Consider the following 72,089-nt stretch of genomic DNA (forward strand, 5'->3'; position numbering starts at 1 on the left):
ATTGTGTTTTAGGAATAAACTTACTAGATCGGGGAGAGAGAGAGAGAGAGAGATTCCATGAGTCGTAGAACAGACTTTCTCTAAATTACATAATGCTATTTCCTGTAAGAGTTTCCGATCATGGGATTTCATATCCTAGTCACTGGCCAAATCAATTTGGGAGTCATCTGTTCAATCTATTTATTAATCTTTATATTTTATTTTCAAGTTATCCGTTAAATTGTTACTTCCTTTAATGTTCATATATATTTTGTATGTTTCAAATTTTAACAGCATTTTTGGAAAAAGGAAAAACATTAAATTCTTTCAATTTCCTGTCTCAGGAAATCCTGTTATGAGCGTACAAGAAGTGGTAGAGAGAGATTGTTAACTGATCTTGTAAATATCGTTAATACTCAATGAAAGAATAGCATCATCAGTGTGATAGCCTTTCGATAGTATAGGATCTGCTAAATATTTAGGTGCTTCAAAACGAAAAGAACTTCGGAGAAAAAGACTTATTCATAAAATAATTTTAGGTCATTTGTACTCAATGCTTTCGTGAGTCGAGTAGTATTTCGTTATATCGTATAACCGTACACTTTAAAATTGATCAAAATTTATCCAAATGTCTTCAGTACAAACAGTGGACAATACACATTGGAAAATAAGTAAAGAAAATCGAAATAACGGAGTCAGTATTCCAGAATTTGTAAACACGAATTCCGGTAATATAAGGGTCGAGACGGTAACTGTTATGGAGGAGTGATGTAGTGGTTGCATTTGACAATGTTCTCAAGGGTTGCTTGTGATAGAGAGAGAAAGAGAAGGTGAGAGTGGCTGGTTGTTTTGGTTGTTGTCTTGTAAGGTTGTTTGTGTTAATTCGAGGCAATAGGAAGGGTTTGGATGTTTTGTGTATTTGCTATATCATGCTTTATGTTTATTTGTTGTTGTTAAGATAGTATGGGGATGGTTTGTGTCTGTGGTTTTCCATTTTGAGAGAGAGAGAGAGAGAGAGAGAGAGAGAGTGGTGAATGGGTAGTTAATGAGTGGACTGCTTGTTTGACAGGCGTTTTGACAGGCGTGCTGGTTCGGTCGCCGAGCCTTGAGTGAGGGAATCTGGGTCCGTCAGCTATTGGAGGAGCAAGTGACAAGCAGTCAGTATTTAAAGGCAGTTATTGATGGTCAGTTGTATGTTTTTGATTGTTTTGATATTGAGTAATTGAGTTTGTTGTGCTTGTGTCCATCTGATGGTTGTTGAACTGGTGAGTATCTGTTGTGTTTGATGTTTTTTGTGTTATTGAGAAATCTTGATGCTGATTGGTGTTGTTTGGGTTTGTGATTTGTTGTGTTTTTTTGAGTTGCTGAGAAATCTTGATGTTGATTTTGTGTTTGTTTAGTGATTTGTTGTGTTTTTTTGTTGTTGAGAAATCTTGGTGTTGATTGGTGTTTGCTTGTGTAGTGATTTGTCGTGTTGTATTTAAGTTGTTGCGTGGTTTTGGTGTTTGTGTGTGTGGGTGTGTGTGTGTGTGTGTGTGTTAGTATTTGGCAGTTTGTTGGTCTGGTGCTGGGTGCTAGTGTATGAGTTTGTCTCAGCTACTGTATCCAGTGGGCAATGCAACGTCTCGCCCTGATTGTGCCAAGAGTTGGTGAGTACATGGTTTTTGAGAGTTTTTATGTTTTATCTCGTTGAACCAATAGTAGTAATAGTAGTAAAGAGGAAAGTGTGGCAGGGGAAAATTTTGGTATCTGAACAGACTAACGTAGATGTGGGGAAATCTTGTTTGCTTTTGCTTTGCTTTGCTTGTGAACCTGCCACATGATATTGGCGCCCGAACAGGGACTGATGGTGTGGCAGCATCAGGACGTTTGGTACAGTTAGGATGTATGATTGGTGAAGAAAGTAAGGATGGAAGGTTTGAAGGAGATAGAGAGGCTGAGGGAGGAATTGCAGTTGCCGAGGGAAGCTAAGGAAAGAGAGTATGAGGGGCTTAGGATTGAGTGTGAGGCGCAAAAGAGCTCCAGAGTTAGAAGAGTTGAGAGGAGTGATGAGAAGTGCAGAAGAAGGAGTGAAAGGGGCCGAGCAGCGGATAATTGAGAAGGTGGACGAGAAATTTGAGTTGATGATGATAGCAGGGCAAGAGATGGTTAAGGGACTGATTGGAGAGAGAGCTGTTGGGGGTAGGCTTCCTGGGCCTTGTGATGGGCTAGGAGTGATAAAGAAGGTAAATCTGGATGAGAGTGCGAGTGATGAACATGGTTTGTTTGTGATAAGTGAGGGAAAGAAGGGGAAGTCACAGGATAAGGATAAACCTGAAGACAAGGATATGAAGGGGGCTGAGAAAAAGAAAAAGACTAAGGGGAAGAAGGTTGGACAGGATGAGACAAGGATTGAAGATGGAAAAAGAGCTGAGAGTAAGGGACAGAATGAGAGTGTTTCAGATAGTGGTAGGTGGGAACAAGTAAGTAAGAAGAAGAAGGGTAAGAAGGGCATGGTTAAGAGCATGGATGTCAGTATGGAAGTGGATTCGTTGAATTCAGAAGAGGTCAAGAGGGGTCAGGATGGAAGTAATGGAAGTGAGAGTGAGCGAGAAATACGAAAGGCTGTGCATATGAGAAAGGTACCCAATGTCCATGGTATGAGGAATATGGGAGTAGGGAGATAGGGGACTTTTTCAAGGAATATGAGAAATATTATATGCACAGTACAGAGACAATAGGAGAATTTGTGTTAGGGGGGTTAGGAGAATTCTTGACAGGGTATTTGTTAAACATGTATGGGATGATGATGAGTGTAGATGTGTCGTATGAGAGTGTTAAGACTAGGATTATGGAACAGGCTAGAAAGGCAAAGAGCAGTGTTAGATATAGGAGGAAGAATGATTTTGAGGAGGCCAGAATGAATGCAGGTGAGTCATTGTCTATGTATGCATGCCAGTTAGAGACATTAGCTAGGAAAAGGTTTGGGGACGTGGGAATAAATGAGTGTAAGGAGTTAGTGAGGAAGTTGTTAGCGACTGTGCCTGAGAGTGTATCTGAAACGTAAGGAGAAAATGAGATGGACAAATGAGAGGATAACGTGGAATGATGTCTTAGAGATAGTTGAGGATTATGAATTAGATAGATGTATGAAAGAGAGCACAAGTGTCAGCGTCAGGACCGAAGTAAATGAGGGGATACCTGAGTTTAGGAGCTATAAGGAGGCAGTTTTAGAAGGGCTGAGGTGAATTGCAGAGTGATCGGTTGATAGGAGCATTAGAGCAAGTAATGTAAGTATGGTGAAACCTAAGAGAGATAGGAGTGTAAATGTCAGAAGGTTAGGGTTAGTTTGGCTGTGAGTGGGAGCAGAAGTGTTACAGATGTGGGAAACCAGGGCATAAGAAGAATGAATGTCGGTGAGCATTAGGATCTTGTTTCGGGTGTGGGAAGATGGGACATTTAGTTAGAGAGTGTCAGAGAGATAGGGAAGTTAAATGTTATAGGTGTGGGTAGACAGGACATGTAGCTAGTGGATGTCAGGGTACCTGTATGAATGTGGTTTGCGGCAACTGTGGAAAGTGGGCAATATGCTAGAATGTGTAAGGAGCAGCATGCAAAGTATTCTGAATGTGGTGTGGAAGGTCATTTGGCGAGTGTGTGTAGGCAAAAGAGGATGAATCAGGCAGGGAATTCGGGAAACTAGGTGTTAAGAGGATGCAGTTGGGCAGGTCCTCTAGTGTGCGGACAGTAAGAGTGATACATGTGCGGGAAGGGTTACTGCATGATGTAAGTGCAGACATAGGGAATGGGGTTCTTAGAAAGGGGGTAGTAAGATAGCAAGATAGCAGTGTATTTGTAGTGAACTTTGTGGGTATGATTGATATTGCTAGAAGTGAGAATGATTTGTTGAGCGAGGAAGAAATTGAGGAAATGAAGATAGGTGCTTGAAAATAAGTAAGTTGAGAGAATGCATTTTGGGAGGAGTGCGTGTGGAAGATTGGCCATGTGAGTTAGAGGTATACAAGAGGGTTGCAAGATGGTTTGCAGTGTGCAAAAATACAGCGTACTTTTTGCATCAGGGAGGAATGTATGACTGGGGAGTGTATGTGCTGATGTTTTCCGTTGAATCAGCAGTGAGTATGTGCCTGTTGGTCCAAGATCGGTTTGGGGACATTGGGAAGAATAAGTTATGGGAATGCATGAGAGAGAGATTGTATGCACCTAGGTTAAGTAAGATTTGTGGGGATGTAGCCAATCCATGTGAAGAATGTCAGAAGGGAAAGTATCAGTGTGTGCATGCGAGTCTGCCTGGCGCCTGTGCATGAGCAAATTTGTGTATGTGGTTCCAATCAAAGATAAGAGGAAAAGGACTGTCACGCAAATGGTGAACTAAGTGATGTTACCAATGTGTGTGTGTAAGACTGTGAGAATGTTGAGTGATAATGGGCCTGAGTTTGTGGGATGGGAATTTGAGGAAATGTTGAGGGAATGAGGTATTGTACATGTTTGTTCTACTCCTTATATGCCCAGTTTAAATGGTTTGGCTGAAAGGATTGTTAGGACGTTGACTGAGATTTTGAGAATGGTGAGTAAGTGTGATAATGATTGGGATATGCATGTGGGGCGTGCGGAGTGGGTGTACAACCCTGTAAGTATGTGTTGAATTTTGAGAGAATTATTAGGCCAAGGTTGGTTTTATCAGAGTGATCGGTATTTGTGGCGGAGGACAAGTGGGAGGTTTGAAAGTTTTAGGATTGAGGATAAAGTGTTGAAAAAGGTGGTTGAGAAGGGAAGAATGAATGTGAATAAGGTAAGGGAAAAGTTTGTGGGGCCTTTTGAAATTTTGGAAGTGGGACCAAGTGGGTTAAGTTATGTTTTGGGGAAGTTGCGAGTGGATGATGGTATGGATGAGGTCAGGGTACACGATACCCAGCTCCGCATGTGGAGGTATGTGCCACAGTATGTCTGTGAGAATGCGATGAGTGAGTGGTTGAAAGTGAATAAGTATGAGCCAAGCATCAGTGAGAAAATGGATTTAGGAGATCGGCAATTAGTTTTGGCTGAGCATGGAAGAAAGCGGAAGAAGGTAAGAAAAGGGAATGAAAGCGAAGGGCGAGGACTGCATGATAAAGGGGTTAGTGTTAGGGTAGAGATGGTTGATAGAGCGTACAATACAGATAAGCCTAGGGAGGGAATGGATGAGACTTAGTGTGTGTGGGTTTGAGATGACAGAGTATAGCGAGATTTCGACAGGAGGGGAACCAAATAGTATGAAGTTAGTTGATAGTATGAATGAGTCCCTTCAGGAATTTGACAGGAATATGAATGGGGTGAGCAATTTGGTAGCAGAGATATTGAGACCAGAGTTAGAAGAGGTTGATGAGATAGTTAATGAGATTTGGGCGGACATTAGCAAGAGAATCTGGATGAAAGTGGTCTAGAGGAAGTGAATGGTGATGCGACTGAAAGAGTGTATGAGGGGCCTCGAACAAGATCCAGGGGGCCAGCATCCAAACATCCCTGGGTGTTCAGAAAAGCGATATAGTGTGTGCATACGTAGATATCTAATGTTATGTTGTATATTACTTACATTACGTACAGTTTATGAACATTAATGTACACTTGCTTTATTATTATTTTGTAGAAAAATTATATTTATGTTTCCATTTATCTTTTCCCATTGCACGTACTGTAAGACCACTAGTTCATTATGCATCATGGCAACAATGTAATTATATGTGGCAACACAGCTTTTCTTTCCGCCATGTGCATAGTCAGTTGTTGTTCAGTGGTGACAAGCATGGACCTGCTTCCTGCTGCTGTCACATTGATGTCTGTATATCTTCTTTATACAAGATTTTAAAGAATCTACGAGTTTAATTTGTCATCCTTCATTCCATATCACACACAGTGTGGATGTTGTGAGTATGTAACAGGGGAGGAAATATGGAGGAGTGATGTAATGGTTGCATTTGACAGTGTTCTCAAGGGTTGCTTGTAATAGAGAGAGAGAAGGCGAGGGTGGCTGGTTGTTTTGGTTGTTGTCTCATTAGGTTGTTTGTGTTCGTTCGAGGCAAAAGGAAGTGTTTGGAAGTTTTGTGTATTTGCTATATCGTGTTTTATGTTTATTTGTTGTTGTTAAGATAGTATGGGGAAGGTTTGCATCTGTGGTTTTCCATTTTGAGAGAGAGAGAGAGAGAGCATGAGTGGTGAATGGGCAGTTAATGAGTGGACTGCTTGTTTGACAGGCGTTTTGGGTTCGTCTGCTTGCTGTCTTGGTCGCTGAGCCTCGAGTGAGGGAGTCTGGGTCAGTCAGCTATTGGAGCCTGGTCAGTCAGCTATTGGAGCAAGTGACAAGCAGTCAGTCGAGCCAGTATTTGAAGGCAGTTATTGATGGTCAGTTGTCATTGTATGTTTTTGATTGTTTTGATATTGAGTAACTGAGTTTGTTGTGCTTGTGTCCATCTGATGGTTGTTGAACTGGTGAGTGTCTGTTGTATTTGATGTTTTTTGAGTTGTTGAGAAATCTTGATGGTGATTGGTGGTTTTTTTTATGATTTGTTTTGTTTTTTGAGTTGTTGAGAAATCTTGGTGTTGATTGGTGTTTGCTTGTGAAGTGATTTGTTGTGTTTTATTTGAGTTGTTGCGTGGTTTTGGTGCTGTTTCTTTGTGTGTGTGTGTGTGAGTGTTTGGCAGTTTGTTGGTCTGGTGCTGGGTGCTAGTGGATGAGTTTCTGTCTGTGACTGTATCCAGTGGACAACACAGCGTCTCACCCTGATTGTGTCAAGAGTTGGTGAGTACGTGGTTTTTGAGAGTTTTTATGTTTTATCTCGTTGAACCAATAGTCCTGTTAATAATTAGTAACGTAAAGAGGAAAGTGTGGGGAAATCTTGTTTGCTTTGTTTTGATACTTGTTATCCCACCACATTGTCGACCATTGTTCGGGCATAAGACCTCCGTTCTTATTCTTTTTCTTCCATTTTACTGTCCAGCCTCTCCTAACAATTGATTCATAGTGTAACTGCGAGCTTTTCCTCCTGTTACACCTTCCAAACCTTTTCACTGTCGATTTCCGTTGCATCACAGAGTGGCCTTAGTTGCCCCGGTGCTTGGCATGTGCCTAAAATTTATAAGTCAATCGAAGACATGCATTGAGGAGATAGCAGGTACACTTGTGTATATATATATATATATATATATATATATATATATATATATATATATATATATATATTGTTACGTATCGGGGCCTCGTATAAACCGAATATGTAAACGGGAAATATATTATTTTTTAGAAAAAGAGGTCGCCAGGAAACTCAGCTAATTACTCTACATACATTTATTTACAAGAGGCCGTTGAATGGCCTGGGAACAGTAAATGCAACTTGTCCGCACGTGGGCCAAATCTATCTCACAATAAGGAAAAGCTGGCCATAAACAGATGTGTAACAAGGCTGGTTTCCGAAAGGGATCATTGTGATCTTGGTTACTGCAAGGAAGCACTTGTGAGCGAGACAGGACACGGACTCAGTGAATCTGGAAAAGGGGTTCCAGATTAACACAGTGTAAAACAAAGACTTCTTGCCCAAATTTACAGTTACTCACTTTGTCTAACACACTGGGGAGGAACTCTAATGTTAAATGAAATATTCAATGAAGATTTAAACTTGAGACAGGTCACAGGGGCAGCACGTGGCCCGATGGGGACAAAAGGAAATTCAATCGAGAAGTGATAAAAGAGGAGTTTTGAAAATGGAAATTAGCAAGAGTTGTCTTTGAGAAACAGGACTGGTTGGATTTACACTTTCTGGACGTACCTTTGATCCTGGAGGCTTGAACATGTGTCTGATATGTGAAGGGGGTCCGGTGCCAACTTCTGTGGGCCAGTCAGAGGAAAGGACACGTCTGTCCTCTTGGAGATTCTGGCCTGGACTGGGGAGATGAGGTTGTTTTTCGAAATGGCTTGAGCTGCGTCCATTGCCTCCGGAAGTCTCTGAGATGAGGTTGTTTTTCAAAATGGCCTGAGCTGCACCTACTTCCTCCGGCAGTCTCTGAAAGATGCAAAAACACCCAGCAAATTTGGAAAGGAAAAGAGGTCTTATGTTAGGGATACCTAAAGCCCATATCGAGGCCTAGCTAATCCCGTGACTTGCCTGTCTTACCCTAAGACTCAGCCTAACCGGAAATTCCTTTTCCCCCATCCTCCCTCGTGTTTCTTTCCCAAAATCAGCTGATTTAGGAGAAAACATGGCTGCTCTTTTAGACTAACTAAAATCAAGAAATTCTGGGTAGACGAGAGGGACAATAAAAGTAATAATATATATATATATATGTGTGTGTGTTTGTATGCTCCTCCCAACGTTTATTATTTTCCATTTTCTATTCCCTAGGATAACCTGCCATTGATCTTCAGCTCCTCATGCCCTTCCATGTAATCTTCTTGATCTTCATGGTCGTATGCTCGATCGTTCATTGTTCAGGATTATCCCTTACTGCCCATCTTTGTTTGTCATTCTTAAAACTCTAATATATAATTTCAAACGTGATCTTGTCTTCAAAATTATTCTCTAATGCTGCTTGTTGCTTTCCACTGTTTTTTCAAAGCAGTTAATAAGGGCGCTCTCTATGATTACCCTCAGCGTTTTATTCTTTCTGGTTTATTCTTGTTGTTGTACATGGAATCTGTAGATTTCATATACAACAACAAGAATGAAACAGCAAGAAAAAGATAGAGGGTGATCATAAAGAACGACCTCTTCCACTCCTATAAAAATACGTTGTAAGGGCGGGATTCCACCAAGGCAACATTTGGCATGCTACATTGTCTCATACGCCAAGTGTTTCCACCATTTCAACAGAAGGCAACATGTAGCATGCAACTGTGTGGCACGCGACAGATGGTAAATTGTTGCCTTATAACCAAATGCATGTGACAAGATTTAGCCTGTTGCCTAGTGTTGAACACCTTCACACCCGCCGCGGGAAGGATTCGATGTTGTAAGCAACAAGATGAATTGGTCGCAAGAAAAAAACGTAGAATTTGTTTCAAGAAGAACGTTGGAAACTTGCTGTTCTATGGGATATATGCTTGACAGTGTACAAGAGTAAGTGTGCTAAACTAGATGCGCCGTGGGGATTAGCAGAGAAATTTAACCATAGTAGATTCACATCAGCTGTGCATCTGCTGTCTAGGCTCGTCCCTTACGACGCTTCTGATTGGCTGTTAAGACAATCACAGGGCTGGAAACTCTCAGCCTCTCGAGAGAGTTCACATAGGATGTATGTTCCACCTCCTGAGGGATACTTTTGAAAGACATATCCCTCAGGAGAGGTGGAACATACACTATGCCTATGTGAACTCTCTCAAGAGACAGACTTTTCAGCCCTGCGATTGGCTTATCAACAGCCAATCAGGAGCGTCGTAAGGGACTGGCCTAGACATCAGGTGTATGATTGATGTGAATCTACTATAGTAAAAAAGATCAAGAACTTACGTACTGCTCACTCACGCATGTGAGTCGGTTTGGAGGGAAGATGCTCTCTCTCTCTCTCTCTCTCTCACACATCACACACACACACACACGCACGCGCACACATAAAAATAGTGCTGGAAACGGCAGTGGTGGACGAGAAGAGGTGCTTTCAACGTGGTATGGCCGTTGACAACGGCAGTGTTTTCATTCTCTCTCTCTCTCTCTCTCTCTCTCCTCTCCGCAAAAACGGATCCGTTCCTCGTCGCTTCTCTCTCTCTCTCTCTCTCTCTCTCTCCTCTCTCTCTCTCTCTCTCTCTCTCTCATGAATCAATCTTCATGGTTTGTTTTTAAGGAGAAATGCCAACGTTGGATATTTGACTTTTTAATTTCAATAAATGAACAATTTCCATTGATCCAAATTTTATCGTAGCTTTGTGCATTAATTTATATGAGGTCTTTTTATATAAATCATTCAAGTAACAGGTCATTTTTATCAGCCTTATTTTGTAGGTATTTCAGTATTAAAAGGTCACAGGAGCTTTCCTTGCTATTATTATTAGAAGATTGTATGGTGCGTATCAATGGGAGCACAGCACTAAATGTGCAGCAGTAGCGACCGTCTGCAGAGACATCGTGTTGACAAATGGCTTAGTTTTTGTTGAATCGGTGGAAAAGGTTTTGTGGCTTTCAACAGTCAACAGAGCATGTAGCATGCTACAAGCAACAACGGTGTTGCCTTGTAGCAGACAACATGTCTCCTGGTTGAAAGCCAGTCAGTCGCATGCTACTTGTTGCCTCGGTGGAATTCCGCCTTAAGGCGCGTTTACACCGTGTAACTTCGTGCGCACAGGATGTATGCACCTATTTCATGGAAAGGCAAGTAGAGGCATGCCTCAGGTTGTGCGCACAGTCCAATGTGCACACCGCACATAGGCGCAAGTGTCTTCCCATCCTAGATGGGGAGACTCATGCAAGTTCAACTTGCAACAGTCGTCATTCACAAGCCTGCCACCATTTGATATACACGTGTTTACTCTATTGCTGGTATGGCGGATTGGTCAAACGAAATTTTTTTTAACTTTATTGAGGATTATCGTTCCTTTACTTGTCTGTGGAAGGCTAACTCCGATAATTATAAAGACATGGTCAACCGGAGTGATGCCCTGCTGTTCTTAAAAGCTAAATATGATACAGGGACGTCAAAGGCAGTCCTAAACAAAATAAAATGCTTTTGGTCGTACTTCCGACAAGTACACAAGGACTACATGACGCCTTTTCCTTAGATTTCGTCTGTCTCAGAGCAGACATGCTGACAACTGCTTAATCTCGTGTGAACAGAAACAGGCATGTACGGCCATGACATGCGTGAATGTGCGTATTACATGCGGAGAAGCATGTGTAGCCGTACGGCAACTAGGCGCACCGGCATAAACGGTCTTGCGCAAACACGCCCTTAAGGCAACATGTGGATAATTAGTATGAAGACAAGATCACTTGCGAAATTGCATACTAGAGTGTTAAGAAAGATACAATAAAAAAGGTAAACAGCAATAGGTCTTCGAGAAAGCTATAGTACTTGGTAGCTGTACTTTGTAAATTAAAGAATCTGGAATCTAAACCATAGTCTTATTGAACCTTAAAACGAGTAATATATATATATATTATATATATATATATATATATATAGTGTGTGTGTGTTTATGTATGTATATATACACGAATATATAAGTATGTATGTATGTATATATATATATATATATATATATATATATATATATACTTAATGATAGTTGTTTAATTAAAATCAAGCCAGCCTTGTGCTGGCATGGGCTTTCGCCCCTGGAGCAGCCAGTAAACCTTAAATAATAGAAGTTGACAGAACTTTATATACAAAAACAGATAAGAGGAGGGGTTACAGTTTGTTAATCTGGGCTGTGTGTTCTTTAAGCAAAAGAGATAAGGAAAGATGATCAAGGTATAATCCAGGATGGAGATTTAAATTCCTTGTCGATGTGGTTTTATTAAAAATGGACTCCAACAGATTCCTTTTTCGGTGATCTCTGACCCTGCAGATTATCTAGGAATGATCTCAGTTAATATCATGGCCTGTCTTAAGCCAATGACCCACAATGCTATTATTTATGAATCCCCTTGATATGGTATATTTGTGCGGAGAGCAACTTATCTTTAGTTCTCTAGAAGTCTGCACAATTCAAATCTTATTACATTCTTTACAAGGAATACTGTATACAATATTGTTTGAATTTGGCGTGTTATTCTCAATTTATTTATTTCTTAAAATATAATTATAATATTTAGAATACTAAGTTTTTAAAATGGGTACAGCAGGAATAGAATTAGGAGGAAATGGTATACAGAGAATTTTCTTAAATTCTTTGTTAATATTGATTTGACTGAGTTACGTCTTTTTTGCTTTATTTTTACAAATTTCCATAAAATAATTTTAAACTCGTCTAAAAATTTCCCACTACAGATGCCAAGAACTCTAAGACACGTCTGGAAAATGTTGACATCTTAATTTGTTTAGCATGGTCAGAGTAAAAAAACTAACACACACACACACACACACACACACACATATATATATATATATATATATATATAGATATATATCTTATATATATATATATATATATAGATATATATATATATATATATAATTCTTTATGTATTCACGGTGGGCAGACAGCTACACATTCCAACATTGGTTCCAGCAAGATAACAGCTCACATAATAGATTTATTGAAACGTTTCGTCCCCCTAGACATTGGCAAATCAGTCTAGATTAAAACACTTGTATTTATTTAAAAACATTAGACTAAAATAAAATACAAAATGAATTTACATTGAAATGGAATTATTTAACAAAAGCTACCTAGAAGACTATAACCTATCAGGTCAAAGGAGAAGAGCAGCATGACAAAGAAACGTGAGGACCGACTGAACTACACTTCAGGCCAACGAAAGGGGAGTAGCACAGACTTAATTGTTTAAATTAGGTGGTAGTTGCTTTATGTAAAGTGGCTCAAGTGTTGTTAGAAAGGATGCTTGGGTTGTTGAGGTAAGGATAGAGAAATGTGTTTTTTTCAATAGGAATCTTACACTTTGATGCATGTGTGCGAATACTCGAGAGTTCGGGATTCGATATCCTAGAACCCGTCCTATAGCTGAGTCCCATGTGACTATAATAACGGACTTGCAACAATCTCTGTGTTGAGCCAATATAAGCTACCAAGGCATCTTGGGCATTCATATTTATAGATTAATTGGATAATCTTGCAGATTATCCTATTAATTGAACAGACTGCCTGTCTTTTTTGGATTTACAGGGAATAGGGTTATTCTTAGGAAACCTAACTCTTTTTCATAATTTTTTTTTATACTCAGGCGGAGTTTATCCGAGTGGATAAAGGGAATGGATGCGTAGCCTACATATTAAGTTTAAGTGCGTTGAAACTAACAGGGGGTGGAGATACGTAATTAGAAGCCATTCTATTAATAATATCAAATACAAATTGTTTGGGTATCCGTTTACTGTAAAAAAAATCATTAGGTATCCAGTTTCATTATGGAAAGCAGACCAGTCTGAAGTATATTTAAGTGCTCTGTGTACAAACGTAATGACCAGTGGCAGCTCGTGGCTATCATGCATGGGGCTGCTGTTTATTACATATATATTTTTTTTAATTAATTGATATTAACTACATACATACACGTATATATATATATATATATATTATATATATATATATATATATATATATATATATTATATATATAAAACTTTCTTTCTCTGTGAATATTTTATACGCGTTCCACCAACTCGGTTCCACCTGCTTCTTCTAGTGCGCTTAGATATCCTTTGATTAAAATTTGTCGAATATCTAGATTTACTCGTTAAAGAGTGTGAAATCCAAGAAGGAAGAAGAAGAAAAATCGGAGGAAGCTGTTCGGTATAATGATCAGGGATTTCCTTAGACTTAGCTTCTGAACAAAAAGTGATAGAGAGAAATTACAGGGTCAAGGGTGCTCAAATAGCTGAAGAATTTGGTCTTCGAGGCCTTGCGGAATTTTCCTTTATAAAGATGCAAATGTGAGAGAGAGGATTTTGCCACAGGAACGGATTCGCCCCAGTTATTTATGGTTTATCGTTTTGCATTGTTAAACTTAGCAGCGATTATGCCTTTTAACTTTCCCAAGCCCCAGATAAGGAGTCAGGAGGGTAATCCGTCCATAAAACATCTGCCACCACAAAATACTCGGGTGTTAAATGAAACAAACACCCATATTGTAAACAGGGACGCGACTATATGGATTAAGCAGATAGGAGGCAAAATATGATATTGCTCTTCCACTGACGGGAAATTTATCTGTAAAAACAGTGTGGAGCAACATATTAACGGGCCGTATTTTTAAACTGCCACCTTCGACGAAGAAGCGCTTCGTCCCCGAAATGTGGTACCTATTATTGTGCCGCGAAGATTGACGCGGTATTTCGATAAAACATTGGAAAACTACTCTTCTCCCTAAAATTCACAATAAAAATAAAATTACAATACAACAGATATGTGAACTTTGATAAATAGTTATAACCTCACTTGAACCCTTGAAGGATCACTTGACACCTACGTCATCACTGCGTGACGTCAAACCCGCCTGGCCTTGATGAAGTTCTCGGTGGCCTTGGGCCAGTGGTAACATGAAGGAAGCAGCTGGGTAAAACGACAATGTCTCAACACTGAGTTCATTACCCGTAGGCTATCACAATACGCAGGAAAAAGAATAATAATTATGAATCTACATACCATCATCCTCTCCTCTGCCACAAAGGACCTCAATATGAATTTACCTTGTGTTTACTATTAAGAGATTATTAAACATATAATAATACTGCCACTAAAACTCTTTATAAGAAATTCTATGGTACTGGGCAACTTTTAGCTGCATCGTGTACAAAATCACCACCAGTAAAAGAGAAGGAAGGATACGAGCTACCCTAGACAATGTTAAAAATGGAAAACCGCCAGTTCGAAGAATAGAATTTTTTGGGGGAAATCACCGTAGTCGGTTGAAGTAACGATAAGTGACAAATTTTCCAAAAACTTGATTCCTTGTGACCGGAAGGCATGGGACCCGTTCCCACGAGATAATCATTTAGAGACTGGAATGATGAACGATTCAGCACTTCAAATAGCTTATTTCAAACTAAGCAATAATTTGAGAAGTTGAAAGTTACGCGTAGATAAATTAGTTTTAGAGTCTATTAACATTCATCTATGCAAGCTACATCGTCTCAGGTGACTGTAACATGATCTATGTAGTACAGTAAGTTCCAGAAGTGAAGCGACAAATCTCAGAATTGATCGTACTTCTTTAGAAACTCATGGGGTTGCCAGTTAGTATATTTTATTCCAATTATTGTCATCCTATTTATCTGATAACGCGAATCAGTGATTAACTGTATAAGCGCACAAAGTATTTCCCCAGTGAATGATCAATGTTAGTTCAGTAATTGTTTGTTAAAAGAAAAAAAAAAAAATTTCCCCAAAGAAACTTGTGCGGCTTTCAAAGTGTGATATGAAGTGTTCACCATAGAGTGGCAGCAGGAACCGAGTGCATAAGCATTGGCCTAATATTTGTAAATTAACTTTCTACTTTTATGGCGTTATATCGAAAGTTATTATGATTCCCTTTGATAAAGCACAGAGAAGTTTAGCATCTGATTAAATGAAATATAAATAAGACAAGTTGGTGTAAAAAAAAAAAAAAAAAAACGAAATCCAAGTTATGTGCGCGTTTAGCGTTGGTTACAGGGTTAGGCCTATTTCAAGAATCAAGGAAATATATTTTTCAGCTTGTTAGTTACTAATTTCATGGAATTTCTCGATTGAGCAAATTTTTGCATGCAGAATTGCGTTCAGGGTCGCACCAAACTAGTATTTTCGTAGGTTTCCACCTTTTTTTTTTCAGTGCATAAGTGAGACTATTCTTGTCCATACGATCCGGAGTGTGAATATGCTTGGCGAGCATTATTTTAATTAGAGTATCCCCTGTCAAGCTCTTCTCTCTCTCTCTCTCTCTCTCAGGACGTTTTATTTTATCTATAAGGAATAACCAGAGGTCTGTTTTAAGAATCGAGCACAGGCCTATTGGGTCATGCTCGGGTGCTTCTTTATATATATATATATATATATATATATATAAGATATATATATATATATATATATATATATATATATATGCAGTCAAGTATTATTGCATAAACAGAATTTTATGAGTTTTTTTGTAGATATATATATATATATATATATATATATATATATATATATATAATATATATATATATATATATATATATATATATATATATATATATATATATCTACAAAAACTCATAAATTTCTGTTATGCAATAATACTTGACTGCATGGATCGAACGGATTACTGGTTGTCAGTGGAAATATGAATTTGGGTGATATCACTCCCTTATGATACGCCCACTTACGCAAATTCAGTCTTAAATTTCACGGTTGGGATATGATTCGAAGATTTGAGGTAGTAGGTTGAAGTGAAAAAGGTGGAGTTAGTATTGTGGGTAGAGGTAGAAAGGGGGGGGGGGCGGGGTCTGTCGTCTCCCTACTTAACCAGATGGTGATTTTACGGATGTTCTGGTTGCTTGCGACCGACTTTCTTATTTTTTATATAGCGAGTCTGTTTCCCAGGTGCAAGGACAGGTTCTGGTGTCGGTCCTGAAGGTTCTATCTTTGCCTAAATAACAGACAGTGGCCCTGCATTGTAAGCCTTGCAATGCCCGGAACTAGGCCTAGTCACCTGAAGGTAGCAGCAGAGGTTAGAGCCTTTCTCGAAGATGGTGTTTTATGCTCGGTCCCAGAAGCTAGAATCAGAACTACCAACCACCCCCAACTTCTCCATTGAATCTAGGTGCATTCATGGTTGATTATGTTTAATGTCGCGGAGATTTTCCTTTCACATTCTATTGATAATTGCATGGTTTTATGCATCTTTTCGCTAAAATGATTGATATACACTATAATATTAAATATTTGTTTCCACATTGCTCGAAATATACATTGGTAATGTTGGTAATTCTGTGTTGAACGAGAATTTCAAATTGTTTCGTTTCTATAGTTTGAAGTAATTGCTATACTTTAAAATAATTACTATTACCGTAATTTTTTCTTATGATTGTTATAAATATCATAGATTTGATATTTGTGCATCATATGTTAGCTTTATTTTGCTTGATAGAGGTTTCACTGTAGAAAAAATATATATTTTTTAGCTACGAGTTGTAGTTGCCAGTTAGTGAATTTCGAACGAAATTCTCTGAAATTTGTCGCTTCAGTTTTGGAACTTACTGGACCAAAAATCATGGGAAAATATTGTTTGACTTTTGACAATTTGGTATGACACTTAATCAAGTTATTCGCAGTCAAAACTGTTTGTTATGCTGTGAAATTTGAGCAATAATATTGCTCAAGTTATTCAGCTTCTTTTTCTTCAGAAAGACGCCGAATCACTTTAACAATTTTGAAGGCACGCCACTGACGTATTATAGCAGAAAAACATAAATTTCCATACACAGGAGCAAGGGGTTAAAAAGGCACTCTTCAGTCAGGCTAAAGTTTGGGATGAGAGTTTTTCTAGATTTATAATTATGATCAAAGCCATCATTTCACTTACACTAACTGTGTGTCTCCCTTTTAATATTTCTATTGTCGTATATACTATCAGTTCATCTCAACAGCCTTTTTTCTTTACTTATATTTAACATCCAAGCTTCATTTCCATAAAGGACACTTGGTTCAACAATCCTTTCATACTTTCGTATCTTTGCTTTTGCTGTCACGAAAGTAACTTTGTCAATCTTTTGCACGTATCCTTCCATTTTGGTGACTTTCAAAACATTCAGAATGGGAAGGAAACATCATCTTCGTTTTCAGGCACCTCATCTAAGGGAATTAGTGTAACTGGATTTCCATCGGCTTCAGGAGAAGAGATTCATCTACATCCACAACTCCTTTACCATCTTGAGACACAATGTATTTATTCTAATATTTTGCCTTTTCCTGTTATCATTAGTGATCCAGAAAAAAATGGCCATTCTGTTAGCTGCATTTTCTAGTTTAAAAGTATTTTTATAGTTCAACAGAAAGTAGCTACACTCCAAATAGAGTGCCTGTGAAACTCAAAGAAAACTAGTGATTATATAGATATGAATGGTATTTTATTATTTAAAAAAAAGAGATGGGTGTAGGGGAATTATGCTGAAAGCTGGATAGATTTCTCTGGCGAGTTCCTATGTGAATTTGATAAGAGCGTGAAATAATAAAAAAAAAATTATCAGAAAACCTAGAATTTTCTTTATTTGTTGTGCGTTATGAATAGGAGGAAACTAATTAATTGCATTATATGAATCCTTTATATTTAGAAAATCTCATAAATAAAAAAACTATAACATTTAGCACGCTGCAGCCTTCATGGGCTGAGATTACAATAACAAAAAATAAAGCAATGAGAAACACATTTACGAAAATGTGTAGTATAAGAATTCATTAATATATTCTTATGAAAGGGACCGACTTGTTAATTACCGATTGCAGTATATGAAACCGAAGACAAACAAGAGAGAAACCAATTTTTGTATCCTGTGCCTGGGGTATTGCAGCAAGGTTGTCCATACAACTGCAAAAACTTCGCAGTACGTAGCTATTCATTTGGATAAATCTAATAATTAATTTTCAAGAAAATTACGTTTTAAAGTATTGTGGAGGAAAACGTAATCTGATATATCTTTTGAAACTGGCAGAAGAAATATGTGAAAAACCAAATCTAATTTGCATATCTCTATGGGAGGCGATTGAGAGATTGGGTCATCAAAACAACATAGTAATGCAGTGGGAGACGGACGTTATTAACTTTTTGGACTGTAGGTAATCCGTATTATTGCATTTCACCCATTGTGTCATATGATAGAAAGACACTTGTGATCAGTAGCCGGATGTAATCATTGTGAGATCAGTGTCCACCGGGAGGTATTTAGCCTTTGAAGCTTAAGATTTGGGCCCAAACCTTGGTCAACGTTTTGGGTTTGTGGGCCTTAGCTAGTCCAGCGAACAAACAACACAGGTTACACTACATTTAGTATGTGTATTTTCGTCTTGTTTTATCTTGTTTACTATGTATTTATGACTATTACCTACCTATTGTTGTTTCAAAGCACTTTTTGAGTGTGTAGTTAGGTAGCTAACTAGGGGAAAACACCTTCTTCGATCCATCGTCATCTGGTGGATCAACCTTATTCACTCGATATTTAATAGGTGAAACAAGAATACAATGACATCATTAATCATACCTTCAAAGGATTGAAGTTTCGTCAACTTAATGTGATAGGCTATACTAGGTAGGGTAAACAACTGCTTGGACTGGCCAACTCACCGACTACCACGGCTAGGCCACCCTACGAAAAAGCACTTTTAACACGTCCTGAGGTAGATCTAGTGTACTTATCCGCGGCGGCCTAGACTATGGCAGTTGCGGTTTTTCTGTGCAGTTTTACCTCCTGAAAAAGAATTTTAAGTAATATTTATTCGGACGACTGTAATTAACCCCCAGGGGCCAGTACTAAAGGTAATACTTCAGAAGCACTCCGCACTGGATATTAAAATAAATAATCACCTACACGGAAAGAGCATGTGAAAAGCAATAGAATTAAATGAGCTTGATAAGTTTTTACCTTGAATTTTCCTAAGTCAGGAGAGGTGTTTTTTCTACGGTAATGTTTACTTTTAATGAGCCCTCTAACTTACTTTCTTATGCAAACAAAAGCAGTTCCAGTTACTCATTATTGGCTGAGAGGTGTGACATCGTTATGACGTCATGGGTTTCATAAACAATTACGAACGACTTTAGTTGAAAACTAAGTTTCACTAGCATTTCAGCGGAGTAATAAAGTTACCTGTCCAGTGTCCACTGGTATCCTTGTTTGACTGAATACTCGAATAATGAAGCAAAAAATGGCATTTTGTCTTCCTGTACCTATGGCAGAGGCAGTGGCTGGCCCTTCTGGCATTAATTTTGACAGACCTTCGATTTCCTACCGATTGTTTGCAGTGCAATGTGGGTTACGGTGAATTTTATCTTTATTTGTCTAGTGGTGGTAAAGAAGTTGTGTTTGAATATGCTCAAAGACAATTTCATTCTAAAGCAAAAAACTGCGAGTGTTGTGGAGCTACTATTTGTCGGATCGACTACAACAAGAACGCCTTTAGGTGTGATCCGCCATGGTAAGTAGCCTTACTGTAACCCCTGTGGCTAGTGCGTGCAGCGCAACATTACCTCTTGCCGTACATGCCGTGCTTGCCAAGAATCTTTAAATATGCGGATAAGGCACGAAGCGCCGTTCCGCTACGGCCTTACTGACAGCACACATAAATCGATCGTCGCTGATATGTAGTCGCTCCCTACTTTGTTTGTTGTTGTTTTGGTATCGCCGCCATATTGGTTTTGGTGTTCTTCCGCCGATTTCGGTCGGCGGTCGAGTCGCCGTGTTTAGTACTGGCCCTTGGGAGTTAATTACATTCGTCCGAATAAATATTACTGTAAATTCTTGTTCAGTGGGTAAAATAACATCTGAAAAATTATGCTTATGTGTGCATCATGAAGTACTGTAACTATAAGGGCATTGACCTATGGATGATTGTTTTCAGTCCCAACTGCTTTTTGTATAGGTGTTGTGGAAGGTTCAAATAGATTACAACTGTGCAAGTACACCAGCAAAGTGTTGCTCATCTCTGACAGACTAACTAGTATTTGGATGATAACTGTAACTCATGGGTAGATAACTAGAAAAGTAGATCTAAAAAATGAAACTACAGACATACACATCAGAAGGGATTGCTCATTTCACACAGTCTAGCTTCATGGAACCCGTTTTAGTGTGGCATCATCTTGGAAATGATTGAGAAAAAAGGCCAAAGGACCAAAAAAATGTTTTTGGTTGAAAAAATAAACTGTGCAAGAAGGACTTGTACTTGCAATTTGTTATATTAGAGGTCTATTATCAAGCATGATTTCGTGATTTGATTTTAACAATAATGTTGAATCGTCTAACTTTTGTTGTTAAAGTGATCATTCTATTCTGTTCCCTCATACTATGTGATAGTGGATGTAAATTAGTAGGCTGAGCATCAGGTTGTGATAGGTCTAATTCTGTACTTTTTAGGTCAGATGAAACCAGTGCTGTAACTTATCTATTTGAAAAATATCTAGTACAGTACAAAAAAAAAGGAGACACTAAGAAGTACCATTATAACTGACACCAAATTATTAGCTGATACCGATAGTACCAGCTTTTAAAGCCGATACCAATACCTGTTACCTCCATATTACTGTTATTTAAGAGAATATATGTTGTTACCAAAATCATTCTTGTTCTCTGGTTATTGTATATTAAAGGCTCAAAAGTTGAAAGGTCATATAATAGGGTTGCCAAGATCTTTTGGTCTACATGACCCTTTACTTGAGGCACAAGTAAAGGGTCGTGTAGACCGAAAGATCTTGGCAATTCTCGTCTTTTCATTTTCGTCCGTGGCATCACCTTTATTTATACATATCATCACCTTTATATATTTCGTGATCAAGTTAATTCATAATAGGGTTATATAAACAATTTTATGCATGACACTTACCTGGCAGGTATATATATAGCTTATCCTCTTGACGCACTGGCAGAATTCAAAACTCGCGGCAACCGCTAGTACACTGGTAGTTCAGGTGATGGCCACCCCGCTCCCGTGGCGCTGGTACTTGGAACTATTCCCGTTTTCCTCAGATTTTCTCTGCCAGCCGAACCGCAACATCGTTGTTGGTTCTCTGTTGGAATTTCCTGCTCGTTATCTGACTTTTGGATATTCGTATCGTATTCACGAAGTTAGAGTGGCAATCGCAATTGGTTTGGATTTTGTCTAGTATGTCTGATTCAGGAAGTATGTTTAGAGTTTGTGTGAAAGAAAGGTGTAAGGTGAGACTGCCGAAATCATCGGTAGATCCACATACTATTTTGTAAGAAGTGTCGTGAGTTTGTATGTACGTGGGACAATAGGTGCAATGAATGTCAGTGTCTGAATGAGAAAGAGTGGAAGGCTCTTATGAAGTATGTGGGAGATTGGAAAAAGATCGGGTTAGAAGATCTGTATCTAGGAGTGAAAGATCGGGATCTTCGAGTAAACCTTTGGATGATTCTTTGCATGTGTCTTCTCCAGCTCATTCACATGTAGATGTAGCACCTTTTCCCCAGGTTTCGCCTGCTCCAGTTGCTGTATCTGAGGATACTACTGATCCACAAATAGTGAAAGTGTTCGCTGCCCTTGCGTCCATGGGAGACCAAATTAAACGTTTTAAACGGACAAAGTGGAAGTGTTTGGTGACAGTGTTTGTGGAGGGGGCGCCTGATCGTCTCTCTCGTGCTCCTAGACCTAGACCTCTGTCAAGCTCCCAGACCCAAGGGAGAAGGCATGTCGACAGTCGAAGGGAGGCGAGAGGGGTTGACTTGCGATCAGTCGTCCCTTCAGGCAGTCCTGTTGATACGTCCCATGCTGCTTCAGTACGCCATAGAAAAGGCGATATGGGGAAGTGCCGTTATTCTTCGGATAGTTCGGCCTCGGGAAGGAGTAGGCGGTTCGCTGAGGTATCGCGTCCTCTCAAGAGGTCATACTGTCCGTCCTCTTCACAGAGGAAAGGGCTTTCGACCAGGAAGGGTGGAGTAGCCCTGAGATTTTTTCATCGGAGGATGAAGAGATGATCCCTATCAAAAGGAAGAGGATTTCACGTCGGTTGGAAGTTCGCTCGCCGCCTCGTGTGAGCCCGGTGCGTCCTCGATCTCCTCATCTTCAGGAGTCTCGTAAGGAGGTGGGAACGAAGGAGGTGCTGCGGGATATGCAGCAGAGATTGGCAGTAATTGTGCAATCATGGAGAAGCCCGAACAACCTTCGGTTAGACGTAAGGACTCGTCTCTCCCGGTTAAGTCCTCCAAGAGGACGCAGGACGTACAACGCGATCCAGGACGCAGTGCGTCCTGTAAGAAGGACGAAGTTCAGGACGCAGGACGCAAGAGGAGATGTGATGGACGCAGGGTGGACGCATACGTTCAGGAGACGCAGGACGCAGGCGGCAGCAAGTCAAAACATTGTCTCGACAAGGAAGAGAGGAGTTTTATAGGGAGTCAGGTGCCGCATTCGCTTTCTAAACAGGATCTGCATAAGGACTCTGATTTGGAGAATCAGCAGGATCTTTGGTTTTCAAGATTCTTCGCAGGAGGAAGAATTTGCGAGAGTACGGACGAGGACAAAGAACGGAAGCTCCCTTCTTCGGACTACAAGAGGCTAACAGAGTGCCTTCTTTCTCTGTTTGAAGGAGATTTTCAACCTTCAGGCCCGCCATCGCCTTTGTCACAATTTTCGAAGACGAAGAAAGCCAAGAAATCGTCGTTTTTGAAAATGACTTTGTCCATTTCGGCCAAGAAAGACCCTTCAACGCGTAAATGAGTGGTTGAAGGAGAAGAAAGAGTCGGGGAAGACTTCTTTTGTATTTCCTCCGGCCAAGTTGGCTTCGAAGTCTGGTGTTGGTATGCTACGGGGAAAGTCTTGGCCTGGGAGTACCTGCCTCCTCCCAGGGAGACTTCTCCAACATAGTGGATAGCTCCCGTAGACATGCTTTTGCATTCAGCCAAAGTGTGGTGGACTTCTTCGAAGTTCGACCATTTACTCAAAGGTATCTTTAGGACTTTTGAGGTGTTTAATTTTCTTGACTGGTCCGTTGGGGGCCCTGGCTCGGACTTCGGAGATGGAAGAGTCGTCAGTATCCGAGTTGTCGAGAAGCATCATGTCCTGTATAGATAAAGCCTTGAGAGATGGAGCTAATGAATTGGCTTCAATTTTCACAGCAGGCGTCTTGAAGAAAAGACATCTCTTATGCTCGTTCGCTGCTAAAGGAGTGTCGAACGCGCAAAAGTCGAGTTGATGTCTCTCCTCTGTCAGGACAGCTCTTCCCTCAAAGAGATCATTAAGGACATATCTCTCTCCCTCACTCAGAGGCTACTCAAGATCTTCTTACGTCATCTGTGAGGAAGTATTTACCTTCTAAGGTCATGAAGAAGACTACGAAAGATACGAAGACAGCACAGCAGCCCTTTCGGTAGGACTTTCTCTCGACCAGCATTTAGAGGAAAAGAGTTCCAGCCAAAAGAGGTGCTAAAACTTCAACGAAACAATGAGTCAGAAGTCCTCCAGATTGTGTAGGGGCCAGACTTTGGACTTCTGGGAAGTCTGGCAAAACAAAGGAGCGGATCCTTGGTCCGTAAAGGTAGCGAAGGAAGGGTACAAGATCCCCTTTCTCAAGAAACCACCTCTCGCTACAGCTCCGAGAGCCCTAGGGGCTCATTACATCGATTTAGAGAAGAGAGAGGCTCTTTGGCATCAGGTCGTCACCATGATGGGAAAAGGGGCAATAGAACCGGTTCTGGATCACGAATCCCCAGGTTTTTACAACCGTCTGTTTCTAGTACCGAAATCATCAGGAGGTTGGAGGCCGGTACTGGACGTAAGCCAGCTAAACTTGTTCGTAGAAAAGGACCAAGTTTACGATGGAGACGAACGATTCAGTACTGGCCAGCGGTACGACCAGGCGACTGGATGGTAACACTGGACCTTCAGGATGCGTACTTCCATTTCCTATTCCAATTCATCCAAGGTCCAGGAAATATCTGAGATTCGTGATCCAGGGAAGGATTTATCAATTCAAAGCCCTGTGTTTCGGGCTGTGCACGGCGCCTCAAATTTTTACAAGAATGATGTCGAATGTGGCGAAGTGGCTTCATTTGGCAGGGAGTCAGAGTCCTCTATACCTCGACGATTGGCTCATAAGAGCACAATCAAAACAGCAATGTCTGGAGGACACGAACGTAACATTGGATTTAACCCAGCAACTGGGTCTGATGGTGAACCTGGAAAAGTCACGACTGATCCCATCTCAGGAAATAGTTTATTTGGGGATTCGGATATCCTCAGTGACTTTTCGGGCTTTTCCGTCACCCGAAAGGCAGACCATGTGTATACGGAAAGTGCAAGAATTCCTATTGAAAGACCAATGCTCAGCGAGAGAGTGGATGAGCCTGCTGGGGACACTCTCTTCGTTAGAGCGGTTCATTTCACTAGGGAGATTCACATAGAGGCCCTTACAGTTCTTTCTGAACGAAGTCTGGCCAAGAAGATCGCAACCAGATTCCTTCCGGTTTCCAATTCCTCCAAAGATAAAGGAGGAACTAAAGTGGTGGCTAGTTCCGGAGAGGTTGTCAGAGGGTACGTCACTCCAGCAGAGGAACCCAGACCGGATATTATTTTCCGACCGGTCAGAACGCAGGCTGGGGAGCGACGCTGGGCCTCGGGAGGAGTCAGGCCTTTGGAGCGAAGAAGAAAAGGCATGGCACATAAACAGGAAGGAACTGATGGCGATCTTCTTGGCTATGAAAGCGTTCAGACCGTGGATCAGCGGCAAAGTAGTGCAGATCAACGCGGACAATACCACAGCTCTGGCGTATATACGGAAACAAGGAGGAACCCACTCGTTGTCACTTTGCAACCTGGCGAAGGAGATTTCTTCTTTGGTCGGCAGAAGAAAACGTCACCCTGCTCACCAGGTTCATTCAGGGAGAGAAGAACGTCAGGGCGGATCTGTTGAGCAGGTACGGACAAGTGCTTTCCACGGAGTGGATTGCATCTTCAAGTATGCCAGAGACTGTGGAAGCTCTGGGGCACTCCAGTAGTGGATCTTTTCGCTACCGCGGCGACGAAGAGGTTACCGAACTATTGTTCTCCAATCCCGGACCCTCTTGCAGTCGCAGTCGATGCCTTTCCTACTAGATTGGACGGGGCTAGATGCGTACGCTTTTCCCTCGTTCAAGATTTTAGGAAAGGTAATGAAGAAATTCAGGGAAAGTCGAGGAACAAGGCTGACCCTGATAGCCCCATATGGCCGGCTCAAACGTGGTTCACAGAGGTACTGGAATGGACAGTAGATTCCCCGAGAAGTCTACCCACGAGAGTAGATCTTCTCAAACAACCCCACTTCGACAGGTTTCCACAAGAACACCCTCGCTCTGGGTCTGACTGCGTTCAGACTATCGAAAGACTTGTCAGAGCGAGGGGGTTTTCTAGAGAAGCAGCGAAGGCAGTTGCAAGAGCACGAAGACCATCGACTATCAAAGTGTACCAGTCGAAGTGGGACAACTCGTAGATGGTGCAAGAATCGGAAGATTTCTTCATCCAGTACCTCTGTGACTCAGATTGCAGATTTCCTGCTATACCTGAAGAAAGAACTAGGTTTGGCTAATCAGACGATTAGAGGCTATAAGTGTATGTTGTCGGCAGTGTTTAGACACCAGAGGTTTAAACTGTCCAATGACGCAGATCTTAGAGATCTCCTCAGATCGTTTGATACAAAGAGGATCGACGGTGCAGAACCCCTTCTTGGAATTTGGACGTCGTTCTCAAATTCTTGGAGACGGATAAGGTTCGAACCTATTGGGGCAGTGCGCCGTTGCGAGAACTAACTAAGAAAACTATTTTCTTAGTAGCCTTAGCTACAGCTAAAAGGATTAGCGAGCTGGCAAGCTATTGACAAGCAAATAGGTTGGAAAGCACAACAAAGCAGTTTGTTCTTTTCAACAGGAGTTCTTAGCAAAGAATAGAATCCTTCGCATCCATGCCAAGATCATTTGAGATTGAAGGACTGGCTGATCTGGTAGGTCAAGAACAAGAAAGGGTTCTTTGCCCAGTAAGAGCCTTACTGTTTTACGTAGAAAGAACAAGAAGCATTAGGGGAACTTCATGTTCTCTGTGGTGCTCTGTTAAAGATCCTACTAGACCTATGTCTAAAAACGCAATGGCTTTCTTTGTAAGAGAAGTCATTAAAGATGCTCATTTGCTTTGTCAAGAAGAATGCTTCGGTTTAATTAAAGTAAAGCTCATGAGGTGAGAAGCAGTAGCTACGTCCTTAGCATTCAGGAAAAATTTAGCCCTCAAGGACATTATAGATTCAACGTATTGGAGGACAAACTCTGTGTTTGCCTCGCATTACCTTAGAGACGTGAAGACAACTTTTGATAATTGTCAAACGTTAGGCCCGTATGTATCCTCAGTACAGTACTGGGCAAAGAAGTTTCCACCCCATAACCTAATAACATGCTAGGTTTTATTTTAATTAGGTTATAGTGTTTTATGCTTGTCTGAGGAGTTAAAGACCAACTCAGTCTGGTGATTAGTGTGTATTATATGTGTGTGTGGTTCAGGTGACTAACTTTCCTAGCATGAATGCCCGTGGTGAATGAGGGCTAGGGTTCTCTGTCAACGAATTGGTCACGTCCAGTTGTCAGGCCCTTATTATAGCTTTCTCAACAAACAGGTCACGTCCTAGTTGAGAGCTACTAATGGTTTAGCAGGCTAAGAGGCAGGACCTAACGAAGTCAGCTACCTTAGCAGGTAAGGAACATAATACATAGTTCTAAAAATTTGGTTAAATTTTTGAATTATGACGATGTTGCTGTCTATGACCCACCTCCAAATGTGTCAATCAGCATATATATACCTGCCAGGTAAGTGTCATGCATAAAAATGGTATTGTTAGATACAATAAAGTTTTATGCATACTTACCTGGCAGGTATATATAATTAAATTCCCACCCTCCTCCCCTCAGGAGACAGGGTTCAGAGAAAATCTGAGGAAAACGGGAATAGTTCCAAGTACCAGCGCCACGGGAGCGGGGTGGCCATCACCTGAACTACCAGTGTACTAGCGTTGCCGCGAGTTTTGAAATTCTGCCAGTGCGTCAAGAGGTAAGCTATATATATAACCTGCCAGGTAAGTATGCATAAAACTTTATGTATCATAACAATACCATTTTCAAAGGCAAAAAATTGCATTAAGAAAGAACATTAAGTATAACTATTTAGTATTAATCCCTTTATTACTGGATACATACAGTCTGGCTTATTATGACTACCATTAGAAGACTTTTAACAATTATATACGTAGTGCTTTACTCCGATTTCATGGGGGGTGATGAGCAATCTGAAATCAGTGATACGTATATACTTTTATTCTGAGTTTCAATTTATATATTAGCTAGAAACAGTTAACAGACTCATCCGTGTAGATTATGAAAGGTTTTGGTAATGGTGGTAATGGAGGGGTTAATCTTTTGCCTCATCATTACAATACGTAATATTGTTTTTATTAAGTAATCTCAAGAAAAATTGGATACCAGTACACAACAAAAATAAGATTGCGAAAGGACCATCGTTTGTTCCAACTCATAACTGGCTTGGCCATCTGACTTGGACACTGAACTAAGTTCAAATTATGATTTTATTAAAGATAAAAATATTCAATATAATTATCATAAGTTGCGCGCTACCGCCCGCAACTTCTCCAATCTCTGATCCAGTGGGAAAACTTTTGCCACTGTCGTGTCGATGACCATGCCCAGGTACAGAATCCTTTGATTGGGTACGAGGTTTGACTTTTCCTGGTTGACTAATATGCCCAGGTCCAGATAGAGCTGAAGTAGAAGATCCCTGTCCTGCAGCAGCTTCTCCCTGGAAACTGCCAAGACTAACCAATCGTCAAGGTACCTCAGCAAATGGATCCCTTGAGCATGGGCCCAACTTGACGTGAGAGAGAAGACCCTTGTGAACACTTGAGGGGCTGTCATCAGCCCGAAGCACAAGACTTTGAACTCGAAGATCTTGTCCGCAAGAGAGAAGCGAAGGAACTTCCTGCATGTGGGATGAACAGGGATTTGGAAGTATGCATCCCTAAGTCTATCGACAGCATGAAGTCGCCTTCCCACATGGCTTCCAACACTGAGCGCGGGGTCTCCATCTTGAACCGTGTCTTCCTGATGAAGTGATTCAAGGTGGATAAGTCGATCACAGGCCTCCATCCACCCGACGCCTTGGGCACCAAGATGTGACTGTAAAACCCCGGGGACAGACGCACTACTTCCTCTATCGCATCCTTGTCCAGCATTTTCTCCACTTCCTCCTGAAGAGCCAAGAACTTCAGAGAATCTGGAGGATATGCCTTCCTGAGCTGCGGCTTGTCCGACAGAGGAGGAGAGAAGTCGAATGGTAGCAGGTATCCCACCCGAGGGACATCTACCACCCACTTCTCCGCCCCATAACTCTGTCACTTGGCCCAATGGCCAGCCAGGCACCTTCCCACCCATGGTGCAGGAGAGGGAGAGGCGCCTAACCTACCGACGGCCCCCTTTACCTCTGCCCCTTGGGCCCCTTCTTGGCTTGAAGGAATGAGAGCGAAAGGGAGGTTGATCTTCAGACTTAGGCTGTGTTGAATGGGAAGGCCCTGCCGAACTCGAGGTCCTCGATGGCCTACTAGGCGACGATCTCCTCGACTACTGCTGGACTGGGGGAGGAGGAGGAGCCAGACGTCTCCGAGGATGAGACTCTGACTTAGACACGGCCTGGTGCAATGGTCAGTCTTTGGTGTCAGCCTGGCGCCGGTCTATCGCATTTTCGAGTTCTGTCCAAGGAAACAAAAACTGGGACTCCAACAGATCTCTGTTCCTCAATGCCAGCAAAGACTCGGTTTCAAGCGATCTCTCCATCCTAGACAAAGCCGTGTCCCTCCTAATCAGAAGAAGATTAGCTCATAAATTGGCACTGAGTTGAGCCAAATATGAAAACGCTTTGCCCCAGAGACTGCAAACAGAACTGGCAAGCGAAGTGGCAGCTCACCGACCCTTCTGGGTACCTGTTGGAAGCTATCTTGGCAATAACCACAGACCAGAGGTCCAGCAAAAAACTGTCTGCAACCATGGAAGCCACCGTAGACTCCTAAAGCTGAGGCATCTTGCGGAGACAAGGACGGAGCCACTGACCTCACCTGTTACAAAGTCAAACCCGGCTTCAGGCGAATGACGTTTGGGCTAACGTGGCGCGACAACAAAAATGCAGAGCTCGTAGCATAGTACTTTGTATGTCTCGTGAGAGGTGGGGGTAGTAGTTTGGTAGAACCCCTAGAGTGAAGCAACCCGTCCAGGTCAGAAACAGAAGCGTTAACCTTCTGCAAGACCGACTAAACGTGCCCCGACAAAGGAAGCTGAAGAGATGATTAGGGGTCCTGAGTAGCTCCCACCAAAGTTTCCAAGCAAGAAGGAGTGTAAGACGACCGACCCTGAGTCCTACTTTCCTAATTGTTAAACCCATGAATGAGATCAACAACTTCCAAAAAGGAAGACAGAAACTCCTGCGTGTCTCCCTCCTCCTGCTCCAGCACTGGAGACCGACGACGAGAAGGGTGTGTAGGCTCTGCTAATGCGCCTTCTCTACCAAAATTAACGGAAGGGTTAGCAGCCAAGCAGTCCGAAACCCCTACTAACCTGTCTGGGCTGGGTCCAAGCGTCGGCCTCCGAGACGGACCTACTATGACACTAGGAACATCACTTACCTCAACAAATGACTCCACATGTCCATGAATGGTCATGGACGTGGCGGACGTATGTACGTGAGATGGGGGGGAAAACTCTAACACTCGAGATCGCCGGAGAATCCCTTAGAGTCGAACTCTTGGAAGCACCAGTGAGATAGGCAGGCAAACACTCCAGCTGCACCAACTCCGTGCTCACTACCTTCAACCTCTTGACAGGCGCCTTCAGATCTTTACAGCGATGAATAGGCCTGGGAGAAGAAGGAGCACTAACATCACGTGCACGGGCAGGGGAGGTTGCAACACGCTCGCGATGTGCAAGGACGGGGAGCGGGTTGCTCGTTTGAGATTCGAGGTTGATAATGAAGCAACCCCTGCAGAATGCACACCACAAACACTGCCCGAAACCACAGCACTCTTGGGGACACGTCCGCGTTGTTCCTCCCTCGAAGATGAAGGAAGGACAAAGTCCTTACCCTTCCAACGCTTGATAAGCCGATGAGGCATAGGGGGGAAGAGGGCGAGGAAGACAGCACTAGTTTCTTATGTGCACTCTTCTTGGGAGGCGGGGACGAAGCAACACATTTCCTACTAGTCCTCTCAACCGATAAGGCAACCAACTTCACATCCAATACGGAGTCCAACCTCTGAAGCACTGCCTGGCATATGACCTCAGGAAGACAAGGAATGGAGATGTTGTGAACTGGGCGGCAGTGATGACGTCAAGGCTGAGCAAGGCGGATCAGAGGAGACGACTGGGAGAGACGTCATGAATGTGAGTGACTTCACAAGCGGCAGTGACGTCATGGCCTCCCCTCGGTGCAAGGGGGAAAGAGACGCCATTAGCGGAGGAGTACACAAAGATGGACCCCGTGACATCATCAACAGGGCTGACGCTGCAGTGACTCTCCGACTCGAAGCAGCAGCAGACACTGGCGGAGCAATACAAGATGGCTGACTGCTGCTACCCACGAAGATGAGGCCGGGAGGTGGGGGGATGGCCTGGCCAGACCGGGAAGGTGGGGCGCGAGCCTCCACAAAATGTGCTAGCAACCCCTCCAAGGACATGGTACCCCCTAGCCCAAGCGTCTTCCAAATCGCCGCCATTTTGGACGCCTCCGACACTGGAAGAGAAGAGATTGATGAAAAAATCTCACCCTTCTCGGGAACCAGATAAACTCCCGAGGAAGAGGGGGCTACATTACAAATATTACCCTGGCGACCTCCCGATACTTCCATCGACGAATCAATGGAAGAAAAGGAAGGAGATGCAGGGACAATGCTACTATGGGGGTTGACTACTGCGGGAGACGAAACATCGGGAATAGGAGCAAAACCTTCCCAAGTAGGAAGAGTGGAGACTCTCCGATGTTCCCTCTTGCCATAATACGACCTCCATTGCTCCTTAGGCCATGCCCGGCATTCTGTGTAAGGATTCGTAATAGTACAAAAATTCGAACGACACCTACTGCATGTGATGTGAGGGTCGATTGCTGCCGAAGCCAAAAAACAAGAATACGGAAAACCTGGAACTCCAAGGCACATACGCTGATGCCGAGAAGGAGCAGAAGAAGCCATAATACCAGGCAAAAATACACACACACACACACTAAAAGAAACGAAACGGGAAATGAACCAGGAAAAGGCCAAGAGAGGTAAACACAACTCTCGCCCAGGCGGTCAAAGAAAAGACTGGCGTAGGTGCGTGGTCCTGGACCACTCTTCACCCGGTCTACGCATGCGTTGCCAGATATCACAAGATTCCTTGCTTTCATCTGCTTTTTAACCGGATCCAGCTAGGCGCTAGAAATGATCCTATTGTTAAGACCGAAGGTTTGTAGCTATGAAAAATACAAATTGTCTTAGAAAATTTGTCATATTATGCCAGCCTAGAAGGATTTTAGATTCCTATACTGATGACAAAAGTATCAGCTGGTATTGGCCAGAAATTCACCAATATCGATACCACAAAAACTGGCCTCGGAACATCATAAACCGAATCCTTCTTAAGCCGGGGACTGCCTGTATTAACGTTTCTTAGCATTTAACTTGCAGTCTTTTTTTTTCAGTATGGTATAATCTAATGGTCTTAATATTTAACCATTTTAATAAAATGGTTCATCAGTAGCAATATTTCAACTTAATAACCATATTACTAAATTTCATGAATGATAAACATTTGCCATTTTTTTAATTTTTAATCTTTGAACCTACATTGAGGCTTGTTTTTGTACATGAACTTTCCTGCCAGATATATACTTAGCTTACGTCTCTGACGTCACGACAGAATTCAAAACTCGCGGCAAATGCGACAGGTAGGTCAGGTGATCTACCCCACCTGCCGCTGGGTGGCAGGTGTATGAACCAATCCCCCTTTCCAGTCATAATTTTTCTGTCGTCGGTGTATTTACATCTGTTGTCGATACCTCTCGATTTTGGATTATTACTCGTTTTCGCCCTGGATTGTTTCATCGGACTTTTGGTGAAGTACCTGCTCCTTGGCTTGGTATTTGCGATTTGTGGACCGGTTTTTGATTATTCTTGGAATTTCATTATGTCTGATTTAGAAATTAAGAAATCAACTATGTTCAGAGTTTGTTCTGTTAGCGATTGTAAGGTGAGGCTACCGAAAGCTGCGGTAGACCCTCACACAGTATGCATGAGGTGTAAGGGAATGACTGCTCATTTATTAACCCTTGTAATGAATGTGGTAAATTGAATGAAGAAGAATGGAAGGCGCTTTCTTCTTATGTAAGAAAGCTTGAGAAGGACAAGGTTAGGAAAGCTTCATCTAGGAGTTCTAGTAGGTCTCGCGCTAGCGAGTTTGAAGTTGATAACCCTGTTGTAGACGTAGCGCCTTTACCAGTTTCAGCCCCTGCTTCCTGCATAGAACCCGAAGATGCGCCTTCGGAGGTGGACACTATGAGAGCCACTATTCGCAGCATGGAGCTGAAAATTAAAGTGCTTGAAGGTAGAGTGATAGTAATTTGTGCAGTGATCCAGGGTGCAGTGGAGGGTGCGTTGATCGGCTCCCTAATGCTTCTAGGCCTAGACCTCTTCCAGACTCCCAGACCCAGTGGAGGAGGAAAGTCGAAAGCCGCAGGAAGGTTAGGGAGAAACCCCACCGGTCAGGCGTCCCCTCGGTAGCGCCTGATGTTCGCTCCCAGGCTACCTTGGATCGCGCCAAGAGAGAAGTCTTACGGCAATGCTTCTCGTCTTCGATTCTCCTTCGCCCAAGCGTGGTTGGAGCTCCTCGGAAGCTTCTCGCCGTCGAAGAGAGCCTGGCAGGCTTCGTCGCTCTCCCCTCCAGCCTGAAGTTTTTTTGGAAGATCTTGGATTGGATGTGAAGAAACCGAGGATTCTTTGGAGTTTCGCTCTCCTAGTAAGGATCGAGCTGCGTCTCCCGTGAAGGACTTTGTTAAATCTCCTACACGTGTTTTGGCTAGTCTGCAGGCGCAGATTACGGCTCTGGCTGACTCTTTGATTGTGACTTCTTGTCGTAGGAAGGACGTCCTCGCTCCCGGTAAAGAAGTCCAGGCGCTCTTCCTCCAGGTTTACGCTATTCTCAGTCACCGCCCTCTTCCTTCCAGGATTGGATCGTAAGTACAGGCGCTCTTCAAGGACAGGCGCTCTCCTGCGGACATCGTTTCTCCGTCGGACAAGGGGCATGCTTCCCGTAGACCGAGCCTCTCCTGACAGGCGCTCGTTCTCGAGCCAGGATCTCTCCCGCTGGCAGACGCCAGGAGCCCTGGTAGGCGTTTTTCTCATGGTAGCCGCTCTCCTTCAGGCTTCCGCTCTCCTGTGACCAAAGACGCCCTTTGGTAGGACAGGCGCTCTTCTCCTGTCAGCCGCCCTTCGCTTAGCAGGCACCAAGAGCCTGGTAGGCGCTCTCTCCTACAAGGCGCTCTTCTCCGATTTTTCGCTCATCCTCGAGTTTAGGCGCCCGGGAATCTGTCAGACGCTTCTCTCCTGGTAGGCGCTCGTCGCCAGAGATTCGCTCTCCTCGCAGCAGGCGCCAAGAGCCTGATAATCGCTTCCCGCATGACAGGCGCTCTTCGCCAGGCAGCCGCTCTCCTTTAGACAGGCGCCAGGAGCTGATAGACGCTTTTTCGCCTAATAGGCGCTCTTCGCCAGATTTTCGCCCTGCGTTCGTTAGGCGCCAAGAGCCTAGAAAACGCCCTCATCCTGACAAGAAGGAGTTTTCAGGCAGAATCTCAACAGAAGTTATGACCTTCCCCGGTTAGATGTCAGAGTTCTTCCAGACGTTCTTCCAAGGTGGACTTTCGGCTGAGGACAAGACAGGCCTATCATCGTAAGGATCGTGAAGGATCTTCGGCAGAAGAAGAACAGGATCCCTCGTAAGAAGAAATTCCTAAAGATTCCTCCGTTTCTTCATACAAGCGTTTGACGGACCTGTTGCTTCAGGAATTCGGAGACGCCCTTTTCTCCTGTCGCCCCGCCCTCGCCTCTATCGTTATTTTCGACCTCGAAAACTTCGAAGGGTTTCATCCGTGTCAGGATGAAGCCTGCAATCTCTATGAAGAAGGCACTTAGAGGTTTTGGTGAGTGGCTTCTTTCGAGGAAGAGAAAGGAAGACTGTGTTCTCTTTCCCTCCTTCTAAGCTAACTGGAAAAACTAGGATTCTGGTATGAATCGGGAGAACCCTTGGGCCTCGTTCTTCCCTCCTCGGCAGACTCGGACTTCTCTCACTGGTGGATTCCTCTCGACGCTCTGCCCTCATGTCTGCTAAGACGACATGGGGGATGATGAGCTTGACCACCTGTTGAAGGGAATGTTCCGAGTCCTGGAGGTGTTTAACTCCTAGACTGGTCTTTGGGCGTTTTGGCCAAGAAGACGCAGACCCCGGATTCCATTTCACCTGAGGATCTTATCAGTGTTCTCACGTGTATGGATAAGGCAGTGAGAGATGGATCGAGTGAAGTAGCTTCCCTTTTCGGAGCGGGAGTAATCAAGAAAAGATCTGTTTACTGTTCGTTCCTGACGAAATCAGTATCTCATGCTAGAGAGCCTCTCTCCTGTATTCTCAGCTCTCTCCTCAACTCTTCCCTAAGAAGATCATTCAGGATGTTTCTTGTGCCCTTTCAGCTAAGGCTACACAGGACATGCTAGCCCAGTCTACCAGGAAGCCTCACTCTTCTTTCCTGGCTAAAACCAAGAGAGAGACTCCAGTTAGGCAGGAGCCCACTTCGAGGAGTCCTCCTGCCAGAGCTTCTTCCTCTAGAGGATCTAGACCCGCTAAACAAGGGAAGACCTTCTCTAGATCCATCAGAGGGAAGAAGTAGTATTCAAGTTCTCCAGACATCAGTGGGTGCCAGACTTCTGAAGTTTGCCGACGTCTGGGCCAGAAGTGCGGACAATCTGGTCACTCTCGATTGTCCGCAAAGGCTACCTCATTCCCTTCTTATCAAGACCTCCGTTGACGACGAACTCCGAGGGAGTTGGTAGCCAAGTACAAGGACCCCATCATGAATCAAGCCCTCTCTCTAGCAGTAGATCTTATGCTGGAGAAGGAGGCGATAGAACTAGTGAAAGATCCTCATTCTGCGGGTTTTACAACAGACTGTTCCTAGTTCCCAAGAGCTCAGGAGGATGGAGACCGGTTCTGGATGTAAGCGCCCTGAATGTCTTCGTAGAAGAAAAAAGGAAGTTCGCCATGGAGACAACTTCTCAGTGTTGGCGGCTCTTCGTCCAGGGGACTGGATGGTGTCCCTAGATCTTCAGGACGCTTACTTCCATGTGCCTATCCATCCTTCTTCACGGAAGTTTCTGAGATTCATGATGGGAGGGAAGATCTTCCAATTCAGGGCCTTGTGCTTCGGCCTTTCGACAGCCCCTCAGTTTTCACGGTGTTTAATGAAGAATGTAGCGCAGTGGCTACATTTGGAGGGAGTGAGGCTCTCTCTCTATCTAGACGATTGGCTGATCAGAGCAAGCTCACAAGAACGATGTCTGGAGGACCTACAAAAGACACTTACTTTAGCAAGTTCGGTTGGGGGTTCTGGTGAACTTTTAGAAGTCACAATTAATCCCCAGTCAAGAGCTGATATATCTGGGGGAGATTCGGATGGTTTCTCGGATTTTCGGGCATATCCGTCACCAGAGAGGAGTTGCTCGTGCCGAGAGAAACTAACGACCTTCCTAGAGAAAGATGCATGCACAGCGAGGGAGTGGATGAGTAATGGTTGGGGGACACTTTCCTTGCTGTTAGCAATTAATTCGTTTCTCTAGGAAGGTTGCATCTCAGACTCTCCAATTCTTCCTTTACCGGAATTGGATGGTGTCTCTCTGCTAGATCTGGATTCTCCTTCATGATATCAAAAGGAATCAAGAAGGACCTTCTGTGGTGGGCAGATCCTCTCGATTTGCAGAAGGTCTGTCTCTGTACATGCCAAACCCAAACCAAGTATGTTTTCCGACGCGTCGGAGACGGGTTGGGGTGCGACCCTAGGGTCAAGAGAAGTGTCAGGCACCTGGGAGGGGGAACAGGTGTCCTGGCACATCAACAACAAGAGTTGATGGCAGTGTGGTTGGCGTTAAAAGCCTTCGAGCCCCATGTCCGAAATGCTATAGTTCAGGTCAACTCGGACAACACCACAGCCTTGGCTTACATAAGAAAGCAGGGGGGGGGACACACCTCTTCTCCCCTGTTACGAAACAGCGAAGGACTTGCTGTGTGATCTCAGGCAAGGAAGATCGTTCTCCTCACCAGGTTCGTACAGGGAGAAAGGAATGTCAGGGCCGATCTCCTGAGCAGGAGGAATCAAGTGCTCCCCTCGGAGTGGACTCTGCACTCAGAAGTTTGCCAAGACCTGTGGAGGTTATGGGCAGACCTCATATCGACCTATTTGCGACAGCAAAGAACAAGAGAATAGACCTCTACTGCTCCCCGATCTCAGACACAGGAGCAGTGTCAGTCGATGCTTTCCTTCTAGACTGGAGAGGTCTGGACGTCTATGCCTTTCCTGCATTCAAGATTCTGAGTCAACACTCAGAAAGTTTGCGGCCTCGGAAGCGTCAAGGATGACGCTGGTAGCTCCATTCTGGGTTGGGGTGCGACCCTAGGGTCAAGAGAAGTGTCAGGCACCTGGGAGGGGAACAGTGTCCTGGCACATCAACAACAAAGAGTTGATGGCATGTGGTTGGCGTTAAAAGCCTTCGAGCCCCATGTCCGAAATGCTATAGTTCAAGGTCAACTCGGACAACAACCACAGCTTGGCTTACATAAGAAAGCAGGGGGGGACACTCCTTCTCCCTGTACGAAACAGCGAAGGACTTGCTGTTGTGATCTCAGGCAAGGAAGATCGTTCTCCCTCACCAGGTTCGTACAGGAGAAAGGAAATGTCAGGGCCGATCTCCTGAGCAGGAGGAATCAAGTGCTCCCCTCGGATGGGACTCTGCACTCAGAAGTTTGCCCAAGACCTGTGGAGTTATGGGGCAGACCTCATATCGACCTATTTGCGACAGCAAAGAACAAGAGAATAGACCTCTACTGCTCCCCGATCTCAAACACAGGAGCAGTGTCAGTCGATGCTTTCCTTCTAGACTGGAGAGGTCTGGACGTCTATGCCTTTCCTGCATTCAAGATTCTGAGTCAAACACTCAGAAAGTTTGCGGCCTCGGAAGCGTCAAGGATGACGCTGGTAGCTCCATTCTGGCCGGCCCAAGATTGGTTTCACAGAGGTACTGAATGGCTGGTGGACTTTCCAAGAGCTCTTCCACAAGAGTAGATCTGCTCGACAACCCCACTTCAACAGGTATCACAAAACCTCCCCGCTCTCAATCTGACTGGCTTTCGACTGTCAAAAGTCTTGTCAGAGCGAAGGGTTTTCAGCTAAGGCAGCGAAGGCTATCGCCCAGCTAGAAGCCCCCCTCTACCCTTAGAGTCTACCAGTCGAAGTGGGACGTCTTTCGCGTTGGGCGGTGCAGAAACAGAAGCTTTCCTCTCCAGTACCTCTGTGACCCAAATCGCAGATTTCCTTTGTTTTTCTCAGGGAAAAATGCGGTCTTGCAGTTTCGACCATCAAAGGATATCGGAGCATGTTAGCAGCTGTGTTTAGGCACAGGAACTTAGATATCTCCAACAACAAAGATCTACATGATCTGCTAAGATCTTTCGAAACTTGCAAGAAACCCTCGTCTCAAATTCCGAGCTGGAATCTGGATGTGGTTCTTCGTTTCCTGAGGTCCTCGAAGTTCGAACCACCCCAGTCATCTTCTTTCAAGGATCTTACGAAAAAGGCTCTGTTTCTTTTGGCTTTAGCATCTGCCAAGAGAGTTAGCGAGCTTCATGCTCTAGAAGGAAGGGTAGGTTTCAAAGGAGATTCCGTGATTTGTTCCTTCCTTCCTTCTTTTCTAGCTAAGAACGAGAACCCCTCAAATCCCTGGCCAAGGAGTTTTGAGGTTCCAGCCCTGGTAGGGGAAGAGCCGGAAAGAACTCTTTTGCCCTGTGAGGACTTTAAGATACTACCTCCAGCCGAAGAAGTCTCTTAAGGGCATTAAGGACAGACTTTGGTGCTCTGTAAAGGATCCCAGTAGACCATTGTCTAAAAATGCTTTGTCCTTCTTTATTAGAAGCCTCGTGAAGGAAGCACATTTGGCTTGCGGTGAGGATCAGTTCAAGCTTTTGAAAGTCAAGGCTCACGAGGTAAGAGCCATTGCTACGTCCTTGGCTTTCAACAAGAATATGTCACTCCAGAATCTGATGAAAGCAACATTCTGGAGATGCAATTCAGTATTCGCGAACCACTACCTTAGAGACGTCAAGATTACTTACGATAAGTGCTTCGCGTTAGGCCGTTATGTATCGGCGGATTCGGTTGCTGGGGCAGGGAGTGAAGCATATCCTTTGTAAATTTTTTCCCCTATTGTTTGTATGGTGTTTTGAAAAGAGATGCGGGTAGGCATCTCTTTCTATTCGTATTGCTAACTTAGAAATGGGTTAGGTGATCTGTTTGTGCTAGAGCTCCCTGCATTGGTAGTGGTCAGGCTCCTGTTCATTTAAGAGGGCGAATCCCCATTGACATGATCCGACTTGGATTCTACTGAGTAAGCGGATATCAAATCCCTTCGGTAGACCCAAAGAGTCTTTTCAGCTGTAGGTCACGCCCTCGCTGTAGCTCTTCAGGCTTTGCAGACTAATAGACAGTAACTATGAAGTCTTCAGCCTTATCAGGTCAAGAAACCACAAGGTTTGGTTAAGTATCCTACAACAGATGGTTGTTTCCCCTTTTTGGCCTTGTGTTTTAGCTCTTCTGTCTCATTTCCCTCCAACCAAGGGTGTCAATCAGCTAAGTATATATCTGGCAGGAAAGTTCATGTACAAAAATGGTATTGTTATTTTACAATAAAGTTTTGTACATACTTACCTGGCAGATATATACGATTGATGGCCCTCCCAGCCTCCCCTCAGGAGACAGGTGGAAGAGAAATTATGACTGGAAAGGGGGATTGGTTCATACACCTGCCACCCAGCGGCAGGTGGGGTAGATCACCTGACATACCTGTCGCATTTGCCGAGAGTTTGAATTCTGTCGTGACGTCAGAGACGTAAGCTAAGTATATATCTGCCAGGTAAGTATGTACAAAAACTTTATTTATGTAAAATAACAATATCATTTTTATTCATGTCAAAACAAGAAAAAGTGATATTTCTGTTAAATAAAAATGACAAGGCATTTAGGAGTTAAAAGAAAAAAAGCCACATCTTTTCAAGTTACTTCTCTTTCAAATACTACTGTACTCACTAAATGCCTTCATTGCTTATAGGTAAAGAGCTAATGTACTTAGAGATTAGACTTACTATTAGGAAATAATAGTAAGTCTAAACTTTTATCATTGATTATTTGTGGTGCATGGTATTACTGTGCCTGCAGGAAATTAAAGTCATTTTAATAATCAAAGTTTATTCATCCATCCCACTCTTTAAAATTGTATTACAATTACTTATCCTGTACTTTTACAGATTATCAGACAATCTTCAGTGCTGTGATGTTTGTGTGACTTTTCAGTATTAACACTGAAAGAAGAGACAATTGTTTATGCCATGTCACTACAGTACCGGACTTTGGATAATGTGGTTAAGCATCTTCGATTGATTTTTCCCATAATATTGATCTTCATTCTGTGCGTGTAAGTATCTGTTGCTATTTTAATTCATCTGCTATATACTATTTATATTTTTTATCAATGTAGTACAGCACATATATCTTGATATGTTTTTATAACTTGATGATGCACTGTTAATACCACATTTTTTCCCATGAAAATACTGTACAAACTTTTATCTTTTATATGGATGTACCTTCAACCACCTTTAACTTTTATCTTTTATATGGATGTACCTTCAACAAAAGGTGGTTCAGTTAATGAAACATGGGAAGTGTTACTAGCAATAGGAGAGTCAAGTTGTAGGTGACTTATTATCCTCATCTGGCAAACAGGTGCATAGACATTCTAGAAGGCTCACATCATGGCTGCTGTTAAAGCATTTGTTTTTATAGTTTTTGGTTTGAAAAGTTGATGATCTTGGCTTGTTTTTTTGTCCCAATTTTGAGTGTAAGAATGATGGTAATGCTTGCAGATGTCAGATGTGTTTGTTGTCGTTGAATTTTGTTAGTGTATCCTTGTGTCATCCACCCAGTGAAAGAAATACAAGTCAAGGAAGAAGTTGAAGAAGGTTCTGTTAAACTGTTCTGAGAGTAATGCACTGCTGTTTTCACCTCCTCCCTGTTCTGTGCCTGCATTAAACCTCTTCAGGCTTTGCAGGCATTCTGAAATCACCTGATGGGGCACTTGGTCATGTTGATAAAGCTATAATGTAACTGTGTCATGTCTCAGCAAACAAATGGGCTAGTTGGAGCAGGTTGCAGTCTCTCTCTCTCTCTCTCTCTCTCTCTATATCCTCCATAAGGTAAGGTTCATTTAGCTCTCATATCCTCTTGATTTTATGAAATTCAAAATCAGTTAAATTGTAGTTTCCATTTACGTTGTATGGTGTACTTCAGATTTCTCCTCTTCACATAATTGAGGTACTGTACTGTACAGTATTTCATTATTTTATGAACGTGTGAATGGTAATATCAGGGTAAGCAAACCAGGTACCCATATGTACCATTGTACTTTTCTTAATTCATAAATTTTGATATTGTAATACACCCCCTGAACACCTGAATTAGCCCTGGTCACTGACCAGCCCGAACTATATCCCCACATATTTACCCACTAAGTGGGTAATTTTAACTGTCAGTGTTACAAACGCTGCAGGTAAAATCTAGTCATGTGAGTTACCTGTGTTACCGTTGGCAACGCTGCCGCAAATACCAGCCACCAGAGCCCTGTCTCTTCAATTGTTTCTTGTTCACCATGCTGTGCAGATTAGTCCCACATCAGGCAAACTTTTGGTCATTTAGCCTGACCCCACTCAAAGAGTTTTCGTATTTTGGATACAGATTATGACCTTGGAGTGTGATTAACGTTTTTCTCCTGTTTGACTTTGGATAGTTACTTTGTACTCGCTATGGATAAGTTAGGAAATAAATGTCGTCGCCGTCTGCAAAAATAACGTCGTCGCCGTCTGCAAACACCTCTGCTTTTACTTCATCTGCAGTTCGACGATCGAGCCTTCTACTGCTAGACATGTTGGTGCTCATCGGCTCTGCACGCCCTTCAAGCGTAGGATGAGTACCCTCACACATGATCGACGTTCTTTTCGTTATTTCGTGTAGGAAGGTTCAGTGCAATACCAGTCAGAGATGTTTGTCTTGGTCAGGAGACAAGGAAACATTAGAGTTAACTATTCAAGAAATTAGTGGACAGGTTATCATCTAGTATGTTGAGCATATTTGTAGCCTGATGAATAATTTAACCAAAATAGAGATGGTGGTAGTAGTAGTAGTAGTATAGTGGATTCTAATCGTTCTTTTTCAGCCTCCCTGGTTGTTCCAGAACCAGCCCTAACAGGTGCTGGGGGTAATGGAGAACCGCAAGCCTCTGAGTGGGTAGGTTCTGCCCCCCCGGTCGCAGAGCAGCAGATTTCCCCTTCCCTCTATGTGTAAGTTCTCAGGATGATGAAAATTTAGGTCAGATACAGAAGAGTAGGGATAATAGGCTACCTAGTGTTTAGGAAGAGAAGTGCAGGCTTCTTCGGGTTGGTTTTCTATTGTAAGTAGTAGTTTATAGAGGGACAGTGTCCTTAGAGCCTCTTTGGGTTTTTTCTGCTTTGAGTTCCTTGCATCAGAAGCTTTTTACTTTTTAGGCCATGGTTGGTCGTTCAGATCTGGTTTCGGGTCTGTCGGGTTCTGAAGGGTTGAATACTGCTCCTTCATCTTAAAGGTTCCTTTCCTCTACTTATACGATATGGTAGTTGTTAATATCAACTAATTCTCTGTTCAATGCATATTGACTTACTATAATTCAGTATGTTGAGAATCGATTAAATTAACTACGGCTAGTCTAGTGTTCACGATGATATATCGTATGCATATACAGTAGCCTAGCCTAGCCCAAAGTATTCGCTGTACTACATGTTGGTAGAGTAATTTTTATAGTGGCTAACGCTGTAGGCTCAAGGCATTCTGACTTCGGATAATTCAATACAGGTGTAATTGTACACGAACAATAATCGATCTTAGGATAATTCAATATGAATGTAATCGAACAGGAATGAAGATCAGATTCTGTCCGACCAAAGCATTATAAGTGTATTATATGTATCATCATAATAGTGTAGTATAAATACTAACTCGGCAGTCATTCTCGCTCTGGAATCAGCTGATGGCAAATGTGAGTTTGCATTGCCGTATCCAACTCATCCTTGTCCTAATTGGCTAGCATGACTAACGTAACAACTCTTCCTCACTTAGGCCATGTTTGTCGTCTGGAAGGAGACGTGTTTTCAACTATGTTGACATTCAACATAGTCAATAATGGTATCTTGTGCCATATAATCAGATATCAGATTTAAGGAATTCGTTTGTATGACATCTTCGTACGTTTAACAGACTAATTGTCGTCAGTAGTAATTACATTGCGCTTATGTCAATTACAGTTACAAAAATAATTACCAGTCGTATTATCAAATTACAGTGACAACTGAATTTAATATTAGGCCTAATAAAGTTACATTTAATTACCTTACCATATGTAATTGATTACTTTTCATTAAATTACAATTACACGAGCTTGTCGTCAAACAGCGCTGTTGTAAGGAGGCATGGCTTAGACAGACAATGATGTCGGCTATTCTATTTCCTTGGCTCCAGATTCAACCATATCACTTGTTCTCTGCTAATGTTTTTGTTCCTAGTTAGCATAAATGAATATCTGGATACTTAACTTAGGATACTTAACTTAGATGGAATGTTGTCATATTGTTCATCTTACGATGTAATTTAAGGCCAAAATTTGACTAATACATCTCATTGGAAGCTAGTTTTTCCCTCAGGTTAGATTGCATAAATTCAGCGTTTCCGTTCGTTTTCACTCGTTTTCATAGGTAATACAAACTTACTTAATCTTTTGTCGGTGTGAAAACAACAGTAATGAGCTCTTTCATGCTATTGGTTTCTTTTACCACGGCTGCGTTTGAATTCATACAAAGCTTGGGACTGCTATCCAGGTTGCTGATGCACATAATATTGCCGTATCAGCTTCAGCTACATTTATAACATGATTACAGTAATAACTGTCGCACGCAGATGAATACAATAAAATGATGTTGCTATCGGATTCGATCGTATTAGCAACAAGTTCTCATTCGGTTGTTCATAGCTGTACGCAGTTATACGAGTATATATTATCATTAAATAATACTTTTTAACTTGGAAGAGGGATCAAATTTATGGAGGTGGAGATGTTAGACAATTGTAATTTTCTCTCTCTCTCTCTTCTCTCTCTCTCTCTCTCTCTCTCTCCTCTCTCTCTCTCTCGTCACTCTCTCTCTCTCTCCGTCTCTCTCCTCTCTCTCGTCTCCTCTCTCTCTCTCATTCTCATCTCTCTCTCTCACTTTCCGATTTCATATTCTCTCTATTCATCCTATTTTCCATCCTCTCCTAACACTTGATTCATTGTGCAACAGAGAGGTTTTTTCTTCCTGTTACACCTTTTCAAACACTTTTCTGTCATTTTCCTTTCAGCGCTGAATGACCTCATAGGTCTCAATACTTGGCCTTTGGGCCTAAATTCTATTTTTAACCCAACAATCTCGCTGTCTGACTGCACGCTACTGCCTACGTCAGCTGCGCGAGAGATATAGGAAGACTTATTTGCAGTGTAATGCCGATTTTAATTACTAACCCCATTGTAAAATCGAATTAACGCAAGTCAATAACTGTAGCTTCAATACGGACTGTATTCACGATCACGTCTTGAATAATTTCCTGATTTTCTAATGTTTGTCAGATTATCGTGGGGAACAGTCAGTGTAGTTTTCTCTCGCCCAGTTTTCTGTTGAAGCTTATAATGTCTTTACACAATCTTTCATCTGGTCATTCTTTGGATGTCGCTTTGGAGTCTTCTCGCTCATCCTGTTTTCTTTGCCTATAACACAGCAGAGCCAGAGTTTTCATAGTTTCATCCTGAAATTTGGGGTTTTCAACCTCTCTCTCTCTCTCTCTCTCTCTCTCTCTCTCTCTCTCTCTCTCTCTCTCTCTCTCTCTCTCTCTCTCTCTCTCTCTCTGGGTCCTGTAGTTCTCAGGCTGCTGGTGTTTATGCTTCAAGGCGGTATCCGCAACTCCGTATTTTCAACCTTACTTGTTTTGAGACGTAATGTGTCGTCCGTAGTTTTTGCAGGGGCTACGGCAGTTGGAGTTTCATCTGCGCCATCGTTGACTGTATCGATACCGGTTGTGTCATCATCCACTTCTTTCATAGGGAAGTTAGTAATCTTCCTTCTTCGTTCCCATTTATATACCTTAGGTGTGTGAGACATAACGTGCTTACCGCGGTAATTGCTGGACAGCTACGGCCGTTGGCAGTTCGTCTGCATCATAGTAAGCACTTTTTTGTGGCCGCGGCCCCTTTTCTTAGGGTAGCTGGTAATTTCCTTCTGCGGGTCCCATTGGTTCCACGGTTCATAACCCGTCATTAAAGCACTGTGTACCGCACAGTTGGTTCTCCACCTGCACAATGTCGGCGGTAGGTGCTCCGGTGGCTACTCGTAGTGACTTCACTCTCTCCTTCTGCTTATCTTCCCAACTTTTTCCTACTGCTTTTCTGTTCCACCTTAAGGGGTTTCAATGTGGGTTCGACCTTGATTCCGTGTCTACTGGGAATACTTCCTTCCCTCACTTGCTCCGGACTCCAGTCCAGGTTTAGTATTGGTAACGGGCGTTAGTTGGATCGCGTTTTGCGACCTCTACGCTCTTAGGGGGTGTTGCACGCCTATTGTAGTCGGCCCGGTATCATGTCATAGTCACTGGTGAGTGCGGAGTTTCTCAGTCAAGTGAGACTGGTTCCTGGTTAGGTCATTGTCTTGGTTGGTACACGTTTGGCGCAACAGTGTGGGAGTGACTTGCAGGGTCGGGCGTTCATCGCCAAGGTATGTTCGGCTCAGGTGTAACGTTATCGTCATTGTGTAGTGAGGGTATGCGCTGTCGAGTGACTAACTCTTACAGGTTTTGCGGAACTGGTGACAGTTGGCTCTTGTGAGGGGGTGGACAGTGGTCGGATAGGGGTTGCGTTATCATGTCGGGGGAAGTGCGGGTTGCACAGTCGAGTATGTCTTGCTCAGGAGTTTATCATCTTCTTGTTGGTATATCGTTGCGCAGTCGGATCGGTAGGCTCAGATATGATGGGATCTTTTGTATGTTGTTTGGTATCGAGCAGCCAGGCGTAGTAGGTTCCAGGTTCTTGGGTGCTGCTCTTGTGGGGGTTCGGCCTTTCTCCTTTTTCCTCTTCCGGTGTGGCTGGACAGGTCTGACAGAGATACCCAGGCGTAGTAGGTTCCGGGTTCTCGGGTGCTGCTCTTGTTGGGGTTCGGCCTTCCTCCTTTTTCCTGTTCCGGTGTGGCCGGACAGGTCTGACAGAGGATAGATACCTTTGAAGAGAGACTCGTTTACTAGTTGTGGGTTTTTGGTTCTCCGGCGAAGGAAGCGAGTATAACGGATTGTGGACTTTGTCCTTTCTCTCTTTCCGCATTCCAGGCTCCGGAGGAATCTCACAGTTAATTCCAGGAATATTTGATACGTTGTATTCAGCCAAACCAGCAGTCTCAAACATCAAGTAGGCTGATCTGGTTTTGGCGAGTCGGACAGTTTTTGGGGAAGGACTTTGGCTAGCATCACTTTCTGTATGAGGTAGTGGGTAACTCCTCTGCCGGAGTCCGACTTCCGGTTTACGAGACAGTTGAGGCTTTTCTCTATTGGGTTCCTTCATTGATTCGTGTGGTAGGGGTTACGGATCATGAGGCTCATATTTGGAAGACACCTTTCACAGCTAGTGGGAGGCCTTGTCCCACTCTGTGTGGATGTGGTGAGAGTTGATGGGTGTTTCTCTGAGCCTGGACTGTTTGATAACCTCTTCACTTTGGTTTCGAGGGGGTTTGCATACCAGACTAACATTTCTGATGGTTATACTATGTTCTTGTCAAGGTGAGGAGGGACTTCTTGTTAAATCATTGCCTCAGCGCTATCCGGACATTCATAAGAAGGGGTTCTTAGTCAATCCAAGGGCGCAAAGTATCGCGGAGGGCTACCCTTTGGCTTCTGGAGGAATGTTTTGGTGTCGGCGATCGTGTAGGTGGTTATTTGAGAGTTGGTGTGGTTTTTCACAACACCGTACCTTAGGGAATTTTAATTTCTTCAGAGAGGTTACTCGCGGGGTCCTGTCGTTGGTAACTCAGTTTGTTCATGAAACTTACCTGTCAGATATATATATAGCTGTATTTTTCCGAATCCGACAGAAATTTAAACACTTACGACACACGCAGTGGGAGTCAGGTGGTTAGTACCCATTCCCGCCGCTGGGAGGCGGGTATCAGGAATCATTCCCATTTTCTATTCATAATTTTTCTGTCGCCGGTGCTGAAAACACCTGTTTGCAGCACCTCCGTCCAGATTTTGGAAACTTACTAGCTACTTGAGTATCCTTTTGGTTTTTCTTTGGTATCTGAATTGGATCGGTGGCTTGGCACACGTTGACTTTGGTTTGATTTGAATTTGGTATTGATTTTTCTTTGATCAAGATGTCAGGGTCTAGTTCTGCTAGCGCTAGATTTTGTTCTATGTCCGAATGTAGAGGTAGGCTACTGAAAGCTTCAGTAGACCCACATTCTGTTTGTAAAGTTTGCAGGGGGAATGAATGTACGTTTGAAAGTCGTTGTAAGGAGTGTGAAAGATTAACAGAGTCGGAATGGAAGGCGTATGAAACCTATCTTAAGAAACTTGAGCGAGATAGGTTAAGGAGGTCTTCCTCCAGGAGTGTTTCAGGTAGGCAAGATTTAAATTATTCTCCGCTAACCCTCCTTCTGTAGATTATGCTCCTACCCCTGTAGTGTTGCCTCCGGCCCCTGAGACAGTGTCGGTAGAAGGTAATACATTATCGCTAATTCTTGAATCGATTCGTAACTTAGAATCAAAAGTGTTAGCTCTGGAGAGCAAAAGTGAAGAGAAGTGCAGTGAAAGTGCCCCTTGTGTAGTGGAGGGTGCGTCAGATCGGCCTCATTCCGCCTCTAGACCTAGACCTCTGCTTGACTCCCAGATTACGGGGAGAGAGCATGTCGAAAGTCGAAGGAGGGTTACGAGGAACCCCCACCGATCTGGCGTGCCTTCGGCAGCTTCTGACGAACCTACCCAGACTGCCAAGGAGCGTGCGCGTGCACGTCTTCTCAAGGAGTGCTTTTCTTCTTCTGAAGCTTCCTCCCCGCGCTAAGGGGTGGAGCTCTCATACCGCATCACGTCCGCTGAAAAGGACGGCTCGCGTTCGGGACGCTTCACGTCCAAGTTGTTCTCCAGAACTTTGCTCGTCGCCTGATAGTGCGTTTGCTGCTTTTCCTCCGCAGAAGAAGCGTAAGGATTATTCGGAGGCGGAGTCTTCCCTAGATGTTTCTTTCGAGCGCCGCAGTCGCTCTAAGGTGCGTGAAGTGGAGGTTCCTGGGAGTAGCAAGAAGGTGTCCCCTCGCCACTCGCCTGCTCACAGGATCAGCCCCTCCCCAGAAAAGGAGGCTTCACCTACAAGCAAGATTCTCCAGTCTCTTCAGCAGCAACTTTCAGAGATTTTTTCCTTCGAGAGAGACTGTTCCACGTCGCCGTAAGAAGGATGACAATCTTCCTGTGAAGAGGTCGAGGCGTTCTCCCTCTCCCTCTCCTCGCTCGTCTCTCTCTCCGTTTGAGTCTCCCTCTAGAGTTCGTTCTGCTCCCCAGCAACTTTCTAGAGGAGGCGAGAAATTAGTTTCTCGCTCTCGAGAAGCGGTTGTTTCCGCTGCTACGAAACTTGTGGATAAGAAGCGCGTTTCTTTAGATGCCGAGCGCGCTTCTGTGAAAGTCAAACGCGCTTTAGTGGACGCCGAGCGTGACTCGGTGCAAGTTTCGCGAGCGCCAGTGGACGCTCAGCGAGTTTTAGTGGACGCTCGGCGCGCACCAGTGGACGCTCGGCGCGCACCAGTGGACGCTCGGCGCGCACCAGTGGACGCTCAGCGCGCACCAGTGGACGCCAGGTGTACACCTGCGGCGTTTGAGCGTGCTTCAGTCGGCGCCAGTAGATTGGCTTCGGACGCCAAACGCGCGCATACGGACGTCAGTTTTCCACTTCCGCAAGCACAAGCGGAGGCGGGAACTCTTACTGTTCGCCGATCTTTCTCTTTTGAGAAAGCTCGGGACTCTTCTTTACTTCCTCCGACTTCTCCAGTGTCTGAAGAGGAAATTAGTGACGCTTTCGTCGAAGTGGACGAAGAACAGCAGTTGGCTCCAGTTTCGACGGACTACAAGGTTTTGACTCGTTTGCTACAGTCAGTCTTTGCAGACACTTTCCAACCTGAAGCTCCACGTACTCCTCCCTCTCAGTTTTCGTCTTCCAAAGCTACTAAGATCTCGGGCTTTGTGAGAATGAAGAAGTCGCTTTCTACGAAGCAAGCTTTTAGAAAGATCCATGATTGGATGGAAAAGAGGAAAGCTTCAGGCAAGACTTCTTTCGCTTTACCACCTTCAAGACTCTGTGGCAAAGCTGGTATGTGGTATGAGACGGGAGAAAACGTCGGAGTTAAGCTTCCAGCCTCAGCTCAAGGAGACTTTGGTAGTATTGTAGACGCCACCAGAAGATCTTTTCTGTCTTCCTCGAAGGTCTCTTGGACACATAGTGAGTTAGACTTTCACCTTAAAGGCCTCTTCAGGACACTAGAGGTCTTTAATTTTCTTGACTGGTTGCCTGGGAGTATTTGGATGCCAGGTCCAGGAGTTCTGATTCCATCAGTCTGGGGGAGCTGTCCAGTGTATTGTCTTGCATGGACAAGGCCGTCAGGGATGGTTCTGAGGAATTGGCTGCTCATTTCAGCACGGGACTGCTTAAGAAAAGAGCACTTTTTTGCAATTTTACTGCAAAGTCGGTCTCACCAGCGCAAAAAGCGGATCTTCTTTTCGCTCCTTTCTCAGAACATCTCTTCCCCCAGTCTATGGTAAAGGACATAGCTGCCAGTCTCCAGAGGAAAAGCAACCCAAGACCTTCTGGCACAGTCTTCTAGGAAGCCTACTACTTCTTCGTCTTCTGGGTCCTCTGCTTTGAAGAAATCGAAGCCCTTTCGATCCGCTTCTTCCTCGAAGCCAGCCCCTCGAGGAAGAGGCTCTTTCAGAGGCAAGACTCCCGCTCCTTCCAAGAGCAAGAAGTGAGAGGGAAGTCCTTCAGACACCGGTAGGAGCCAGGCTTCTACATTTCGCGAAAGCTTGGGAAGAGAGAGGTGCCGACGCTTGGTCTCTGGACATCGTCAAGAAGGGGTACAGAATTCCTTTCCTGATGTTACCCCCGCTGTCTTCGACACCAAAGGATTTGTCTCCGTCGTATCAGGGAGAAAAGCAGAAATGCTTCACGATCTACTAGATCAAATGATCGAGAAGCAGGCAGTGGAACAGGTCTTCGACCGGAGTTCTCCGGGGTTTTACAACCGTCTGTTCCTAGTGCCGAAGCAGTCAGGGGGGTGGCGCCCCGTTCTGGATGTCAGCAGTCTAAATCGCTTCGTTACCAAGCAGAAGTTCAAGATGGAGACACCTCAATCAGTGCTTGCAGCTTTAAGACCGGGGGATTGGATGGTCTCGTTGAGACCTTCAGGACGCATACTTTCACGTCCCCATCCATACCCGATCAAGGAAATACCTGCCGCGGTTTGTCCTGAAAGGGAAGATTTTCCAATTCAGGGCACTCTGCTTCGGTCTCAGCACGGCACCGATGGTGTTCACCGTTCTTATGAAGAACGTTGCGAGGTGGCTCCATCTTGTGGAAATAAGGATCTCTCTCTACCTAGACGACTGGCTTATTCGAGCCTCATCGCAAGACAGGTGTCTGAAGGACCTTCACACGACTCTGTCGTTAGCGAGGTCCCTGGGACTTCTGGTGAATCTCGAGAAGTCGCATCTGACTCCTTCTCAATCCTTAGTCTATCTGGGGATTCAGATGGACTCAGTGGCTTTTCGGGCTTTTCCGTCCCAGGGGCGACAACTTCAATGCCTGGACAAAGTGTCGGCCTTTCTAGGGAAGGAAACATGCTCGGTGAGGGAATGGATGAGTCTGCTGGGGGACCATTTCTTCACTGGAGAAGTTTGTTTCTCTGGGAAGGTTGCACCTCCGACCACTTCAGTTCTTCCTCTCAAGCAATTGGTCACGCAAACAGGATCTAGAAGAGGTCTTGTTTTTGACGGAAGAAGTGAAAAAGCACCTCAAATGGTGGTTGGATCCAAAGAAGCTTGCGGAAGGACTTTCGCTCAAGCTTCGGAACCCCGACCTAGTGTTGTTCTCCGACGCGTCCTCCACGGGTTGGGTTTGGGAGCAACACTGGGAGGGAGAGAAGTGTCAGGCACCTGGAGAGGGGAACAGGTGTCCTGGCACATCAATCTAAAAGAACTTTCAGCGGTTTACCTTGCTCTAAGGTTCTTCGAGGAGGAAGTCTCCAGCAAAGTGGTTCAGATAAACTCGGACAACACCACAGCCTTGGCATACCTCAGGAAACAGGGAGGAACTCACTCTCCTTCTCTGTTCGTCATCGCGAGGAATATCCTGATCTGGGCGAAGTCGCAAAACGTCACGATTCTGACAAGATTTGTGTCAGGCGTGGAAAACGTGCGAGCGGACCTTCTCAGTCGGCAAGGACAGCTTCTGCCGACGGAATGGACCCTTCATCAGGAAGTATGCCGGTCGCTATGGAAGCTGTGGGGACGTCCTCATCTGGACGTTTTCGCAACTTCCCGAACGAAGAGACTTCCGCTGTATTGCTCCCCAGTTCTGGACCCGGGAGCAGTGGCAGTAGACGCCCTACTGTGGAATTGGTCGGGACTAGACATTTATGCTTTTCCCCCATTCAAAATCCTCGGGGAAGTAATGAGGAAGTTCGCTGCATCAGAAGGAGCGAGAATGACCCTCATCGCCCCCTTCTGGCCAGCGGTCGACTGGTTCACGGAGGTGATGTCCTTCCTAGTAGACTTTCCAAGGACTCTGCCCCTAAGGAAAGATCTACTCAGACAGCCCCACTTCGAGAGGTACCACAAAAACCTCCCCGCTCTGAGTCTGACTGCGTTCAGACTATCAAGAAGTTGGCCAGAAGCGAGGGGTTTTTTCAAGACCTGTGGCAACGGCGATTGCCACCGCAAGGAGGCCCTCCTCAATCGCAGTTTACCAATCAAAGTGGGCTGTCTTTAGAAGTTGGTGCAGAAGGAAGGAGGCATTTCCTCCACCTCAACCTCTGTGAGCCAGATAGCAGATTTCCTTCTTCACCTTAGGAAAGAAGCGAAACTAGCCGTTTCCACGATTAAAGGCTACAGAAGCGTGCTTTCTGTGGTCTTCAGACATAGAGGACTCGACTTAGCGAATGATAGAGACATTCATGATCTCATTAGATCATTTGAGACTGTGAAAGTTCTCCAACCTAAAGTACCATCGTGAACTTAGACGTGGTACTGAAGTTTCTCATGTCGAGTCAATTTGAACCGCTCCATTTAGCCTCGCTTAGGAATCTTACTAAGAAGACCATTTTCCTAACCGCTCTGGCGACGGCGAAGAGGGTTAGCGAAATTCAAGTCATAAGCAAGCATATTGGGTTCAAGGATCATAGTGCAGTTTGTTCCTTAAGTCCTACGTTCTTAGCAAAGAACGAGAACCCTTACCAACCCTTGGCCGAGGACGTTCGAGATCAAAGGGTTGTCGGAGCTAGTGGGACCTGAAGCTGAGAGAGTCCTGTGTCCTGTCAGGGCTCTCAAGTTTTATTTGCAGAGAACCAGAGCATGCAGAGGTTCTTCGGAGAACTTGTGGTGCTCTGTGAAAAAACCAGATCTTCCGATGTCGAAGAATGCACTGGCGTTCTTCTTAAGAAGTATGGTTAAGGAAGGCCCATCCCATGAAAAGTGTAGTGAAAGTGACATGGAGCTTCTGAAAGTGAAAGCCCACGAGTTGAGGGCTATTGCTACTTCGGTGGCTTTTCACAAAAATATGGCAATCAAAGATATTTTGGGCGCCACTTATTGGCGAAGCAATTCGGTGTTCGCTTCACACTTACCTGCGGGAGGTGAAAGCAACATACGAAAATTGTTACTCGCTCGGACCATACGTCGCTGCAGACACTGTTTTTGGGGCAAGAAGTAGCGCTATCCTATCCTTTAATGGTTTAGGGGAGTTTTAACTTGTGTTATGGTTGTGGGGTTGACCGCCTGCGGCGGATCTCCCTTCCATTAGCTTAGTCTATGTGGGATACTTTTGGTAGGCTACGCCAGGTGGTTTGGTTTTACTTCGTTGCTCATTGTATGGTCAATGGTCTAGTCACGTCGTGGTCTCGCCCCTGTTGACAGATCATCTGGAGTGCACCAGCTATATAGGTCTCTACCTCGCTGGCAACTCTAGTAGCACAAGCAGACTTACGCGGCAGTAACCACGAAGTCAGCTATGCTAACAGGTAAGGAATCAAGATATCAATTATCTGCATATATATGTTTCCTAAAATCTTCTATTCTGTCTACTCCCACCACCAAAGGTGGGATTCAGCTATATACATATCTGACAGGTAAGTTTCATGAACAAAATGATATTGTAATGATACAATTAAGTTTGTTCATACTTACCTGGCAGATATATATAATCAAGTACCCACCCACCTCCCCTCAGGAGACAGTGGAAATAAAAATTATGAATAGAAAATGGGAATGATTCCTGATACCCGCCTCCCATCGTCGGGAATGGGTACTAACCACCTGACTCCCACTGCGTGTGTCGTAAGTGTTTAAATTTCTGTCGGATTCGGAAAAATACAGCTATATATATATCTGCCAGGTAAGTATGAACAAACTTAATTGTATCATTACAATATCATTTTTATTGTTGGCTTGGTAGAGTTAGGGTGTTAGAAGTTTAGGGAGGCAGTGATAGTCTAAATGAACTTTAGGGTTAGAAGTTTAGGGAGGCAGTGATAGTCTAATGAACTCTAGTGTTTCTGTTGGTCAAACTTAGACTGAGTGTATTGTTCCTTAGGCCCTTGAGATTAGGCAGATGGTCATGTTGGAATAACTACAATTTCTTCAGCACAAGTCATCTACATCAGTGAGCAGTAGAGAACTGAAGGTCCTGCACACTCAACTTCTCCTCCATACATGAGAGGCTAGATAGCCACAAGGGAGGTTCACCATTTCCCCTCCATACATGAGAGGTATAGAATACCACATGGGAGGTTCTTCAGACTCAGGCGGTACCTTGGACTCGACACCGACGGTATGGTACTTCCTCTGCAAGCATCCTCACCTACTGAGCTGGACAGCCAGGTGAGGAGATTTGTTTTTTACCTTATCACATGGGAGGTACTTCTGACTCAGACAGTACCTTAGACTCAACATTGATGTTGAAGTACTTTCTTTACAAACATCCTCACCTAGTGAGGTGGACAACACGGTGAGGATATTTGTTTTTACCTCCATGAATAAGAAGTATAGCTTATCACATGGGAAGTACTTCTGACTCAGGCAGTACCTTAGACTCAACACTGATGTTGAAGTACTTTCTTTGCAAACATCCTCACCTTCGAGTTAGATAACTAGGTGAGGATACATGCTTTTATACATGGTAGGTTGTTTATGAGCTACCTGCGTATGTTCCGTGGACAGGTTGGGCTGAATTAGATTGATCCCACCTCCGAGTAAATGTTGTTAATCAGGCTAATTCAGGTGTTCAGGGAGTGTATTGCAATATGAAGTTTTCATAATAAAACTAATATTGTAATACTTACCTGAACACCTGAATGATTCCCACTCTCCTCCCCACTTCAATTTGATAGTGAATGATTCAATTGAGGAGACAGGCCTCTGGTGGCCGGTATTTGCGGCAGCATTGCCAACGGTAACACAGGTAACTCATTTGACTAGATTTTACCTGCAGCGTTTGTAATACTGACAGTTAAAATTACCCACTTAGTGGGTAAATATGTGGGGATATAGTTTGGGCTGGTCAGTGACCAGGGCTAATTCAGGTGTTCAGGTAAGTATTACAATATTAGTTTTATTATGAAAAACTTCATACTTGCTTATGTAGGACCAAAGTTAAAGCAGTTTTGCTTTGTAATATCAGGGTATATCAGTAAAAAGTTTATATGGATATACTGTGTTGTCTACAATTATTTTATTTTTCTTTTGCAGGTATTTGTAATACCAAACTTACCCCCATCACAGAAGACATCATTTGCTGAAAAGTGGGATTTAATAGTTTGTATGAAGGAATAATGTTGTCACTTTCTCTGATATAGAAATGCTCTATGTTACTCTAATATTGATCCATAATTTTATCTTGTCGAATTGAATAAATTGCAACATGTATCCCAGATATTTTAGTCATGAGGTCATTTGGAAAGCCTGAAACTTGACTCTGGCCTAAGATTGTATGAAAATATTGTACGTTATGTAAGTGAAACTAATAGCCTAATTTCTCAAGAATGTTCTATTATTGTTTTATTTAATACGAATTGTAAGTCCTCAGAATGTTGTACCTAAGTAAGCTCTTGGTTAATTATTTTTCTTCCCTGTACTATACATAGGTATACGATTGAGGAATTTTTAAATATGTGTTACTAACAGTTTCTTGTGATGGCTATAAAAGATGTAGCTTAAAAGAGACCCTGACTTCAGTTGGAAAAGAGGTTCTGAATTTTTGGAAATTTATTAACCTTTGTATTAATCATGGATGACCAAGATAAAAAACCTTTTCATTGTAATATCTGTGGGAAGGACTTTTCTTTAAGTGTGACCTTCAAGGCTCACACAGTGCTGCATAAAAGGGAAGCACCATATAAGTGTGGTTGGTGTGGTGAGGTGTTTGTTAGGAATAGCATTGAGCTCAAAAATCACATGCGCAAGCACCTGGAGGCTGAAAGTGAGGATGAACATAATGCTCAGGATTTGTCTTGCAAGTTTTGTGATAAGAGATTGTCCACAAAATCCAGTCTTAAAAAACATATGCAATTGCATAAAATACAAATGCATGACTCTGACAAAGCCTTTGAATGTGAGGTTTGCAAGAAAGTTTGGGAAAAAGGAGTGTCTCAAGATTCACTTGCATCGGAGACACTCTGGGGAGAAACCTACCTTTACCTGTGAAATTTGTAACGAGAACTTTGAATCTAAGACTGCCTTGGCAAGACATTTCCGCCAACACAAGGATGAATTGCAATACAAGTGTGATGAGTGTGGGAAAGTTTTTCGCAGCAAGAAGGTCCTTGGGAATCATAAGAAAAGGAAGCATTGTGATGAATTGACACATAATAGTCATGAAAATAGTGTCAGTGTAAGTAACATAAGAGAGTACATTAATCCTATAGAGGATTTGTCAGATAATATCATGGAAAAAAGCCCAATGGAAGGTATAGAAAGTAATATTGTAGAAAAGCAGTATACCTGCTCTTCATGTGGAAAACAGCTGAATTCACATAAAAGTGTTCTAAATCACATGTTAATGCATGCAGAGACTGTACTCTATAGTTGTAAAGTGTGTGGCATTGCTTTCTCAAACAAAACATTGTTAGCTAAGCATGAAGGAAAACATGATAATTTCAATGAAGCTGATGGCTGCACAAAAGTATTATGTGAAGCAGTGGAAAGTCAAGAAAAAATTACCCTGTATATTAAGAATGACGACTCTTCGCCAAATAAGTTCAACAATAAGAGAAAAGTGTTCATGTTGGAGGAAAGAGGACCACATCTTGATCAAACTGGGAAAATAGTTAATAAGAAGTGGAGACAAGGTGGTGAGAGGGATAAAAAGGAGGATGTGATGGTTATTAATGAAGATGTGGTGATTGAGGTTGAAGAAGTAATTATTGCTGAAAAAGAGGATGATAACACAGAATCTACGGGTGTTGTGCTAGACCCTCTTTTATAACTAGTCAGTTTATAAATTCTTTCTTATAGGTCTGATGTGAGCCTAAAAATGTTAAAAATAAATAGAAACATTTTAATGGTTTCCTTTCCTTGTTGATTAATGGAAAATCCTCAAGTGAAAAGTATTAAGAGAAAATTTAGAATATTTTTATAAATTTTTTTTTTTTCCTTTTGGATTCCATTAATGATAGATTGTTCAGTTTCACATATTGAGTTGTCAATAAAAGTTTTTTGTGAAATCTGTCAGGTTATTTTTTTTCTCTTTAATTCCTGTATTTTTAGTACTACTGTAATAAATTAATAATCGTGTGTGGACTAAGTTTTGTTTGCTTTTTAATGAAGAGATGATCATTGTTAAATTAAGTTTATTGCATGAAGGTAAAGATATTCAAGAAAGAGTTGGTCAATGTTGTTGAGTGTCTTATGTTAAACCTTATTTGTAATTTATTGGTTGGTTAATGTCTTCTTTTAAAAAGTGACATCAAGAGAATATTGATTACTCTGAAACCTTTGTTACTGATGGACTGAACAGGTTTTGTGGCCGCATGGGTTTGTTTGCCTAAGAGTAGCTAAAAATGTCATTTAGCAGAATGTTATAATGCTGTATGACTATTATAATGAAATTCGTGAGCATCATGTTAAAAAGCACTTTCTCCATGGCACTTCCTTGAGGTAAATGGCCTCACTGGTGCCAAACTTTTATATTAATTAATGCACGATACTTCATTGCCAATGCTGTTAAAGTGGGAATTGCTTCATTATATAGACTCCATAGTTTACCAAAGGTAGTGAGTGACATTCATTGAAGAGACTGGTATAGCATCAAGTAAAAAAAATGTAAATACTGTACACAAATGTATTTGTATTGATGTTACTCCGTTGTTTGTTTATGAGTTGAATATGTCCTGACACTTAACAAACTTTTTAATACATAGGTGAATTTCATCTCCTTATTAAGATATTTCCCAAGCTTTTTTACACATAATGATTTGATTATGTAGAACCTAGTTGAATATATTAAGGGTCATTTTATCTTGTTTAATGGTGTGTGCACCTTAGGAATATTAACAAACAAAAAGTTTATGACAAGCAAATACATATAGGCAATGTAAGACCTCTGTTTTCTAGCAAGGTAAGGACCAAGTAGGACAGGCATGAATAAGTTGCAAACTTTGCTGAAATTTTTGTGCTGAGATTGTAACATCTGACAAATGCTTTCAACCTGATCACTGAGGTTCACAGAAATCCATTCACTTTTTTTGTCTCATATTTCTCATTGTTACTAAATAATTTGACCAGATTAAGTTAAAATGCTCTCTGCAAATTTTTAATTTGTAGAGACTCGTTGTAGCAGGACGAGCCAAGATTTTAAAATGAGGTCACTCAAGCTTTTATCTTGTATATTTAAGGATCGTTCTGCCCAAATTTGCATTAGATAGCCATTACTGTTAGCAAAGCTGGATTCATGAATATTTATGACCATTGCACTAACATAGCTTAGAGCTACTTTGGTTCTTATCACCCAAATCGGCTATTTGGCGCAAAATTTAGAGGCAGGATGTTTCAAGATGCTGTAAAATGGGCAAGTGTGACCACCTTTAACTTTAGATAGAAATTGCATGAGACATTGAATTTTTTTTTTTTTTTTTTTGTACAAACCCATCATAATTAATTCACTGTTGTGCTCCTTGGATATCAAGCACTAAGTGTCATCAGCCTAATTCTTTCATGGTTCTCAAATGTTACAACAACCATGAAAATACCCAGCTTATTATTTAATCTTTTTTCTTATTTAAATTTTTTTTTTTTTTATTGATAGACTACTTTGTCATTACCCTGTATTTGACCTTGCTTTTCCTTAATTATTCTTGATATGTTTTGTGCTAGGGTCTTAGCCAGAAGGTCAATCTCACTTTATACTAGTGAGAAAATGTTATCAATCAAGGGAAGTGAAATGTGCTGCTGCAGATATATCTGCTATGACGGTACTGGAGCCTCTGTTGGTTGACACTGTCATCATCTGAAGCTTTATCCTCTTAGGGTCAAAGTCAAAGAGCCAATTTCTTCTAGTGATGTTCCATTCTTGCTAATACAGTACCTACATCAGTTTTGGAATTGCTTTGCTAATAGGAGGCAATTTTTAATCCAGTAACAAGCACCAACAAGTTTATGTACCAAGGTTTTTCACTCTTCAGCATACTTCAAGGTCTACACCTGCAGAAGAGTCCACTGCCTCTTTCATAAGAGGAAGGTCTCCAGTCAGAGGGGAGCCAAGATAATTGTTCCTACGCAATACACAAACCATCAGTCCTTTACATTAGGAATTACTTTCAGCGAAGCTGGAAACGGCCATTAAACTTTCTAACAATGTGGTTAGGCAGTTAACAATTGTCCGGTAGACGGGAATCCTGCCTGCCTAGATGTAAATATTCCAATTAGCTTTCGGCTGTTGTCTGATGCTTACGTGTTTTGGTAGCTCTCTGCCTGATTGCCATTTTTCCTGGTGGGGTATTGTTTTTGACTGCATTGAATGTCTGTGTTTCATATTGTTTTATATGTACTGTGCAAACCCATGAATCATCTAGTCTTGTGCAGAAGTTCATCAACCACCCCAGGATGTTTATCTTGGGGTTGCTGGTAAGGGTTGTACCCATTTTTGCTCTCCATCTGATGTAGACCTTCATGCCCTCTGTACCCCTTGCAGGGAGCATGACTGTAATCTGGAATCTACTTGTGCTGAGTGTTGCTCTTGGGCGAAGTTTACAGGGGAGGAAACGGTATAGGAGGGCTGCAAAGACATCGTTTGAAGTATGCACTCCTCCTGTGACGCCCTTGGTAGCTAACCCTTCTTCCTTGTTTCTCTTGCCCAGTAAGCTTTCCATTCTGGCTGTCTCTCATTTGTCTTCTTCCTTTGCTTTGTCAGGTGAGGTTCAGCAGGTGGGGCGATTGAAGATGCCTCTTCCTGGGAGCCTTGGCTTGCTCCAAGGGGGAACGTTTCCCTCGAAGCAAGAGTCTCCCTCACTTTACCCAACTTCTTCAGTTTTGGCATGGACTTCCTTGGGACTCTTGGGTCTTTCATTTGTTCAGAGGATCTTGGAGCACCTGAGGCATTACCCAGTGATTGCAGTCAACCCCCGCTATTCTTAGACTTGCCTATTTGTGGCTTTTTCTAGGGATTGTATATATCCATTATTTGTGGAAAATTTGCCTATTTGCAGTATTTTTCACTGAAACATTTACAAATTACTTTTATTTCATATCATTTTTGTTACTAAATGCACCTTTTTTGATCAAACTATTAAAAAATTCAGTTATAAGCATTTTTAGTGTTTTGTTTCAACTACCAAAATAGGCAATTCTAAACATTTTTAGTGTGGTTTTAAGTATTTGTGGATTTTAGCTATTCGCCGTAGGCTCTGGTACCTAACTCCTGCAAATATGGGATGTCTACTGAATGCATGCTGCTGATTATGACCACCATTACCATGATGGTTTTTGTTAAGGTCCCCACCATTGTGTTGACCCACTATCTGACTGACAATCTTGACTGGTGAACCGTATAGCTATGCACGCTCTAGTACCCCAGTATGTGGTGTCGTTGCCCCCGGCTCTACCTGTGGTCCCACTGCTCCTATCCCTGCTGTGGCTCCTGTCCTGATTGCTTCTGCTACCCAAGCTGCTCCTTTGGTTCCTGTCAACTGGGTCGCTTTTGCTGTGCCTCCTGCCCTGGTTGCTCCTGCTTCCTTGGCTGTTCCTGTGGTTTCTACTGCTCACTCTTGACCGCCATCCCAAAGATGTCGAAAAGGAGATAGAAAAAGAGGTCTCATAAGATGTCGTCTGCTGTCTCCTTCCCTTCTTCCTATGAGGCTTGTCAGCCAAAGAACAAGGAGGCTGCCTGTTCCCCCCTCCAACAAGAAGGACCACATCAGGACCTCTGAAGGGCTGCCTCCCTTCATAGGGGAGGCAGTGGGATCTCTCACTGGCCCATCCTCTGGACTCGGAGTTTGGGTCATGGACCCTGCCAAGGTCTTGTGCCTTGGGTGTGCAGGCCTCCTCCCGATACCAGTTCAAAGAAGTCTGTTTCTAAGACTGGTACTGTGCCTGTCTCTTTGGGCATTGGGGAGGAGACAGCTCCCGATTGATCGTTCTACATGAGATTCGGGAGCATCAGGTGCTCCGAGCCAAATCACACCAAGTAATTGGGATTCTGCAGAATCTTGGGCACACCGAACCAGCATTGGAGAGTCAACTCCCTAGTCTGGTTTAGGCACAGGTAGAAAGTGCTGAAACATGCAGGTGTTTTGACACTTCCTGCCTGCACTGCGTTGAGTGCTCAAAGACTGGAGCACATTGTGAGGATGGTGCATGTTCACGACAACCGATGCCTGAGCATTCAACTCCAGTCAGCTGCCGATCGTGTCATTGGGTCCGCTCACCCAAGCCAAGTTCTTGGGTACATTTGAGTGAATCTCTCCACTGTCCTTGGGACAATGCATCACCAAGCCATAGGTGCTCTTCCAGACCCATGTTGCCGTGGTGACCACCCACGCCTTGCCTCTCCAGCTGGTTCTTCTAGCAGGATGGGTAAGTGCTTGATCCTCCTCACTTGTCCTCTCAATCTCTTGAAGTTCAGCTATGAAGGCCTACATCCTGATTTTGGTTCTTGGATCAGCTCGGTCATACACCTGAGTAGTTGAGGAGGTCCTCAAGGGTCTGCGGAGGTTGTTCTTCCTCTGCAAGGATAGCAGGTCGAGATGAGCGCATCCTGAAAGGACTTGAGGGTCCTCTTCCTCACGATGCAAAAAACCAGGAAATACAGAATACCGCAGAGATCAGGCGCTGATTCATCAGCACAATGATCTCGGGGAAGGGACCAAGGCCTCTTCTGTGGCTTGTCCTTCGCGCCTTGAATCCTTTTGGTGTCCCAAGAAGGAACCCAAGGCTTCAGTGGGGCTGCCAAGGAGGCCTCATCCTAGTGACTAATCTTGTTTCTGGGCAGGAGAATTTGCTTCAGTCTAACTGCTCTGACAAGCTCTCTCCCACTCCTCTGCCTTGACAAACATTTAGAACAAGATCATGGTGTTAGACACAGAAGTCGAGGCAGGTGATAAAAGAGGTAACAGGTAGCTCACTGAGTTATACAGTCAACGGTTTCTGGTTCTGAATGTGGCTGGTTCCTATTTGTAGATCTCGGCTACTTAATTAAGTTTCTATGGCATACTTCCTTCAGGATGGAGTCGATGAGACAGTTCTTCAGGAAAGCACTAGCCTTCTTTGGATGCAAGCGTATTCAGACCATGGCTGATTCGGACCTTAGTCTTGGCTGATTCGGACCATTTACTAGGCTGATTTGGACAATTGTTTAGGGTCATTCGGAATATTTGGTCGGTTGTTTCGGACTTTTGTTTTGGGCGATTTGGGCCCATACAAATAATTTTATATTATAGCGATAATATTAAGGAAACCTTTGATGAACTTTCAGGCAAGGTGGTTGTCACTGGGTCAGTTAGTGTTTATGGATTATGTTGACCTAATGTGGTTGCAGAGTCAGGTGTGGATAATGGAGAACTGGCCAGTGTTTGGGCGCAGTATTAGGACAAACAATGATGTGGAGGGGTGGCATCATAAGCTGAACAAAAAAGCCAAAAAAGTAACCTCTCAACTTATTCACTTATATCTTTAATATACTTAGAGGCAAAGGAAATACCGAATCGGGTGAATTAACTTGTCAAAGAGAGCAAATTAAAGAGATGTCAGAGGAAGCAGGTCAAGGAACTACAAGGACGTGTCATGTGAAACTGTATGAGGACTATAATGAAAGGAAAATAACAACTGGTCAGCTACTGAAGAAATGTGCACATATATACTATGCGCCGGTGTTAACCAAGGGGCTATTTCTGGTGAATGTTGGTTAATTTGAGCTTTATTTTGAGCTCTATTTTTACATGAGAGCAACATGTAAATGTACAAAATAAATGGTCCTAGAAACGTGAGAGGAGTGGATTTCCATTGCTTCCCCAATATACTTTCATAATAGACTTTAGATTGATTATGGATTACAAACATTGAAACAGTATTATATCACAATGTCACTTATGTAACTTATGTAAATACATATTAGCAGTGGCGGCTCGTCAGGGGGGGCCATTGTGGAACTGCAGCACCCCATATAGATTTCATATATATGCACAAAATTATGAATATATACATGAATATGAGAAATTAGGTGTAGATTAACAATAACCTTCAAAAATGATTACCATTCTCTTGTTTTTATAAAAAGAAAATTAATTGAAACAATATGAGGAACTGCTGGTGCTCAGCAGTTCTTATTTTGCTAGTAGGGTGATAATGTAGCCAGATCTCACGTAAGGGTGATGAGAGCACTGCCCTCTAGACTCTAGAGCAGTGTTAGCCTAGCTGTTGGAGGGCGAAGGTGTGATTTGAAATTCGTTAATAGCTTAATCAATATGTAGTATGAGTGATAGTGATCAAATTAGTGACGATACTAATGATACGTAATGTGATGCAAAATAATCAACTCTATGGTGAGTTGCAATAAATGGGAAAAAATTATAACTAATATCAATGATACTAAAATTCAAAATATCTTTCGGCAGCGATTCTGCTGCCTTCCTCAGAGAGAGAGAGAGAGTGTAAGTGTATGCATGTGTCTGTGTTTTAGGTGGGTGTTCTTTAGTCCTTTTGTTTTATATTTACCTGTTTTATTTTATTCAACTGTCATACTCAGCTTTGTATCTTAACGTTTTTGTTGTTGAGTTTTTATTCTTTTGAATTATTTAATTATTTTTATTTTGCTACGCTTAGTTTACATAAACGTGGTATTTTTTATGTAACTTCATATTCTCCATTTCCCGTCGGTCCGTCCGTTAGTCTCCTCTTCTTCTTCTTCTTCTTCCTAGCTTAAACCCATTTTTATATGGGGTCGCCATTACGAATGAGTCGTCTCCATCGATTTCTGTCTTGTGCCTCGTTCTCATTTATACCTTTCAATTCCATATCTTCCCTTACACAATCACGCCATCTCTTTCTTGGTCTTCCCTTCTTCCTTCTACCCTGCACTTCCATTTCCATCGTATGTCTTCCAACATGACGTTCCTCCCATCGTAACAGGTGTCCATACATCGAAGCCTTCCTTCCTGTATTTTCTTCGATATTTCAGCTACCTTTGTTGATCCTCTTATATACTCATTTCTAATCCTATCTTCCCTTGTTACTCCCGACATCCATCTCAACATTCTCATTTCTGCTACATCCATCTTCTTCTCCTCTGTTTTCCTCATACTTGCCGTTTCTGTTCATATAACATTGCTGGTCTGACCACCGTCCTATGGAACTTAACTTTCAATTTCAGAGGGACCTTCTTGTCACAGAGTACCCTGATGCAGACCTCCAATTATTCCATCCTGCCTGAATTCGGTGTCTCACCTCTTGGTCCATGCTTCCACTATCCTCCAATACGGACCCTAAGTACTTGAACTTCTGTACTTTCTTTATTTCTTCCCCACCCAATGCTTATGCTACTTCCACCGTCCTCAGTAATACTAGAACACATATATTCGGTTTTTTGATCTGCTTATTCTCATTCCTCTCTCCTCAAGTGCTGCTCTCCACCTCTTCAACCTCCCCTCCAACTCCTCCTTCCCCTCTGAACACAACACAATGTCATCCGCTATAATATGCACCATGGCACTGCTTCTCTAACATCCCTGGTCATTACATCCATCACGATGTTGAAGATGAATGGGCTAAGTGCTGACCCCTGGTGTAATCCCTAACTCTTATTTTCTCAATTCCATCCGTCTCACCAACACTACTCCTCACTCTAGTATACACATTCCTGTACATCTCCTGAATAATTCTGACATACTTTTCCGGCACCATCTTCTCCCTCAAACATCTCCATATTTCTTGCCTTGGCACTCTGTCATAGGCCTTTTCAAGGTCTATGAATACCAGATGCAGGTCTCGTTGTTTTTCTCTGAATTTCTCCTATTAGCTGCCTTATGCAAAATATTCCATCCGTTGTGCCGCTTCCCTTCATAAATCCTAAACTGTTCCTTCCCTATTCTAACTTCCTCTCTCAGCACTGCTATCTATGATTCTTTCCAAATCTTCAACGTGTGAGACATTAGTTTTACACCTCTATAATTACTGCATCCTGGACATCACCTTTACCTTTAAATATAGGTATCAATATGCTTTCCCGCCATTCTTCTGGTATCTTTTCCTGTTCGAATATTTTTACCATCAGATCATACAAGATGTCTACCCCTTCCTCTCCTAAGGCTTTCCAAACTTCGACTGGGATTAAGTCAGGTCCTGTTGCCTTCCCATTTCTCATTCTTTTTAAGGCTCGTATCACTTCATCCCTGAGATTCCCCATTACCATTCCCATGTTTACTTGTCCATCCTCTCTTACAAGTCTTTCATTTTCTTCATTTAGCAGTTGTTCGAAATACTCTTTCCATCTTTTCAGGATGTCTTCTTCCTTTTTTACGACCGTACCATTCCTATCTTTCATTTGCTTAATATGGGTGATGTCCTTTGTTCTTTTATTTCTTACTTTTGACAGTTTGAGCATCTTACTCAACCCTTCCTTGGTTTCCAGTTCATTATAAAACCAAACTTCTTATATGCCCTTGCCTTAGCTTGAGCTACCACCCTTTTTACTTCTTTGTTTCTTTCTCTTAATCTTTCTCTGTCCTCCTGCAGCTGTGACTCTTCAAATCTTCTTTGCTTTGCCCCCTTTTACCTTTCACCACTTCCCCCACCTCTTCTTCCCACCACCAGCTCTCCTTTTCCTCCCATACTATTCCAGATGTTTCCCCTAGTATCTCCTTTCCATGTCTTCTAATCACTGATGCATTATGCCTCCACCATTCTCCCACATCTTCAATTCCCAGATCAAACCTCTCCCAGCACTCTTCTCCTGAACTCTCTCTTCTTATCATTATCCCTCCCTAACAATTTATACCACTTGATTTTCTTTACCCCATTCGTTTTCGTTTTCTTTTCTCTTTTCATCTTTAAATCCATACAAAGGAGCCTATGTTGGGGGGCCACGTGGTCACCTGGGATAACTTTACATTCCTGACTTCCACCAGCCTTGATCTATGTAAAGGAATGGTAATCTATTTGTGTGCATCTACCGCACTCCTGTATGTTATCAAGTGCTCCCTCTTCTTTTTGAAGAATGTGTTCACTATTGCCATATCAAAGGACACGGCAAAGTCTACTATACTCTCTCCTTCTGGGTTTCTCTCCCCAATCCCATGTCCTCCATGCACACGTTCAATTACATCCTTTTCATTTCCGACATGTCCATTAAAGTCTGCCCCCACTACAGTCCTCTCCTGCTCTTCCAGTTCTTGCGTTACCTCACTCATTTCGTTCCAAAAACGGCTCTTTTCTTCCTCTGTGCAGACCCCTGTGGAGCATAAGCGCTAATGATGTTCATTGTTTCCCTCCATAACATATCTTCACTCTCATAATGCGGTCATTCTTTCTACTCACTTCCGTCACTGCATTCTCATTTGTTTCCCCCGACAACACTACTCCAACGCCATTCCTACCCTGCTCATTTGCTCCACTATAGATTAACTTGTAGCCATCCCCCAGTTCTTTAGCTTTATTACCCTTCCATCGAGTTTCTGCACACACAAAATATCCACTCTCTTTATCCTCATTAACTCTGCCAACTCTCTTCCTCTTCCTGTCATAGACCCAATATTTGAGCTGGCCTACTCTGATCACATTTTAGAGCTCGCTTCTTTAGCTGCACCCGCTCATGATGCAGTAGCCCTCGCCTTGTCAGAGTTAGGGCGATGTGTCTGTGCGTCGTTTACGGAGTACGCCCTAGCCCTATTCTCATCAATATCACGACTCATTCCATTGGTTTTGGCGTGGGTTTTTTTACAGTCTGATGCCCTTCCTGTTACACAACCCTCCCTATTTTATCCGGGCTTGGGACCGGCACCCATTGAGGCTGGCTTGCCCCCACAGGAGGCTAGATTGTCCGTTAGTCTCCTCTGCCGAAAGTTAATGCTTTGAATTTTAGTATTTTAATACTTTTTTTCAGTTTTTGTTTACAATTTCAAATTTGAATGAGGGTAATCAACCATTAGTAATCAGTCATAGCCCAAGAAAAACAGACAATTAGTAAATTTGAAGAAATTAAGTTTTCCGCATTGTTTATATATATATATATATATATATATATATATATATATATATATATATATATATATATATATATATATATGTGTGTGTGTGTGGTGTGTGTGTGTGTGTGCGCGTGCGTACTATATTATGTGTGTGTTTATGTAGTTAATATCCTCTGCTAAGGTAGAAGAGAAGTGTTATTGTTTGGAAAAGACACGTTGATGACTCCTATAGCCATTTCTATCTAAAACCTACGTTGGTGGACAGGTTGAATGAAATGCAATATGTAATAGTTATTTTCTTTATTTTACTAAATTGAAGGATGTTGCCATAATACGACCAAGGTTCTTTTCCTCATGTCCCTTCAAGCACCTTCGTGTCAGGGGATTGAAGAAGTGAACGATCAAAGTCCTTCGCCTGTGGCAGAACTTCCTGGCACAGGGAGCAAGAGCCCGTGCTGGCATAAAGCCAGCTTAATCTTAAACAACAACAACAACACTTTTAATGCCATATCTGCTATTCTTTCAACTCATTATTTTTGACGAACTTAGTTAAGCGCACAAATGTTCACTTGACATTTTCCTATACTAGAATGTATAAACGTGAAGGATATAATTGGTAATTAATCAGGAAATAGTAATTTATCTTCAATAGTTTAAAAACAATACTTATAGCGAGGAACATGAAACAACAGCAGAAAGGCTTGCAAGTTGCAAGGAGGATCAGTATTGAAATTATTATTACCTCTTTTCACTCTGGAAATATGTAATAATTTTATACCAATCAGCATATAAACATCTTGATAGCATTCATCCTTGCTTAAGGACTGAAAGAAAAATGAGTTCCTTCAAAGTAATTTGTCTACCTTTCTCTGTGCTCCCAGAAATTTAATTAAGTCAATGTGATCTGCTAAAGTGATTTTTTATTAGATTTATTCACATTATCCCGTTTATGTAGTCTTACATCATAATGTGGTTCTTTGTCTTGTTATTTAAGCGTCACCTACTCCAAGGTGCTATAAAAAAAAAAAAAAAAAAATACCAACCATGGCAGAAGCTCATGACGCCTTGTTTTGTACTAACCGCTCGGGGTTAAAAGTATTGTATACATCCATTTCTATATGGTGTGTTCGACAGATTATAATAAGCAATATCTTCGTACGGCCGTCTACTTGACATTTACCATTCGGTGTTTAGTACTAGATCCTAGGAGTGACTGACGCCTAGATAAAACCCAAAGTAGCACCGTTCTTTGTCTATAATCATCTTACCCTTCTCGGAGAACTCCATATGCTTTCTCTTCGCTTTCTTCATATGGTCTACTTTGGCATGCCCATCTCTCTTTTAATATAATGTTGAAAAAATCGATACACCGAATGGCCCCCGCCCTCCTCGCTCTCTCTCTCCCTCTCTGTTTCGAAACTTCTCTGTCAGTCGTCAATAAATAATCATATTTCTATTTGCATTTTTTCAGCTTTGAGGTGCAAAAACTATCAAATATGACTATTTAGAATTTTATGGTTGCATTGGGAGTAATATTGATCTCATGGCAAATCTTTTCATTTTATTTAACATTTTGGGTAAGGATTGATGTCGATTTTTATTTATTTATTTTTGTCAGGTGCATCGGTGATGAGTGAACGATTTTTTAAAATGTTTCATAACTGTTCTTCCGGAATTTGGCTACACGTGATATATTATTACAGTTTTCAAATATATGACAGATTTCAATCTTATGTAACACATTATGTCATTGTATGCAATAATCGTGTTTTCGCATTGAAATAATAGGTATACGTATAATGGAACATGTCAGTTGTTAGTATCGTGGATTTTGAAGGAAATCCTATATGTCATCATGTCGTATCACTTAAGAGCTCAGCTGCACTAATTGTGTTAACAAGTCTTGTCTTTTAATATATTACCGCGAGAGTTTTATCAGAACGACTTGAACAAACTGTGGAAAACGACTTCTGTTACTATATTCGACGAGGAAAATAGTTGTATTTGTTTGTGTAGCAATTCTTTTGCGTTATTGTTAGTTTGGTAAATGTTATAGAATCGTTGCGCCAAGGGAAAAAAAAGCTTATAAGGATGATAACAGTAAGGAAAACAATCTTGGTTATGCAAGCGTTATTCTTGTGCCAGTTGATTAGGCAGCTATTTTTTTTATTGTTTTGCCCTTTTCTAAAGAATGAATATCTTCCACATTATATAGAGTAACAGAAGTGGTTTTCCTTAGGATTGGTTAAGTCGTCCTGATGTACTCACTAAGGAATATGTTTAAGAGGCGGAACTTCTTAACACAATCAGTACCTTACCAAGCCTTTTTAAAAGTGGACAAGATTATTTTCATGAAATTGAAAATGTCTTTGGGCTGATGAGCCATAGCAATATGCTAAAATTACAAGACATGTTAACACAAATAGCATATCTACTGCTAACAAGACATTAAACTGGCGTGAAAAAAATTATGGTTAAATCAATTTCAGTGTTCTTGGCCTACCTACGATATTCCGCCCTGGTGGAAGAACACCGAACAACGTAGTACAAGTATACAGATATTAACAACATCAGGTATTATTTGCTCTCTATCTATTGTAAAGCCATATATCTATCTTAAACCTACTTTGGTGAGGGAGTGGACAGGTGCTACAATTATTTTGTTTATTTTTCGAAATTGAATTATGTTGCCATCATACCTTGAAGGATGTTTCCCCATCGTCCCTTTGAATCAGCTTCGTGTTGGAGGAAGCGAAAGATAAAAAGAAAAGTCCTTTGCTTGAGGCATGAAGCCTGGGATTCACATCCGAGGGAACCAAACTGCTTCTGCTTTTGTGACCCTTTTACTTCTCGCTTGTTAAATCCCATTTGTTCAACCGCGTCCATATCAATATCAGATTTGAATAGATTATTAAAGCCTGTTAAAAATCATTTCAAAGTTTAGCAATAATTTCTAAGTTTTATCTGAATTTTACATAAGTTCCATATATACGGATAAATCAATGAAATGAATATGGCTAGTGATCTTGGCATTCAGTAATGTTAACTATGAAAATGTCTTCTATTCTGTCGATTCAATATCTTTGAAGTGCTTAACTATAGAGTTAAGCGCACAAATGCTCTATTACCTATACATGAATCTTTACATTCAGGGCTGCCACTCGCACTCTTCAGAAAACCCCAGATTCAGATGGAAAAAAACCCCAGATTCCTAAGCAAAAAACCCAGCGCTATATGTACAATATATATATATATATATATATATATATATATATATATATATATATATATATATATAGTGTGTGTGTGTACACTTGGTAGTAGTGCTAAATAATTACACTAGACATACCTAGGATATAAATAATCAGGAGAGCCTTAGGTATACAGTAACAAGGTGATGGATGAAAAAGGCTTACGCTTGTGTTTCTAGATCCGGATCGCTTTCAAATTCAAACTTCTTGTAGGGTCACTTTATTTGAATCTTGCAGATTTTTCAGACGTTTTTTTTATGCCTTTTATGGCAAACACCATCCATTACATCTTTACGAGTTCTGATGTAGGTTCCCAAGCATCACTACTAAAACCACCAACCACCTCTGATTGCCTGTTTAGCAAGCAGCTTGTCTCTCACTGAATAGGGCTTGAGAGAGTTTTGTATTTTTTGATTTGACTAAATTAACTCGAGAGAAAACTTGTTCTACTGAGGCAGAAGAATGTGGTAGTATTGTTAAATTTGTCATAAAACCGGAAAGCTTTTCAAATTTGGGAATATCAAAGCCATCTCTTATATTTCTTAATTTGTACCAGAATTAACTGGAATTGAATTATAAATAGGAATTATATCTTTTGAATTTCGGAATGATTTCCATTCGTCGTCTAAGTCATTCAATTCCTTTTCAAGGATAATTTATGGAAAACTAAATGCTAATTTGACAAGAGATGTTGGTGATTTTGCAGTATCAAGAGCCAAAGCTGGATCCAAGATGCTTAAATTAGCAACAACACCATCTTCATGAAGGGGGAACCTTTGCTTAATTTGTTTTGATAATTCGACAAGAAAATTTAGACAATCTGTTTTGAAAGTTTTCTCTACTTGCATACACCAGGTGGCTCTTTTCTTAATAAAGCCATTGCTCTGCCACCTAAGTACAAATCATCAAGATATGTCTCTACAACATCTTAGCTGACGTTGTCTACTTGCGGACCATAGATACTTATTTTCAAAAAATATCTTACTTCAGTGTAATTTTACAAAAAACCCAAATTTCCGAATAAAAAACCCAGACAAGAGACAAAAAAACCAGATCTGGGTTTAAAAACCCAGGAGTGGCAGCCCTGGGATTGGTAATTAATCAAGAGATAGTCATTTATCATGAATAGTTTAAAAACAACAACAATAGCGAAGAACATGAAGCAACAGCAGAAAGGCTTGGAAGGAAGACCATTATTGACATTATCATTACCTCTTTTCACTGAAAATATGTGATCATTTTATACCAAGCAGCAGATAAATAATCTTAATGGTATTCATTCTTGCTTCAGGACTGACAAAATTCAGTTCTTTCAAAGTAATATGTCTACCATTCTTTGTGCTCCCAGAAATTTTATTTTAATGAAGTGATCTGCTAAAAGTTTGCCTTTTACGAACTGGATATTGGTACGGCAGTGAATTGCGCATGCGCGAACCCTTGTTTTACCGCCTCAGGAATATCAGTTAAGTTAAGTATATCTTAGTTTTACCAGACCACTGAGCTGATTAACAGCTCTCCTAGGGCTGGCCCGAAGGATTAGATATTTTTACGGGGCTAGGAACCAACTGGCCACCTAGCAACGGGACCTACAGCTTATTGTGGAATCCGAACCACACTTTTTCGAGAAATGAATTTCTAGCACCAGAAATAAATTCCTCTGATTCCACGTTGGCCGAGCCGGGATTCGAACTTCGGACCACCGGATTGGCAGCCGAGCGCGAAAACCACTCGTCCAGCGAAGGAATATCAGTGACAGCAAGAAAAATGTCAACAGAACAGCATGAACCGCGGAATAATACTTTAGTTTTCGCCGAAAAACTGTTTTCAGGCTTTAACGAGCTGGAAAGAAGCCAGACATCTATGAAGACTCGAACTTTCAAAAATTGTATATACGTACTAGGTCACAAACGATTGAATCGGCCCTGAAAAGAACTCCGAAAAGAAGATTCAAGGAGGATTATATATAAATATATATATGTTGTTTCTTCCGCTTTGGCGAAAGACTGGTTGTTTTTTCTTACGACTGTAGTTCGTAAGCATTACTAGTTCCTCTTTTCTTCTCTCCTACGTTGTATCTTAGTAGAGTGGTTCTTCTTAGAATAAGGGAGATGATTCAAA

General features: G+C 42.4%; 1 protein-coding gene across 5 annotated transcripts; it reads left to right on the forward strand.

The window, feature by feature from the left end:
- The first annotated feature begins 18,090 nt into the window (after positions 1-18,090).
- On the forward strand, positions 18,091-56,776 carry LOC135195080 (zinc finger protein 19-like). 5 transcript variants are annotated; one of them, XM_064221456.1, is made up of 3 exons: positions 18,091-18,174; positions 39,958-40,124; positions 54,800-56,776. In XM_064221456.1, the coding sequence occupies exon 3, from the start codon at positions 55,536-55,538 to the stop codon at positions 56,532-56,534; it is 999 nt and encodes a 332-aa protein (XP_064077526.1). In that variant the 5' UTR covers positions 18,091-18,174; positions 39,958-40,124; positions 54,800-55,535; the 3' UTR covers positions 56,535-56,776. The 5 variants fall into 5 exon arrangements, with proteins under 5 accessions (XP_064077526.1, XP_064077524.1, XP_064077523.1 ...); XM_064221454.1 differs by lacking the exon at positions 18,091-18,174 and adding an exon at positions 18,249-18,402; XM_064221453.1 differs by lacking the exon at positions 18,091-18,174 and adding an exon at positions 18,257-18,406.
- The last annotated feature ends 15,313 nt before the right edge of the window (positions 56,777-72,089 follow it).

This window comes from Macrobrachium nipponense, chromosome 15, assembly GCF_015104395.2.
Source record: "Macrobrachium nipponense isolate FS-2020 chromosome 15, ASM1510439v2, whole genome shotgun sequence".
NCBI lineage: Eukaryota > Metazoa > Arthropoda > Malacostraca > Decapoda > Palaemonidae > Macrobrachium > Macrobrachium nipponense.

Coding starts and splice junctions, on each gene's coding strand:
- LOC135195080 (XM_064221456.1), top strand. CDS start 55,536: ATGAACATAATGCTCAGGATTTGTCTTGCAAGTTTTGTGATAAGAGAT.